This window comes from Hibiscus syriacus, unplaced genomic scaffold, assembly GCF_006381635.1.
Source record: "Hibiscus syriacus cultivar Baekdansim isolate YM2019G1 unplaced genomic scaffold, ASM638163v2 tig00012523_pilon, whole genome shotgun sequence".
Classification (NCBI taxonomy): Eukaryota; Viridiplantae; Streptophyta; class Magnoliopsida; order Malvales; family Malvaceae; genus Hibiscus; species Hibiscus syriacus.
In genome coordinates, this window is record NW_024062285.1 from 1 (window position 1) to 59,035 (window position 59,035).

Genomic DNA, 59,035 nt, shown 5'->3' on the forward strand with positions numbered 1-59,035 from the left:
AAATAGTTTACCTCGAATTGGGTAATACTTGGGACCTGATTTGCATAAAACAAGCCCTTCAACAACAAGGGAAGAACTTCAGGTTTTTTTGTAGAAATCCGTGGCTGGGTTTGCGTTGTAAATAGGGTGTTCTTTGTCTTCTGGTTGCTGCTGATAGAAGTCATTTTTAGCGCCATGATCAGGCTTTTCTTCATTTTCTGTTTCGGGTTTTCCTTGTCTTCTGGCTGTGGTTTATAGTAATTGGCTTGGTTCCATAATCAGGCTTTCTTCTGCTTGACTCTGCCTTTTCTAGTTGTGGTTGATAGACTGGTTTTGTGCTATAACCTGGCTTCTGTCTCTTCTGGCATTGGTTTTTCCTTGTCTTCTGGCTGTGGTTATAGTAATTTGGCTTGGTTCCATAATCAGGCTTTCTTCCTGCTTTGACTCTACCTTTTCTGGTTGTGGTTGATAGACTGGTTTGTGCTATAACCTGGCTTTTCTGTCTCTTCTGGCATTGGTTTTTCCTTGTCTTCTGGCTGTGGTTGATAGTAATTTGGCTTGGTTCCATAATCAGGCTTTTCTTCCTGCTTTGACTCTGGCTTTTCTGGTTGTGGTTGATAGACTGGTTTTGTGCTATAACCAGACTTTTCTCTCTCTTCTGGCATTGGCTTCTCTTTCTCTTGATCTGGCTGTGGTTCATAGTAATTTGGCTTGGTGTTATAATCAGGCTTTTCTGGTTGTGGTTGATAGACTGGTTTTGTGCTATAACCAGTCTTTTCTGTCTCTTCTGGCATTGGCTTCTCTTTCTCTTGATCTGGCTGTGGTTTATAGGAGTTATACTTAGTGCCATAATCACTCTTTTCTTCCTGTTTTAACTCGGCTTTTCTGGTTGTGGTTGGTAAACTGATTTTGTGCCGTAACCGATGCTTGCTGTAGCTTCTAACAATGGTTTTCCCTTCTCTTCTGGCTGTGATTTATAGACATAAGGCTTCTCTTCCTTTTCTAGCTGTTGTTGTTTGACCGGCTTTGCAGTACCATAATCATAAGATTGTGTTTTGGATGAATCATAAGCACCATAGTCATTTGCAGAAGCAATGACAAGCAATGAACATAAAAGCAAGGAGGCAGCCAACAATGGCAGGCAATAGCCATGGTTTCCCAACTGTTAACTACCAAGACAAAGAGAAGAAAGATGATGATGGGATGAAGTGCAAGGTTACCTTCATTGTCCTTTATATATTGGAATGTCTGTAATGCGCCCATGATTAAGAAATAAAAGAATTTGGGTTTAGAATTACTTGGTTGCACGATGGTTAACATATATGCAGACTTGAGTACCACTAACTTGTAATGCCAAAGCTACATCAATTGAACTGAGATTTCCTGCTGGAGAAGTCAAATCTTCACATTAGTAATAGAGTGCAACTGGAGCTATATGATTTTAATTTTTTTTAAAAGTTCTGAACAATTAATAGAAGCTCATGCTGATGTTATGTCGTAGTCATGATAGAATTGGATATTCTATGGACTTGTTATTCCGTTTGTAGCTTAGCACAAGAACTTGTTCTTTTAATGTTCAATTTTGATCATGTGCGTATTTGAAATTGGAATTGCAGGCCAGAATATAAGGAAGCTGGTTAAAGATGGTTTTATCATCAGGAAGCCAACCAAATTCACTCTCAATCACGTGCACGTCGCATGAAGGAGGCAAGAGAAAGGGACGTCACTCTGGATATGGTGTTTTTTCTTTGTATACTATGGTTCTTAGATTTGCTGGATTTAATGTTATTTGTCGATGGAGAGTAGGTTGACATGCTTACAGATTCTGTTTCGGATTATATTCTAGAATCTTGATTAAGTGTCATGTTTTCAAAGTTCTGATGTCCAAAATCATTTTATTAAAGATGAAATGAAGTAATGTGGGGATACTTAACACAAGAGTAATCGTTTGTTAGCCATCAAAGACTGTGATTCATATTGTGTAATTTATGCATATATAGATTAGCTGGGTTTTTATATTTTCATTCTGGTTTAGGTAAGCGCAAGGATACAAGGGAGGCGAGGTTGCCCTCAAAGATCTTGTGGATGAGGAGGATGCGTGTTCTGAGACGCTTGCTTCGTAAATATAGGGAATCAAAGAAGATTGACAAGCACATGTACCATGACATGTACATGAAAGTCAAGGGTAATGTGTTTAAGAACAAGAGAGTTCTCATGGAGAGCATCCACAAATCTAAGGCTGAAAAGGCCCGAGAGAAGACATTGGCTGACCAGTTTGAAGCAAAGAGGGCTAAGAATAAGGCAAGCAGGAAAGAAAATTCGCTCGGAGAGAGGAGCGTTTGGCCCAGGTAAGAACATTCGTATCGTGTGGTTCTTTGAGTAGCAACGAGCATAATGGGATGCTTTACATGGAATAGATATGTGGATTTATTTTCCTTCTGAAGTTACGACTTGGGTTCTTATGTTTATTTCCCCCCCCCCTTAATCTCTTTAGGGACCTGGAGGAGGAAATAAGCCAGTTGCAGCACCACCTGCGGCAGCTGCTCAACCAGCCGTGTAAGTTGTATTTGATTTTGCATTTCTTTGCTAAAGTATCAGTGTTTTTAAGCAAATTCAAGTTTCTTAATAATAAATATAATATTAAAAATATAATTCTGTACTTGATTTGATTTGATTTCTTTTGATTATTTTATTATAATATTAAAAATATAATATAATATTATTAAAAAATATATTTTAAATATTTTAATAATTAATATTTTGATTAAAATGATATTAAAATATTTTATTAATATTAAATTCATAATATAAAATTATTTTGAGTATTTATTTTGAAGTGATACGTTCGGACACTTCGGAAAATCAGACCGTAAGTTATTTTTCAAAAACACAAAGGAAATTTGTTACCAGGAAAATGTTTTACGTTGACCAATCAGTTTTCCTCCAACCAAACACTGGAAACATTTTCCAAAAAACGAATTACGTGAAACAAACACGGAATTTCGGGGAAAAACCAAGGGAAAACCAATTCCGTAATTGGTTTTTCCCCAAACAAACATACCCTTAATTTAGATATTTAAATATAGAAAAATGGTTTAAGGTATTGTTTTTAGATCAAGATTTTCAAAATCACTAGTAAAATCTATAAAATGCTCAAGTGACCCATGGTGTAAATCTTCGAACAATATCTTCAGTGTGTTTCTGACCAAACTTGGTTGTGCTTCCAAATCCCATCTCGTTAACTGGCTTGCTTATAGCAGCTTTTATCAGGGGAAATTATCAAACATTTGCTCGTTGCAACTTTAGCCCCTCAATCATCTAAAGACTTCTTTGGTATCGCGCAATAGATGAAACGCCGCCCCTGTTGTTGTCTCTTAAGGTAGGTTTCTGTGCGGTCAGATCTGCACTTCCATGATAAGCTCTAACTTGGAGGTGGATAGATGAATCATTCGGGTTATTACAGATCCCGAGCTTGACAAGGAATGTCGCTATGCTACCTTTGTTAAGGCCTTCACTCTCCATCCATATGTGGCCTCCCATCAGATTCACAAGCCTGTGATTCAAACATATAAGTGAATGTGGTATAAATCTGGGGATTGTTGATCGAATCACTAGTTTTTTTATTCAACCAGTTAGGCCAGTTGAACCATCGATTCAATAATAAATTTTTCTTTTATCAAGTCCCTTGACTATTAAAAGTTATAAATTATCACCCGTCTATTCATTATATTTCAAAATCATCTTTTTTCCATTAAAATTGACATTTCTAGCATTATGATTGAGATATAATAGTCGTTCGAGATTTTGATATCATATTTTATCTTATCACAGTCAGTAAGTTAACATTTAGCTTAGAATATCGTTAATTTTTTAACGAAAAAGGATGAGTTTGAAATATAATGAATAATTAGGTGATTATTTTATAACTTTTAATCGTCAAGAAATTCAACAAAGTAACATTCTATAGTTAGAGTATCATTTTTTAATTTTAATAGTCCAATACTTACTAAAATAATACTCTGTATTTGATGGACTATTGTATACTTTACCCTAAATTTTAATGGTTTGTATAATTTTGACCTTATCCTACCATTTAATCAGGCAGTTAAGTCTGATTTTTGACAACCATAGTATAAGCATCTTTTATACTACTGTGATTTGTCCGATTATAAGGGTAAATACCAAATATTTCATGTGCGGAGGATTTTCAGAGATTTTTTATTTACCTTCTACAAATGGCAAGTCCAAGTCCAGCACTTCCACCACTATTTTGACTGGATCCACTACGCGGCTGTGCAAATTTAGTAAAAAGAAGTGGTATATCTTGTGGCAGAACACCACAACCAGAGTCCTTAACCTGCCACAGATTAGATGATAGGATATAGGCTTAAGCATCATGCGATATTAAGCTAGAAAAGCTCCAGCTGATCTCCACAACAACAGTACATGGATGGTGCAGTTAAGTAGAATAGAAGCAAAACAAATTGAAATGAAGTTTAACTGAAGTAGTCAAGAACCTGCACTCGTAAGTAGAAGTGGCCTTGACTTGACACTGGATAAAATTATGGAGGTCGCCAGTCTCTTAACGTCTCCGGTTTCGCAACTGACGCTATAATTGAAACATAACCCTCCTTTGTGAACTTCACAGCATTCCCCATGATGTTTAAAATGGTTTGCATAAGCCGTTTCTTATCGCCAACAGCGTACATTGGCAAATCGGTTGCCAGGATCATGGTCATGGATAGCTTCTTTATGGATGCAATGGGCTTGATCAGATTAATGGCCTGAAATTATAGAAATATTGCAAAAGCAAATTTATTGCAATTTCTATGCTAAAATGTACAAAAACACCATTGGTTACCTCTTTGAAGATTCCATGAAGATTGAACATTCCAAGTCTAATTCTAGGCTGCCATCTTCGTGTCTTGAGAGATCGAGGACATCATTGATTAGGGTTGCCAAAAGGTTGCTACTCTTCAGCACCGTCTCTATCATAACTCTTTGTTCTGGAGTTGGATCAGTCTCTAAAGAAGCGAGCACAATGCAATGATTGCATGCATTGGTGTGCGCATCTCATGGTTCATTACAGCTAAGAAATCGTTTCGTGCATGAATTGCCTTCTCGGCCTCTCGACGAGCCAAGTCTAAAGCAACATTTTGCTCCATAAGCTGATCACGTGCACGCATGGATTCCTCCAGAATAGCGGCATGCGAAAGAGCAACGGCAACCTGTACATATATCACCATTATAAGAATCAAAGTCTCTTAATAGGTTAATGTGTTTTCCAACTAGACTAAGGAGCAAGAACATCAAGGGCAGTCACTGAAGCTTTTCAAAAATGAATTCATAAACTTACAGCCAAGCGCAAAATTAAACTGAAGGTGAGCATTTCATTAAGACATCAAATAAGCAGCCAATGAAAGAAAGCACATAAATCATAAGATGACCTGATATGCCACAACTTCGACAAGTTCCAATTCATGGTCTCGCCATTTTCTGGCACTGTCTGTGGGGAGAATAAGAATCATGACTGCATAGCTTTTCGCAGAGAGCTCAGGCCAGTCATTAATTTGGAAATTTGAGAGATGAAGAAGGGGTAACCTAACAGCAACAACCTCTGGTGGCACATATCTTCCGACTAGAGGCCTGATCTTGGCAAGTGGGCAGGTATAGGGTATATGCACTGCTTGAGCATTATTGAATACTTCGTTGACAATAGGAAGATTTATCGGCACAGTAGATCCAACTTGTATTTGGTAATTTAGTGTATGTGAATGTTGCAGATTTATACCAGTCCTTGATGGCATCCACAGGACACATTCCTCCAGGCCCAAGGTCCTACCCAATTCAACAAGAGTAGTCTTCAATATCGTGTGCCTGTCGAGTGTGCTTCTAATTTCATGAGTTAGCATCCTTACATGCCGTCCAGTTTCTTCTTGAGTGAGAATAAGACCCATTTCTCTGTCAAGCTCTTCGGCTTTGTTCCTCAGAAATAATTCTCGAGTTTTAACACTCAACAGGTCGGGAATAATGTGCACAAGCATCAAAGCAGTCGCACACGATACAACAGCACATGCGACCTTGGCAATGGTCATCGCCATAGCGACGACTTTCGAATGCATAGTGAATGTCCACAGGTTTATAAATTGTGTTGCGCCGCAAAGAATGATAAAAGCACCGAATTGCATAAGCACCCATCGATACAGGAAGAATGCAGATTTTTTAACAAAATAAATAACCTCGAGGGGAATTGAGAAATATGCAAGAGCGATTAGAACATCTGATATGTACTGATATTTGACAAGCAATTCTTCAGGTGGCCACGGTGAGTCAATACAATCACAAGTCTCCATTATGTGAAAACAACAGCGCCAAATCTGACAAAAAAAATCAAGAAGAAAAAGTCATAAATGAGCTAAAAATGCGAAACTTCATTGAATCGGTTGTATCTTGACAGATGTTCATGTTTGTCCAGATTTTTGCATTCATATTTGACAGAATATTGCACCAAATCAATATATATATATATATATATATATATAGAGAGAGAGAGAGAGAGAGAGAACAATGAAACAATAAGATTCCATTAGAAGATTTATATTTTCCTACAAATTCATTTAGCATAAGATTCCATTCAAACATTTTGAAGTGCTTCGTCCTATAAATATTCTTCTTCATCGCTTCTCCATCTTTATACACAAAAAGGCAGCGATTCAACATTTAGCCTTTCGAAGAGAATTTGTTCTTAAAAGCCTTTCTAAAAGAAAACATAGCTAGTGAGTGATCACGCCACTAAATTAGTGATATGGACTGGATTCAATGGAACTTATCTTTCTCGAGAAAGAAAACTCGTGTTTTTTCTTTTTCATTAAAACATTTTCTCTCGAACCAAACACGACTAAAAAAAACTCGAAACACAAGAAAAAAAAAAGCGCGATCACAGCAATCCAGTTCTGAACTCATTAACCAAAACATGATCTACAGTAAATTAAAAAAAATGCAAGAAGACAAAAGCTAACCTAAAGAGAAATACAAATCAGTATAGAGAATAAAAAATAATGGAATTGGAAATGGATTATCAGTGCAAGTGAAGACAGAAGAGGAGGATGGACGGCCAGATATCAGCTGCGGACGTCTGTAGCCTGATCCATTCGTCCATTAATGAAGATTTTTCTTTTGGTTAATATCGAGCTTCTTTGCTTGATACTGTTAAACTTGCAACTTAGAGAGAAGAGGAAGAAGAACCGGTAAAAATACAAAATGAAAATAGGGAGAGGTGGGAAAATGAGTTATAAAGTGGAGGGACTGGCAAAAGTATAAACGGAAAAGGCTTCACGGACAAGGCAAGGCGACGCACGAATTCAAAATGGAGATATTACACGTGCGGTACCTGACTTGGATTTTCCTTTTCAGTAATTTTCTTTCTTTTACGATCTTACTCGCACGTGTGAGTTTATTTATATATGGTTGATGAATTAAATAATTTTATTAAGATGTTGTTATTATAAGGTAATATTTAATTAATTTTTATTATTATTTAATAATAAATATTCAAACACAATTATAAATGATGTATTCCAATTAATTTATATGGTAAATTAAATAATACTTTAAAAACAATTTGGTATACACATGATATAAATATTTACGCACCTTAAAATAAACTAATATATATACATATAATATTTCTCATTTCGTCCCATTAAATCTATCTATTTTAGTTTTTAAAATTATTACATTAGGACAAGCAAAACTAAAATTAACTTGTTTATATTTTGAAAAATCTTAGTTTTCTCTTATTGGTGTATGGTTTATCTCTTTTTTTCGTCTTTGTTGATCGGCAACGATATTAACTTTAATGTTGATTGTATATCATCAGTATTTATTATCTTTTTTATATTATATCTCTTTTCTTCTTCTTTTTATTTTTAATAACTCTATCTTTATGTGTTGTTTTCATTTGCTTTCATGACACGTTTTCTCTTTCTTTCTTTTTTGAGAAATTTCAATATTTTTGGGTCCTATGGTCATTTTTTTATTTACTTTTTTTTTCTTAAGGATTGATTTGACATCGTCGTGACTGATTAAGATAACACTTATCTGATGTATTATTGATATTCCTTGCTTTGGACACTCAAAGTGGATTTAGACACATGTTTTTTCGTTCGTGGATAACTTTTTACGTCGCTCGAGTCAGATTATGATTTGTCGATGATCTTTCAATATTTTGATCCCCTTTTATGGTTTCTTTACTGATGTGATCATATCATTTGTATTTATCTTTGTTCGAGTTTCTTGGTTATATTTTTAATCTTTTTTCGTATGATCTTTATGATCTTAAGTTGTTAATTATGTTTGAATGATTATGAAAAGTTGTTCTAATTATGTGGTTAATTTACAATTTAATCGTAAATCTTTATTGTAATTTAAAATATTATTTTATTTGAATAAAATTATTTACTTCCATTCAAAAATATAACAAATACTTTTTTAAGTTGACATATTCAAAGAGTAAGTATCCTACTAATATTTAAATTAAATAATATATTTAATTTGCAATGGTTAAAAGATAAACTCCTTTTATTATTCAAACTTAAACATATATTATTTTAATTTAAAATATACAAAAGTATATAATTATCTTTTAATATTCAAAATTAAAAAGATAACAAATATATTTTTAAATTAACTTATTAAAGAGTATTTATCCTACTAATATTCAAATTAAAAAATTATCTTTTAATTACAATAATAAAAAAACTATAAATTTAATATAAATATTAAATTCATCAATTAAATTTATTTTTTTATTTGTTCCGTTAGAACATTATTTGATTTGATAAGTCTTATTCTTAATTATGTGTATTAATAAAAGTAATGATTAAAAGTAAAATATATTTATATAATTCGTTAGTTTAGTGAGGTGATATATTATATCTCTAAAATAAGATTAGATGTTCAAAATTTGATGATTGCGAATGGAGCAAACTGAGTTGGGAGGGTCGCCCTTATCTTTGCAATATCCGATCCAGATTAATCGATCAATAGATCAGATATCGGTGGTTATACTAAAGAAATTAAAATATCTTTTGAAATATTTTTCCTTAAATTAAAGGGTAAAATAAACAAATGGACCCCAACTATAAGGTAATGCTTTTTATGAGTACATCGACTATTAAAAATTACAAAATGGTATCTCGGTTATAGAACGTTGTTTTGTTGAATCTTTTTACTATTAAAAGTTATAAAATGGCCACTCTATTGTTTAATATGTTCTAAACTCATCTTTTTTGTTAAAAAATATAACGGCAATATGAGTTAGATGTTAATCTGCTGAATGAGATATGATAAAATTTGATCTCAAAGTCTAAAAAAATTATCATGTCTCACTCAACAGATTAATATCTTACTCAGATTGTTGTAAAAAAATTTAATGGAAAACAATGAGTTTAGAATATACTAAATACTCGGATAACCATTTTGGAATTTTATGACCGATTGAATAATTTTATATGACTCTGAATATGAAATGATATGAATTTAAAAATAATTAAAAAAATTAAAATCTATATTAGTTCAAAAACATTATTCAATTTATCAACTACCAACTGGTTTAGTGAGATGAGAAATTATATTTTTTAAATAATATCAGTGATTCATATATTAAAGTTTTCGTATGGGGCAAACTGGGTTAGAAATATCGTCCCTATAATGAGCTTCTATAAAATCTGATCTGGATTAGTTCGATCAATAGATCTAGATTAGTTCGATCAATAGATCATATACTTGTGACTAATTAAAAAAATATCCAATTTCAAAATCAACCCAATGTAACTCGTGCGTACACAATTCTAATAGACACGTCCAAGATTTATTGTGTGGATCTCAAGAGAGACTTAACAAACCTTTAGCAACCCATGGAGAGTAATTTGATATGGAAATACCAGGCCTCGTGTAAATTAAACGCGGACACTGCGGTACAGCGTGCATCGCTACTGATCCGCAAACTGTGCGGATGAATTTCATAAGGGTGCGGCCCAAAAGTAGGTTTTTGTTTTCTAGGATATTCAATCAATTGATCGATTAATTCGGATCAGATATTGCAGAAGCAAAGACGATTATCCCAATCTAATTTTTTTTTTATAAGTAAAATTTTATTCATCCAAAGAATGCAGACTAGCTGCAACAACCATAACCCATCAACCCATTACATCAAACCCCAATCTATACACAACTGTCTATTTACTGCATCTAGCCTATTTGAAGACACTTAATTTCGTTTATGTTTTAAATAATATTACATATTGTAACATTGTTAAGTTTATCTACAGGCCCAATGTTCGGCCCAGTTTACGCAGTAACCCTAGTTCATGGTTCCCAACTGAGCGCCGCATACCCAGGGACTCCCCATGCTCCACGCCTCGCCAGCCGCTCAACACACCCGGTTCTCTCGGTCACAAGCAACGGTCGTGGGTTCCAAGCAACTAACAAGCATTCAAACAATGAGTTTCAGTTTGTTTAGGACTCTATGACTAAAAATAGGATGTAAATAAACTATAAATGGATGTAATCAGAACCCATCAAGGGGGTTTTTTTTTTTTTTCACCAGAGGTTAGGCACAAAAATACGCACAAAGATACTAGGACGAGAGAGAGGTCACGAAAACACCACAGAAAATCAAAACAAACTCAAAGTATTTGCAAACGATTCGCACAGAAATAAAAAGGTAGCATTTCTTTTTACCTTTGTTCGTTCATCTCTTCCTTTGCATGTCGGTTTATGCTTGTGGTTTGGCTTGAAAACGACCAAAAAGATGCGGCCGATGACTTTGGGGTAAAGTTTTCCAAAACTTTATTGCTAGATCTACTCCCCGAGGCCGATTTTTTTGAAAGATTTATGGTGATTTTTGGAAAGAAATTTCGAAGAGCTTTATAAAAAACAAAAAATTTTATTTTTGCCGCCGATGAACAGCGACCGGCGCCGTTCAACGACAGCGGCGAGGCGGCATGGGACGGCGTAAGGCCGGTTTCTGGGAACTCACGGCCAGTGTTCTTCATGGCCTAAGAACTGATGAGAGAATGGAGAGAAAAGGGAGGGGGTTTCAGCGAGAGAGGGGAGAAATGAAATATTAAAACAAATATTTGACTTATAAATGCGACCCGTACACGACCCGCGCGACCCGATCCATCATCAGAGGATCCGTGCGTTTTTATTTAAAAGGGGGTAAACCCGTTTTGACTCCCTCTGTTTTAAAAAACATTTAATTTGGTCCCCAAACCGGTTTAATTCCCTTGGTTATCTTCTAATTCGGCCACCTGACTTTATTTCGTTTCATTTCACTCCTTTATACTTATATATATTTTTATTATATTTCGTATTTACTATATATATATATATATATATATATATATATATTGAATTTTTATTTGTTTACGCTATATTGTATTATATTCTTATGTTTATATATATATATATACATTACCTATTTTCCTTTATTTATATGTTATTTTATTATATATACTACTCATATCTTTCTTCATCTTCTTTGTTTTTACATTTTTTCACATACATTTTTATTTATTTGTTTATATTTTTTTCATTTCTTTCCTTTTTCTTCATTTGAATTTTCGTATTTACTATTTACTTACATATATATATTTGAATTTTTATTTGTTTACGCTATATTCTTATGTTTATATATATATATATATATACATTACCTATTTTCCTTTATTTATATGTTATTTTATTATATATATACTACTCATGTCTTTCTTCATCTTCTTTGTTTTTACATTTTTTCACATATATTTTTATTTATTTGTTTATATTTTTTCCATTTCTTTCCTTTTCCTCATTTGAATTTTCGTATTTTTCCTTGCATATTTTATTCATATTTATTCGTATTTCATTCTTTCTTTTTTGTGTACATTATATTTATTTATTCGTTTGTTCGCTTTTTTTTATCTAACATTTTTTAACTCTTAAGGGGAATTTTCACCAATCAGAGGTAAGCTTCGGATCAATATTTTACCTTTTAATTTAAATTACAATTTTCTTAATTTAAGACAACTGGAAATCACGTAGTACCGAAAGGGCAGTTCAAGGGTGCTAATCCTTCCTTGACTGTAACCGACTCCCGAATCAGACATATCTTTGGTAAGACGCAGATCAGGTAAGAAATAAGGTATCCGGTTAACCTATTTATTTTTAAATAAATAATCGGTGGCGACTCCTAATTCATTTTCCTAAGTCGAAGCCCAATTCTGGGGCCCAACCGAAAGACGGTTGCGACAGTTTGGCGATTCCGCTGGGGACAAGGTAAGCGAGTCAGGCTAAGGTAATTTCCAGTTGTCTTTTTAACGAAAAGGGTAAGTTTAAATTTTAAGGTAAAATTTCGATCCTTATTGCTTACTTTTGATTATATTTTTCGAGTAAATAGTTGTACTAATCGTTTTCTCATGATTTCAGCTTTCCAAACATTTTTCATCTAAGGCTCTAAACCCGAGCTCCGAACCCGTTTTAAGTGGGGGTGAAAGCGACGCCTTCGTGTGAATTTATTCACCGTATGGGCCTAGCAAGTAGCCTTCGGGATTCATATACCTTATGCCTTCGTGTGAATTTATTCTCCGTATGGGCATAAGGGAATGTGTCCCCTCGAGTTTAACTTAGTCCACACAAGCCTGTGATGGGTTTCGGACTAAGGGTCTGGTCGGTCCAAGGGGACGCCAGCAAGGAGAACTCGAGTACCGTTTTTAGAACCCAAACCGGGAGGCTTTGAATATATAGAGCCTACCCCAAAACCACATTCCAAACCTAGGACATTTCTTTCCTAACCTTTTTTTATGTTTTTTCATTTACCATTTATTTTTATTTATTTTATCTATTTCTATTTTACTAACGTTTTTGCCTTTGTGTTTGTTTTCTAGCATTTGCATCATTACAAGAGGCTATTGATCCCTAAAAAACGTTTGTTATACACAAAATAATTCGAGTTAATGGACAAAGGTGTTGTAATACAAGAGATTGAAAACGCTGAGGCACGACTATGGTCCGAGAAGGCTCAGAAAGAGAAGGGAGATAGTCTTCAGGGAAACTATGTGTCAGAACTGGTTAGTTATGCCGCTGTCAGCCTGAAACAGAATAATGTCCAGGAGCTGCGAAACTTTGGGACAGTTGGAAAAATGACAGAAAGCAGAAGTTCAGCCAACGATATGGTGATATCGCCCTCTTGCTCCATGTCAAGACTGATGAGCCCTTACTCCGAGCATTAATTCAATTCTGGAATCCGAGATATAGTTGTTTCACCTTTAACCAGGAAGACATGGTGCCTACTATCGAAGAGTATACTACTCTACTACACTGCGAAAGCATCAAGCTTGAGCGAGCCTACATTAAACACATCAAAAGTCAGCCCTTCAAGAATGCACTGGCCAAAGTTGCAGGAGTAGATGAGAAATGGGTAATCGATCGGACTCAGCGTAGAGGCGGTGGAGAAGGAATTGAATGGATACACATAAAGCAACTAATGAAAAACCACCCTGATGAGTGGAAGACTATAGACCTTTTTGCACTGGGTCTGTACGGTTTGATTATCTTTCCGAAAGCTTTGGGGTGCATTGACGTTGCCGTGGTGGAACTATTTGAGCAACTTTCTAAACGAGTTAACCCAGCACCGGCCATCTTGGCCGAGACCTTTCGATCGCTCAACCATTGCCGAAGAACTGGCGGAGGAAGATTTACCGGGTGTATTCAGCTCCTTCAGGTCTGGATTCACAGCCACTTCTGGAAGACTAACGGAGTTGCCTACCGCCGTTTCAGCACCACCTATTCACCTCTAGGTGAATTTATTACCTTAAAATGGCATGAAGGCGCCTCGAAAGAAAAATGGATGAAGGTCTTTACGCATCTTCAAGACCGAGATATTGTTTGGAGAGCCCCTTGGTTATTCCTCAGTGATGTTCTTTTCGGTGTGGTGACTCCGACACTGTGACCTTACTTGGACTTTGGGGAGCAGTCGGGTATGCTCCGCTATTAGCACTTAGACAGTATGGAGCACGTCAGTTTGTCCCAGTAACATGCAGGTTAGCTAGGTCAGAGTTTGAGTATCACGGCGACAGCTATAAGAAGATGATCAAAGAGGCAGCCGAATCGTGGAGGAAAGTATTCCGGATGGATGTTGTAGCTGCCAGAAGCATGCTCACTCCGGATTATATGGAGTGGCGAAGATTGAGAAAGAATGACAATATCCCGGTGCCAGACTGTGATGACACCCGGACCATGGAAGAACATCTCAGGCATGTCCCTTCTGAACTCGAGATAGCCAAGACCGAGTTTGAAGCCGTGAATAATGAGCTGAAGCAAAGGATAAAGGAACTTGAAGCTGAACGTTATCAGTGGAAGCTTGATGCTGACTCTCAGAAAGATCGGGCAGAAAAACTGGAAAAAGAACAAAAAAGAGTCCGTTTTGAGCTCGAAGACTTGAGAAAGGGGTATCAAGATAAGGTCAAGGATAACTCCAAGCTGAAGGTAACCTCTGAATACTGGAAAGAAGAAGCTCATAGCCTGAAAAGGAAGTTCGAGGGGCCTGATGAGAGAGCTTGGAAAGAACAAACAAAGACTGCCCAAAGACGCTTGGCAGATAGTCAATATCAGAACCAACGCTTGAGAATTCGGGTAGCTGACTTAGAGAAACAACATGAGAAAGATGGCAAGACGATAGCTGAGTTAGAAGCTATTATAGATGGGTTCAACAGGCAAGCAAACGAGCTTCAGATGGTGCCCTTCGACGGAGGACTACAATGGCGTTTCCGTTGGGAACAAGCACAACGAAGGGTGAGGGCCCGAGACGCAACCATCCGAGATTTCCTGGATCAAATGCAAAAAGCAGCCCGTCATCTTCACGGCCTAGCAAGGGAAGCTGGTGTGGTTCGACAAGGCATTCAACCAGTGACAGATGAAGGCAGAAGACTTGTCAACCTACTGGAAGCTGTTCGGGGTCTAGAGGATTTAGTCCGAATGTACCTTTAATCTGTCTTTATGTCTCTAAAAGATAAAACATTTTGTCTGAATAAGGATTATTTATAATAATGAACACTTTTCTGGATCAATGCCTCCAATTGCATACATCATACATTGCATTTCTTGCATTTTATTTCATGTTTGTTTATTTTATATTTTCCATGTTTTTACATTCATATTAACTAACAGAACATGTCTCAGACACGAGCTTACCACCGCAAGCATCAGATACACATCACCCGCACAATACTCGAGCAAAAAAGAGACAAATGGAAGCCAGAATGGAGAAGATCGAAGAACACATGGCAAGATTCAAAAGGAGCTAGAAGATAAGATGGCTCAGAACAGTGAAAGTACTCTTGAGTCCATCAAGAAAAATCAGGAGTCCTTGGTCGACCAAATCGTAGCCAAGTTGTCAGGTCTACAGCAAGCTAGTGCATCAGGGGGCATCTCTTCCGAGGGGGTGGCCATACCACCAACCCCGCAAGTGGTTCTCTCACCCGGAATACCGGGGACGCATCTGCTACTAAAGGGAAAGCAGCACTACCCGGGGACTCATTCGCTACCAAAGCGAAAGTTACACCTGCTGTGAAGATACAAACTTCTACAATCATCCCTGATGATCATCCGGATGATTATAATGTCCCAGACTTTGACGAGGAGGATAAAGCCAAAAAGATGGAAGAAAAGATAAAAATATTAGAAGATCAAATAAAGATGGTCCAGGGAGACCATGATTATTATGGAGTGGACGCAATGGAGCTAAGCCTAGTTCCAGACTTGGTGCTTCCACCAAAGTTTAAAATTCCTGAGTTTGAGAAGTTCGACGGGAACAGCTGCCCTTCAGCCCATATCACTATGTTCTGTCGAAAGATGACAGGATATGGAGGGAATGATCAACTCCTGATCCATTGTTTTCAGGAGAGCCTGTCCGGTTCAGCTATTCGGTGGTACAACCAGCTTAGCCGAACTCATATCAAGACGTGGAAAGACTTAGCCAAGTCTTTCCTGGAGCAGTATAAGCATATCAACGATATGAGACCAGACCGGGTCATGTTACAAAGCCTGGAGAAGAAACACAATGAGAGTTTCCGACAATACGCACAGAGATGGAGGGATTTATCTGTGCAAGTTCATCCACCTTTGGATGAAAAGGAAACTAGAAAGCTGTTTGTACAGACCCTGAGGGCACCTTACTTCGGGCATTTGGTAGCAATCACGTCGGGGAGTTTTTCAGATTTTAGTCATGGCCGGCGAAATGATCGAGTTGGCCATTAAACAAGGAAGGATTGAGGGAGGAGACTCCAGTAAAAAGCCTCCCACGAAAAACAAGGAGCGAGAGATCAACAATGTGAACACCTACAACGTCAACAAGGGGGTTACGATCTCAAGCTCAAATTCCACAGCAGCTGTACCATCCGGTACTTCTAGACAGAACCAGAGAGAACCGAGAAGAGAAAGGGAAAGGGAGCAGTTTGACCCCATTCCCATGACGTATAAAGAATTATACCAACAGCTCTTCGACACTCATGTAGTGTCGCCTTATCCTATGAATCCAATAAATCCCCCTTACCCGAAATGGTATGACGAGAGCGCTCATTGTGAATACCATGGCGGTGTGCAGGGGCATTCGATTGAAAGTTGTCTCGCATTCAAGAGACTTGTGCAAAGAATGAGAAACAAGAATTGGATCACTTTCAACTCCGGAGCACCAAACGTCGCTCAGAATCCCTTGCCCAATCATCAGGAGACAGGAATCAATGCCATTACTACTGAAAGGGGAAGGAGAATTAAATCGAGTGTTTCGGAAATCAAATCTCCTTTGGCTTGGGTATGGAGCCAAATGGTAAAGGCAGGATTCCTTGCACCATATTCAGATACGATAGAAAATGAAGATGGTAACCATTGTTGTTACCACAATAAAGAAGGGCATAAAGTGCAAGATTGCCCAGAATTCAGATTGTTAGTCCAGCTCATGATGGATCGAAAGGAGTTGGAATTTTACGAAGACATTCAAGATTCTTGGGAAGCAGATGTTTGTGCCACCGGAGAATCATCAGATAGAAAATTTGGTAGGGGTAGTCCTTTGATAATTACCCCTAAGGCAAGCATGATAGTGACAACACCAGCCAAGGTGGTAATCTCCGCACCGCGGCCTTTTCAATATAAGGACAATCGGCAAGTGCCATGGAAGTACGAGTGTCAGGTGAGCACTTCCGGAGGAAGTAATAGTAAAGTGGGGCAAAGACCACTGGAGCCATTCAAAGAAGATGTGCTAGTCGTCAATGAACCTATAAAGGAGGAAGAAGCTAAAGAGTTCCTCAAGATCTTGAAGCACAGCGAGTACAACATTGTAGAACAGCTCCACAACTTACCTACACGTACTTCAATGCTAGCACTATTTTTAAGCTCGGAAGCACACCGAGAAGCGTTGTTGAATGTCCTTAATCAAACGTTCGTGCCACAAGACATACCAGTCCGCAAGATGGATCGACTGGTGAACAATATTCAAGCTGATAATCTCATCTCGTTTTCAGATGATGAGATTCCATCCGGAGGAAGAGGCCGAACAAAGGCGTTACATATTACTACCTACTGTAAGGGGCACGCTTTACCAAGTGTCTTAATCGATAATGGTTCAGCCCTGAACGTGATGCCTTCGATTACATTGAAGAGGCTACCAATAGATACCTCTCATATGAGGGCTTGTCAGAATGTGGTCCGAGCATTTGATGGGACCAAAAGAGAGGTAATCGGAAAGATTGAGGTACCATTGACCATCGGACCAGCCACCTATAATGTCGAGTTCCTTGTGATGGATATCATGCCGTCCTATAGCTGTCTTTTGGGAAGGCCGTGGATTCATCAGGCAGGTGCAGTACCCTCCACGTTGCACCAGAAAGTTAAATTTGTCATTGACGGGGCCTTGGTAATTATCAACGCTGAGGAAGATATCGTGGCAAGCGTGACCACGGAGGCTCCATACATCGAAGTAGACGAGGAAGCGGTAGAATGTTCATTCCGCTCCTTGGAGTTTGTGAATGCCACATTTGTGGCAGAAGGAAAGAGAATCCCAAGACCTCGACTCTCCAAATGCACAAGGATGGAGATCAAGCAAACCCTAGGTCGAGGCGCCAGAACCGGGAGAGGTTTTGGGAAATATTTGCAAGGGATGATCAATCCTGTCATTCCTATCCCAAAATCAGACCAATTTGGGCTCGGTTTTCAGCCCGGTTATCATGAAAAGAGAAAGGAAATCCAAAAGAACCGGGAGAGAAGGTTAGCTAGATTGACTGGAAACGAACTCCAATGGAAGCCTATGACATTCCCGCCGCTTTTCAGAACATTCAAGTCAGGTGGTTATGTGTTTGAGACCACCACATCCGAGTTAGAAACGGCTCTGGAAGATCTGTACGTTAATGCCGTGACCACAGAAGATGTTGACAACGGAGATAGATCTGGGATATGCCTTCTGCCACATGGGTTCGTGCCTAGCAGTTGGTCGGTGGAAGAACTACCTGTGGTTTACAAGAATCTTTCAGAGTAATATTCGAACTATCCCTATTTGCCTATACCCGGGGCAATAGGTGATCTTTTGTAAGGGTGAATAAATATTTTGTTTAAGTTTAATAAAGGATGCATTTTTTCTTTTCCATGGCAAACAAAATTTTCTTTTATTTATTATCTATCTCCCTCATTCCAGTACTTCATTTCCAGTTACTCTCAAAGTTAGTTCTTGACCATTCCGTGTGGGATATTATCCTCTCACACATACACATCTTCCTCCTTTCAGGTTCCCAGATAACGATAATGTGGGCACTAATGACCCTGATCCGGAGGTGGATTTGAATCAACCATTTGTCTTGGGGAATTTGAAGAATGCGATAATGAAGAAGAGTACAACTTGCCTACCGAATTGTTGAGAATGATAGAAAAAGAAGAAAAGCAAATACTGCCACATGAGGAGGCGATCGAAGTCTTAAATTTGGGCACTGAGGAAGATCGAAAGGAGGTTAAAATCGGTACAACTCTTTCGACTGAAGCAAGAAAAAACCTGATAGCCTTACTTCAGGAGTACGAAGATGTGTTTGCTTGGTCGTATCAAGACATGCCGGGACTAGACACAGATATGGTAGTTCACAAACTGCCAATCAAACCAGAATTCAAACCAGTGCAGCAAAAACTGAGAAGAATGCGACCAGAAATGCTCCTTAAGATCAAGGAAGAAGTCAAGAAGCAATTTGATGCTGGTTTTCTCCAAGTGGCCAAATACCCTGAGTGGGTGGCCAACATAGTGCCTGTGCCGAAGAAGGACGGGAAAGTACGCATGTGTGTCGATTACCGGGACCTTAATAAGGCCAGTCCCAAGGACAACTTTCCTCTGCCACACATAGACACTCTGGTGGACAATACGGCTGGGAACGCCTACTTTTCATTCATGGATGGATTTTCGGGGTATAATCAGATCAAGATGCATCCCGAAGACATGGAGAAGACCACTTTCGTCACAATGTGGGGAACTTTCTGTTACAAAGTGATGCCTTTTGGATTAAAGAATGCTGGGGCAACATATCAGAGAGCTATGGTGACCCTATTCCACGACATGATGCACAAAGAAATCGAGGTTTATGTCGACGACATGATTGTTAAGGCACAAACCGAGAATGAACATGTCAAGAATCTGAAGAAGCTCTTCCAGAGATTGAGAAAGTTCCAACTGAGACTAAACCCTAGCAAATGTACCTTCGGGGTAACATCTGGAAAACTATTAGGCTTTATAGTCAGCAGGAGAGGCATACAGGTCGATCCAGATAAGGTTAAGGCTATCCAGAATCTACCTCCACCACGAACCCAAAAAGAAGTCCGAGGTTTTCTGGGTAGACTAAACTACATAGCTCGGTTCATCTCTCAGTTAACCGACAAATGTGACCCCATCTTTCGTCTCCTCCGAAAAAATAGCCCTGGAGCATGGGATAAAAATTGTCAGATTGCATTTGAGAAGGTAAAAGAGTACTTGTCTCACACTCCTGTCCTGATGTCCCCTATCCCAGGAAAACCTATGTTTTTGTATCTCTCTATATTCGAGAACTCCATGGGGTGTGTTCTGGGTCAACACGATGAGTCTGGGAAGAAGGAAAGAGCCATCTACTACTTAAGCAAGAAGTTCACCGATTGCGAGGTCCGATATCCTCCTATTGAGAAGGTTTGTTGTGCCCTGGTATGGGCTACAAAAAGACTTCGACAATACATGTTGTATCACACCACTTGGCTGATTTCCAAGTTAGACCCACTAAAATACATGATGGGTGTACCTGCTCTATCCGGAAGGTTAGCTCGATGGCAGATGCTTTTGTCTGAATTTGACATCGAATACGTGAGCCAAAAAGCGGTAAAAGGCAGCGCCATATCCGATTTTTTGGCAAGCAGAACTGATGAGAGCTATGAGCCGCTGGACTTTGATTTCCCGGACGAGGACTTAATGGCCATATCTTTAGAGGAAACAAGTATTTTAACGGACGGTTCCTGGAGAATGCACTTCGATGGGGCATCAAATGCACTAGGACATGGCATCGGAGCAATTCTAGTCTCCCCAGAAGGGAGTCACTACCCATTTACCAGCAGACTGAACTTTGATTGTACCAATAACATGGCAGAATATGAAGCATGTGTCTTGGGAATTCGGGCTGCACTGGGGCAAAATATAAAGACTCTACGGGTGTATGGAGACTCAGCCTTAGTAGTCTATCAGCTCCGAGGAGAGTGGGAAACCAAGGATATAAAGCTGTTAGAGTACCGAAAACTAGTGTTGGATCTGCTCGAAGAGTTCGACGAAGTCACCTTCCACTACGTGCCTAGAGAAGAAAATCAAATGGCTGACGCTCTAGCTACCTTGGCAGCCACATTCAAGGCTGGCGGGGAGTCTGAAATGATGCCAATTAACATGCAGTCGTATGAGTATCCAGCTCATTGTTACCAAATTGAAGAAGTGAAAGATACTAAGCCTTGGTATTACGACATTCTGCAGTATATCAAGCATCGGAGTTATCCAGAAAAAGCCACCGAAACCGATAAGAGAACCCTTAGAAGGTTGGCAGCGGGATACGTCCTAGACAGAGAGGTTTTGTATAAGAAAAGCCGTAATCAAGTTCTGTTAAGGTGCGTCGATGCTGAAGAGGCAAAAATGATAGTGGAAGAAGTACATGATGGAGTTTGTGGAGCGCATGCAAATGGGCATATGATGTCAAGACAAATAATGAGATGCGGATATTTTTGGTCCACACTAGAGAGCGATTGCATCAACTATGCTAGGAGATGTCATAAATGTCAGATTTATGGAGACAAGATAAATGTTCCACCCCATTCACTTCATGTAATGACGTCACCATGGCCTTTTTCTGTGTGGGGCATGGACGTTATCGGGCAAATTCATCCGAAGGCTTCGAATGGTCACCGTTTCATTCTCGTAGCAATTGATTATTTCACGAAATGGGTAGAGGCTGCGTCATACGCCAGTGTCACTCAATCCACCATTTGCAAGTTTCTGAAGAAAGAAATTATATGTCGGTATGGTCTACCTGAAAGGATTATCACCGATAACGCAACAAACTTGAACAACAAGATGGTGAGTGCTGCTTGCGAACAGTTCAACATAAAACATCACAATTCCACTGCCTACAGACCAAAGATGAACGGAGCAGTAGAAGCAGCAAACAAAAATATTAAGAAGATAGTGGAGAAAACAACTGAAACCTACAAAGACTGGCATGAGAAGTTGCCTTTTGCTTTGTTCGCTTATCGAACCTCGGTACGTACATCGACTGGGGCAACTCCATTTTCACTAGCCTATGGAATGGAAGCAGTGCTACCCATTGAAGTCGAGATTCCGTCTCTCAGGGTCTTATCAGAAGTCAAACTAGATGATGCAGAGTGGGCACAATCCAGATATGATCAGCTTAATCTGATAGATGAAAAAAGACTGAAAGCCATTCATCATGGTCAAATCTATCAGAAACGAATGATCCGAGCACACGACAAAAAGGTGCGCCCGAGAATATTCCGTGAAGGGGATCTAGTGCTAAAAAGAATTTGGCCAGTCCAGAAAGATTTCCGAGGAAAATGGACGCCAAATTGGGAAGGACCTTATGTCGTGAAGAAGGCTTTCTCCGGAGGAGCCCTTATCCTGGCTGAAATGGACGGACCTGAACTGCCACATCCCATTAACTCGGACGCAGTTAAGAAATACTTCGCTTAGGATGAAAACCCGAGAGGGCGTCCTAAGTTAAAAAAAAAAAAAAAAAAAAGAGGAAAAACGTTTGGGGTGAAAACCCGAAAAGGCGCCCTAAATTGAAAAAAGAAAAAAGAGGAAAAAGAAGAGAAAATAAGGTGGGTTCAAGATGAAAACCCGCAAAAGGGCGTCTTGCAACTAAGGATGGGTCCAAGTTGAAAACCCGGAAAGGGCAATTTGGATATCAACGGTGGAAACATCCCGGCACATGAATCTTCTACGAACTCAACAAATCGGAGAAATGTTGCACCCTCCCAAACGTTGTCGCATTTTCAAAGATCCTTTGGCAAAGGCTGCATTCAAAGTCACCAAACGGCTTTTCAACTCAGAAGTGCCCACGTTATCGAGATCTAAGACATTCATTTACACATCATTGTGTATTCGTTTTCTAGAATGTTTGCCATGTATTATTTGTTCTTCTCCTCCCTTATGAATAAAGACCATCTTTCCTCCAATTCCTTTTGAGCATCTTGAATTAGATTTAAACCTAATGATTTATTTATTTTTATGAAAGATAATCGCATATTACTGTACAAAGATTCATTGAAAAGTACAGGTATCCAGAAGCCGATCAAGGCTCATGCACATGCTTGAGATGGTTGAGGAGCATCTTCAAAAAAAAAAAAAATCATCAAACATTTGAAGAATTCAAGATCAGAGATCGGAACTCCAAGCTCAAGAGTCAACAACGACAGGCCACCGGAGATCGAGATTACTCTCCAGAGCCCAGAATAACATGTGTTGCATATGCATTTTAGGCATACCTAAGAGCATGACATCCATAACATCACATATATGCATATCTTTGCAGGTTTTACCCAGAGCCAATTTCAACTTCACAACGAAGGATATTGGATTCCAGACAACGTAAGTTCAACTTCACGACGAAGGGACCGCTGGTTGTCAACCAACATTTTTCAATTTCAGAGCCAATTTCAACTTCACAACGAAGGATATTGGACTCCAGACAACGCAAGTTCAACTTCACGACGAAGGGACCGCTGGTTGTCAACGAACATTTCTCAATTTCAGAGCCAATTTCTGCTTCACAACGAAGGATATTGGACTCCAGACAACGCAAGTTCAACTTCACGACGAAGGGACCGCTGGTTGTCAACAAACATTTCTCAATTTCAGAGCCAATTTCAACTTCACAACGAAGGATATTGGATTCCAGACAACGTAAGTTCAACTTCACGACGAAGGGACCGCTGGTTTTCAACAAACATTTTTCAATTTCAGAGCCAATTCCAACTTCACAATGAAGGATATTGGACTCCAGACAACGTAAGTTCAACTTCACGACGAAGGGACCGCTGGTTGTCAACAAACATTCCTCAATTTCAGAGCCAAGTTCAACTTCACAACGAAGGATATTGGACTCCAGACAACGCAAGTTCAACTTCACGACGAAGGGACCGCTGGTTGTCAACGAACATTTCTCAATTTCAGAGCCAATTTCTGCTTCACAACGAAGGATATTGGACTCCAGACAACGCAAGTTCAACTTCACGACGAAGGGACCGCTGGTTGTCAACAAACATTTCTCAATTTCAGAGCCAATTTCAACTTCACAACGAAGGATATTGGATTCCAGACAACGTAAGTTCAACTTCACGACGAAGGGACCGCTGGTTGTCAACAAACATTTTTCAATTTCAGAGCCAATTCCAACTTCACAATGAAGGATATTGGACTCCAGACAACGCAAGTTCAACTTCACGACGAAGGGACCGCTGGTTGTCAACGAACATTTCTCAATTTCAGAGCCAATTTCTGCTTCACAACGAAGGATATTGGACTCCAGACAACGCAAGTTCAACTTCACGACGAAGGGACCGCTGGTTGTCAACAAACATTTCTCAATTTCAGAGCCAATTTCAACTTCACAACGAAGGATATTGGATTCCAGACAACGTAAGTTCAACTTCACGACGAAGGGACCGCTGGTTGTCAACAAACATTTTTCAATTTCAGAGCCAATTCCAACTTCACAATGAAGGATATTGGACTCCAGACAACGCAAGTTCAACTTCACGACGAAGGGACCGCTGGTTGTCAACGAACATTTCTCAATTTCAGAGCCAATTTCTGCTTCACAACGAAGGATATTGGACTCCAGACAACGCAAGTTCAACTTCACGACGAAGGGACCGCTGGTTGTCAACAAACATTTCTCAATTTCAGAGCCAATTTCAACTTCACAACGAAGGATATTGGATTCCAGACAACGTAAGTTCAACTTCACGACGAAGGGACCGCTGGTTGTCAACAAACATTTTTCAATTTCAGAGCCAATTCCAACTTCACAATGAAGGATATTGGACTCCAGACAACGTAAGTTCAACTTCACGACGAAGGGACCGCTGGTTGTCAACAAACATTCCTCAATTTCATAGCCAATTTCAACTTCACAACGAAGGATATTGGACTTCAGACAACGCAAGTTCAACTTCACGACGAAGGGACCGCTGCTTGTCAACAACAACTTCCCAATCTCAGAGCCAATTTCAACTTCACAACGAAGGATATTGGACTCCAGACAATGCAAGTTCAACTTCACGACGAAGGGACCGCTGCTTGTCAACAACGACTTCCCAATCTCAGAGCCAATTTCAACTTCACAACGAAGGATATTGGACTCCAGACAACGCAAGTTCAACTTCACGACGAAGGGACCGCTGCTTGTCAACAAAATTTCATTCAGATTCAATTTTAACTTCACAACGAAGTATCTTTGGCTAGAAGACAATCCATGAAATACTTCCAGTACTCTGAGCTCGATTTCAACTTCATAACAAAGGATTCAGACTCAGAATTTTCCAGTTTTGACTCAACCTCACGACGAGGGGGTCATTTCGTATTGACGAATCAGTTTCCGTATCGGATTTCAACTCTTCGACAGGGGATATTTGATATGGCCGAAATTTGTGTCTTTTAATCTTTGATCTATTATCATTACACGATAATGAGCAAAGAGGGGCAGCTGAAGACACTTAATTTCGTTTATGTTTTAAATAATATTACATATTGTAACATTGTTAAGTTTATCTACAGGCGCAATGTTCGGCCCAGTTTACGCAGTAACCCTAGTTCATGGTTCCCAACTGAGCGCCGCATACCCAGGGACTCCCCATGCTCACGCCTCGCCAGCCGCTCAACACACCCGGTTCTCTCGGTCACAAGCAACGGTCGTGGGTTCCAAGCAACTAACAAGCATTCAAACAATGAGTTTCAGTTTGTTTAGGACTCTATGACTAAAAATAGGATGTAAATAAACTATAAATGGATGTAATCAGAACCCATCAAGGGGTTTTTTTTTTTTTTTCACCAGAGGTTAGGCACAAAAATACGCACAAAGATACTAGGACGAGAGAGAGAGGTCACGAAAACACCACAGAAAATCAAAACAAACTCAAAGTATTTGCAAACGATTCGCACAGAAATAAAAAGGTAGCATTTCTTTTTACCTTTGTTCGTTCATCTCTTCCTTTGCATGTCGGTTTATGCTTGTGGTTTGGCTTGAAAACGACCAAAAAGATGCGGCCGATGACTTTGGGGTAAAGTTTTCCAAAACTTTATTGCTAGATCTACTCCCGAGGCGATTTTTTTGAAAGATTTATGGTGATTTTTGGAAAGAAATTTCGAAGAGCTTTATAAAAAACAAAAAATTTTATTTTTGCCGCCGATGAACAGCGACCGGCGCCGTTCAACGGCAGCGGCGAGGCGGCATGGGACGGCGTAAGGCCGGTTTCTGGGAACTCACGGCGTGTTCTTCATGGCCTAAGAACTGATGAGAGAATGGAGAGAAAAGGGAGGGGGTTTCAGCGAGAGAGGGGAGAAATGAAATATTAAAACAAATATTTGACTTATAAATGCGACCCGTACACGACCCGCGCGACCCGATCCATCATCAGAGGATCCGTGCGTTTTATTTAAAAGGGGGTAAACCCGTTTTGACTCCCTCTGTTTTAAAAAAACATTTAATTGGTCCCCAAACCGGTTTAATTCCCTTGGTTATCTTCTAATTCGGCCACCTGACTTTATTTCGTTTCATTTCACTCCTTTATACTTATATATATTTTATTATATTTCGTATTTACTATATATATATATATATTTGAATTTTTATTTGTTTTACGCTATATTGTATTATATTCTTATGTTTATATATAATATATACATTACCTATTTTCCTTTATTTATATGTTATTTTATTATATATACTACTCATATCTTTCTTCATCTTCTTTGTTTTTACATTTTTTCACATACATTTTTATTTATTTGTTTATATTTTTTTCATTTCTTTCCTTTTTCTTCATTTGAATTTTCGTATTTACTATTTACTTACATATATTTGAATTTTTATTTGTTTACGCTATATTGTATTATATTCTTATGTTTATATATATATATATATACATTACTATTTTCCTTTATTATATGTTATTTATTATATATATACTACTCATGTCTTTCTTCATCTTCTTTGTTTTTACATTTTTTCACATATATTTTTATTATTTGTTTATATTTTTTCCATTTCTTTTCCTTTTTCCTCATTTGAATTTTCGTATTTTTCCTTGCATATTTTATTCATATTTATTCGTATTTCATTCTTTCTTTTTGTGTACATTATATTTTATTTATTTCGTTTGTTCGCTTTTTTTTATCTAACATTTTTTAACTCTTAAGGGGAATTTTCACCAATCAGAGGTAAGCTTCGGATCAATATTTTACCTTTTAATTTAAATTACAATTTTCTTAATTTAAGACAACTGGAAATCACGTAGTACCGAAAGGGCAGTTCAAGGGTGCTAATCCTTCCTTGACTGTAACCGACTCCCGAATCAGACATATCTTTGGTAAGACGCAGATCAGGTAAGAAATAAGGTATCCGGTTAACCTATTTATTTTTAAATAAATAATCGGTGGCGACTCCTAATTCATTTTCCTAAGTCGAAGCCCAATTCTGGGGCCCAACCGAAAGACGGTTGCGACACTATTCATGCGGCATCCATACATTTTAATACTTACAACTTCTTTAATTCTACTTACAATGGTATCGATCGAGCGAGTCTTACCTCTAAATAGCCTGTGGTTACGCTCCTCCCAGATGAAATAAATGAACCCAGACCAGGCCAGCTTAAAGATATGAACCAATAGAGACTTCCCTTTAAGGTTCAGTAGCAACCAGCAGACAAGGTCATTCCAGCATAAAGGCCCCAGATTAAGTGCACAAGCATGCAAGATGGCATGCCAAACTCCCACAGCATAGGCACAATCAGAAAAAATGTGATCACGAGACTCAAAACCAGATCTGCACAAACCACAACCACTATCAACAGCTATACCAAACATTGCAAGCCTGTCTTTAGTTGACAATCTGTCTAACATTACCATCCAAGATATCATTGAAAATTTTGGTTCTTAAATTTACTTAAAGAATTGAATGATTTATCTTACTAGATCAACCGATTATTGATACATATTCATTCATGTATAATTAACATCCTATTAATCGTTACAAAAATCATTGTCAAATGCATATTTATGGCACTACAGGGAAATGGCCTCGGCCCTACTAGAATCACCCAAAATTTTAAAAAATAATTGGATTAAGATATGACCATCCAGCTCAGTTGGTAGAGCATAAGGTTCTTAATTTTGAGGTCGTGGGATCGAGTCCTACGGAGGGCATTTCATAATTCGGAGGTCTCTTACAGAAACTACTCTCAACCTGGTATTGAAGGTAACCTACTATCTTACCTCTCTTTATTCTATACATATGGAAAAAGAGACACTATTCATTAAGATATGATTAGAATAATTGAGATGGAAATCTGTCACATCAAACCATTCTTTATGTAGGTCCAGTAACTGTTAGCATGTCAGTCACTTTTTTTTATAATTTTAATTGATTTATTAAGGTGTAGTATATGGGAAAGTTGATGCCACAAAACCAAATTTGCCACATTAACCATAAGACACAGACTCGTTTTATTTTACAGATAATAAACAAACAACTGTCATTTGCCAAATTTGCCACGTACAAGTCATAAGGCGCCCATAATGCGTCCAGTGGACACGGCCGATCAGAGTCCAACCTAAGCCACGGCTTACAGTTGCCGGACCAATGCAAGAGGCTTATCGGACCGGGGTGCAAGTCTCGACAGCTTCCCTTCACATTGTCCCCACCCAAGCCGTGTTGGTTCCATCTATGCTCGATGGGCGCCACGCGTCCCCCGAAAACCAGCAGGAACGGCGGTGACGAACCAAGCTCGTAGATCCGGTGATGTTTCTGAATCTCCATCCATCTTACTATCCGCTTCGTGTACCCGACGCGCCTCCATTTCACCAGCTCTATCACCATCACCCCCGTGTTGAAATAACACGGCTTCCTCCCTTTGAAAGTCACCGAGAACCGCTGGTACGACCAGAAACCGCCCGTGAAATATTTTGTGAAATTCGCGTGGCAGTATTCGGGTGCCCCGATTGTACGTGGACCTAGGTTTGTGCTCCACAGCTTATAGATATCGTCAGATCAGAGTCCAAATAAATCACTCTCCGTACGCACGGCTCTAGCAGATCAGCTAAGTAATTCCTAGCATAATTCAACGGCTGTTCAAGCGCTTGCCTAACGGATGACGATATTAGGTTCTGTACAATCTCGGGATCGAAATAATAAACCTTGAACTTCAACTGGGGGATCGTGGACCGAACGAGGGTTTCCAGACTGGGCTCCGACGCGAAGAAATGGAAGAAAATGTTCTCCGGGCACAACGAATGCTGGTGAATGGAGTGAACGGCGGCGATTGACCCACGGAATAGACGGCATCGAGAGTGACAGCCACGTGGACCAAAGAACGATCGCAGACGCCTGTGATTTCGTTGTCGGCGGAGCCGCATTACGAAATCCGGTGGCTTTCCGAAAATAAAGACCGATCGTTCGACGACTGTTGTGACGTAGACGCCTGATACCGTAACCAGAGATAGCTGTCTAGGTGAGACGATCGGCTTCAGCGGGAGGAAACGACTGGAGTGACGGTGAGAGAATGATCATCACTATCGCGGCTGAGAAGAACCCCGAGAATCGCATTATCCAAAGCATCTTACTACTGTAAATACCCACACTCTTCTTCTTTTTAGATTTGAAATCGAGCCGATCTGCTAAGAGAGCAGACATTGAGGACCGGAAGAATCGGCAAAAAATGAGGCAGGGCCCAGTGCTACCGTGCGCCGCCGGCGTAACGCTCTCACTCCCTTTCACTTCTCCCTCTCTCTGTCTCCTCCTCAAACTGATGGCAGCACACAAGAGGGATAAGAGGCAAAGACTAGAGAGAGAGGGATAGAGGTGATAGAAGTTTTAAATTTTCTCTTAGCTTGGCGTTTTCCACCTTAGAAATCGACGGCCGAACATAATTTTTAATTTGGAAACATAAACTGGCAATGCTTCGAAGGGGGAAAGCAACCAGCTGTCGTCGTCTTTTTCTAGAATGACGATTGTATCCTAAAGCCATAAAGCCTGCACGTACAAGTACAACACAACACTTGGATTGTTGTACGAGTCATACATCCCCATTTTGCTGGATTCTTTCTATCAAGTTTTAATGATTAATTGCACTAAGCGTTCTCAAATCATGTTTAGATCTAATATTAGTCAAATTTTGAGGCCTTATAAATAACTGTTTAAAGTATTATTATCATTTAAAACATAGTTAATTGCATTTCTCGTCCTTTAATTATGATCTTCATTCTAAATTAATCCTCCATCCTAAAGTATGATACTCATTCTAAATTGATCTCTAAACTTTTTGAACATTTAAAATTCATCCCACATTAAACGTATATACTAATCACATCTCTGGTTAATAAAACTATCAGGCCATGTATATTATTATATGTTGAAAAAAAATAAAGTTTAGGTTAAGTTGTGGTTGAAATTTATCACATATTTGTACGAATTTGGCGGTAAAATTAGAAGATTTAAAAGTATGGGAACCAATTTAGAATGAGAGTCATACTTTGTGGATGAAATTGTAATGGTATGAAGTTTAAGACTAATTTACAATGAGAGTAATAGTTTAGGGATGAAATTAGAATGTCTAAAACCTGAATGACCTATTTGAAATGAGGGTCATAATTTAGTGATATTTGATGCAATTAACTCTTTAAAACATGTTTTTTTTGTTAGTTTTAGTAAATTATTTGAGTTTTAAATATCGATTTAAGTTTGATATAATTTTTTTAATTAAATTTTAAACACGTTTGCATATGTTAAAAATAATATAAAATCCAACAAACAACCCGTTAGTTTAGTGGGATGTGACATTAGATCCCTTAAACAAGGTCAGGAGTTGAACTTTGGCGATTGCGAATATAACAAACTAGGTTGGGAGGATCACCCTTACCTTTGTAATATAAGATTTGAATTTTAGGACTGGATTATGATGTTTTAAAGTTTATAAACTAATTTGGAATCTAAGCATTAATTTAATGATGTCTTGTGTAAAAAAAATTAAATTCTTCATACTAAATGTAGCAATTGAGAAAAAGGTAAAACATATTGTCACCAAATAAAATATATAATTTTCTTCAAATGATTACAGAATACCATGCTAGTTGCTACATTTCATGAACGGTTGTGGTACAAAAATAGGGCTAAAAACCACTAGAGTGCCCTGTTGATATAACAGCTTGTTTGATCCTTAGTGGAAACATACTGAATGCATCAAATTTAGGCTAAAGCCCTTGAATCTAAATACCATAGATTAGGGAATCATGACGATTGTATTTAGAGTAAACTAAATTAAGAGAATCTTCTCTACGGTGAGTGTTTAGATTTCGATCAATCAGTCAATAGATCGTATACCATATGATTAATTTAAAAAATACAATAGTTTCAGGGCAGCAGCATGTTCTATTCGACCAACTTTTGAATAAACTGAAGGTGATTTGATCCATATTTTCTTTATTTATAAGATTCATTTGAAGATTTTACAGCAAATGTATTTTTTCTATGCGTACTTATACTGTTAACCTTTTAGTTATTGAATTTTCTGGAATTTAAGAAAAAAATATAGTTCAATATCCTCGGAAAGGCTACAATCTATTGAAATGATCACGGATTGATCTATATTATCTATCGAAGTCAAATCTACTATAAGTGAGTAATATTTGTAAATCTTATTAGCTTATGAATACTCATCATGATATTAGATCGGATACTAACACTAAGAGTCAATATATAAACCACCATACATGACTGGAGAAAGAAGCTTGAACTCTCGCTCTCTCGTAATCTCTTCTCGTATTCCTTTCATCTTCTTCCTCCTCCTCAATTCATCAGAACCATCGGTTATAGTTTTCGTCCGAATCAAAAGAGATAAATTACTTGCAACCGCCATAATATGTATTTTCATCAATATTATTAATTATTTTACCGCTTAATATATATGGACATCGTTACTTGATGTTTGTTTAACACATACAATAATCTTAAGTGGGTTATAGGTAAGGGAAGCAAGTTCTTTTGGACCTAATCGTTTATGGGAAAGGCGTAGGCCGAAACGAACGATGAATCAAATGGTCCAATTGGACTGAATCGTTTATAGTTTCGGCTGAACATCTGGGTTTCCAGTTCCATACTACGCAAGGTCGGATTCAGTTTTGGGTATGTAATATGACCCATAATAGTTCTAAGATCATTCTTCTTGGTACCTCAAATAACTTTATGTGAAATTATTATTGATAATGATTTTGGTATCGAGTTAAGTAATTATTAACTTTATTTAATTGATATTTAATGATAAATGAGACATGTGGAAGGCTTATTAATCTATCTTAATACCAAATTTTAGTGACAATTTTTAATATATTACTAAATAAACATAAAATAAAAGTACAATAAAAAACCATGGTATTGGTAGTTGATTTGATTGGATGGGTGAAAATGACGCGTGGACAGTGATGTCATTACCGTGAATTGCCAGTTTAACATCTTAACTAGGGCTAACCTAATATATGTGTCAGATAGGCGATGGCCCAGGGAAGTATGTAGGGGTATGGACATCAGTTTTTTTACTATAGTATCAATTCAAATCATACTGTGACATTAAAACTCATTAGTATTATTTTGAGGGGGAAAACATGTACTTTTAAGGGCAGCATGTAGGGGCATGGGCATCAGTTTATAATATAAACACATTTAGTTTATCATTATTCGTAATTTATTCGTAATGACCTTTTCTAGCTTTTAGTATCAAATCAAATTAGACTTAAATGTTTTTCTAGTTTCAAATCAAATTGGCCCATAATTTAAATTTGTTAAAAGTAATTATTTATTACTAAAAATATTGAATTACTATAGTAACATTATAAATCCCGTTACGGTTGCTTATGCGAAAATAAATTTTTCAAAATTGAAGCTCTTGAAATCCTATCTTCGAAGCACGATGACTCAAAATAGATTGAACAGATTAGCAATTCTAAGCATCGAAAGTCAATTTTTACAAAGTCTTGATTATCGTAAAATAATAGAGGTTTTTGCTTAAAAAAATGTACGAATGTATTGTTTTAGGTGATATTTGTAGCCTTGTACGTGGTTTGTATTAGTATTGATGTTGTTTGACTATAATTTCTATTACATTTTTGTTTTAAAAAAAATTATTTATGTTTTGTCTATTATGTGGTACAGGTATAGGGCATAAAATTATTTTCTCGCACAGGGCATTAAAACTCATTAGACCGGTCCTGATCTTAACGGTCAAACGACAAAAAATTAGTTGAAGGGCTATATTATATTTGTTTTCCGAGTTGGAAGATCACATTGAAAACAAGAATACAATGATCACATTGATTTTTTTTCAAATGTACAACAACCTCATATGTTTTTTTGCCAAATTTATTTTTAGAGTATTTTATTAGCAATATTAATATTTGTAATGTTAATAGACTATTTTATTCAATTGGAAAAAATTATATTCTTTATCTCTTAAATCTTTAGTTAAGTTATCATTAATTTTTTTAAAAGAAAGAGTTATAAAAATTATTAAAACGTAATAAAAACCTAAGATTAAATAAATATGATTTAAATAAAATAATTGAGTGATTAAAATAAAATTATAACATTAAATAAATATGATTTAAAGAAAATAATTGACTGACTAAAATAAAATTATAAAAGTAATTGAGTGACTAAACACACAATTTATCATAATACTTTTGACATTAGCAGGCTTTCGGTGACGTAGTAATATTTTATTAACGGACACGTATAATGGGATTGGTATTTGGTATAATCTGTCTTATTATCTGTCATGAACGATAACGAATAGTCTTTCCTATTTTTGAGAGTAATTTATACAGTTTAATAAAAAAACAATAGTTGATAAAAAATAGTAAAAATAATAGATTTTAATAATAAGCAATTTATAATCGTATTTTAAAAATGATTTTATTTCTAATATCTAAAAATGATACACCAACTAAACTAAACTATATTAAATTAAGTTTATCTAAATATATAATATAGTATAATAATATTTTTACATATTTTAAAATAAAAGAAATTAAAATTATTTCTTAACCCACATGAATGATCGTGATGTCGAATGAGCTTCGCTTGGTTTTCCCATTAAGTCAACGGTTTTTAATTAGTTACCTTCATTCAGTTCAGTCGTGTACTGGGGTGTGGTATCGATTAAATTTAATTGCAATTAGTTTAACTAATTGAAAGCTTAATGAATTAACTTTCAGCGGCTATATCTGGTCCCGGTCCCGGATGATTAATTTGTTAGGCCAAAATGAGGATCCAATCGCAAGATAAAGAAGAACAGCATCAAAGATCAAATCATTTTGAACAACAACAGAAGATTGTATAAGTTTCTTTTTTGTTCTTGCTTATCTTTGAGAATCGATACCTCGATAGTTTTTGTAAACTGATTCCTTTTGCGCCGCTGGTTTTTTCATGGATTACGTCGTTGCTTATATCACCGTTGACAAATAACGGCGGAGCCGAGCTTCCCCGCTTCTCTCGGCACCAGCTGACCTTGCGCCATCACCAACGATTTGTAGATCTCGACGATCATTTTCTCGTCGTACTCTTTAATCGGACGCTTCCCGAAGGCCGATACCCCATGATCCCCCATGGCTCCGCCGTACCCGGTAACCGCCCTGGAGTTGGCTAGCCCCAGCATCATCTTCACGTACGCATCGCGTAGCCAAACAAAGAACTTCGTCGGCGAAGGTAATCTCACCTTTGCCTTGACCCTGATCTTCCAGAATCGCATCTGCCGCGAGGAGCCTCCGCCGAGCTCCACTCTGCTCCGCCGTGCTCCTCCTCTCGAACCACCGTTTAGCTTGACATATCCTCTCCTCTGCCAGTACCCTCTAAAACGCTTGTACATGGTCGTAGAAACACCCTCCATCACCGTTTCTGAATATTCGTATTCCTCCGGAGAGAGAAGAAGAAAGAAAGTGGGGGGAGATTGGAGAAGATACGTATACATATATTTATATACACATATATAAATTAATATATCATAGAGTAGTAGAGGGTGGCGGTGGTAAATGCCAGAGGCGCAAATGAAATAAATGTGTGCGTGGCCATTCACATTCCACGTGTTATTGAATGCTTATACTCTTAATGTTTATGATTTTTGAATTTAAGACCTTCAAAAAATAAAAATAATTTATTTACTCACTTGATTCGTGCTCAAATTAAATATTTGTATAAAATTCCTTTTAACATCATAAATTTGATCTACTTACTAGTTTTTTTACCTTCTCGATTCTTAATGCTCCGTTTTGTTTAATTCGGATCGACTCAAATTGTACACTTGGATTTTTATGGATGAGTATCTTAACATGAATTTTCTACATAACAACTCGAACTTGAGATATACTTAAGCAATATCAAACTGTTTATCATTTGAATCAGTCCTGTTAGTCTTCCTAGTTTCTTCACATGTATGAACAATTGATTTATCCAACCGGGAATTCTGTCATAAGTCTCTTTAATTGCTCAATTTTTGTTTACGTACATTTTAAATTTTTAAATTTCGGTTTTAATCGAAATAATATAGGGATAAATGATCAGATTATAGAGACATAATCAATCAACTTAGAGAGTAAATTTATATCTAGAATTTATAGGTGATACAAATAATTACATATAGTAGAATTTGACTTAACAAATTTAGGATTACTATTTGGTCAATACAGAAACTTTAAGATTTGAAAAGTATGTGAATTAAAATGATTCAATTAGAATACAAAGATTAAATCCATAGCTTTCACATAATATAGGGACTAATAGAGAATTTTTACCATTTATCCATCAAAGAGTTTCTCCAAAGGACTAGGGAGCTGAGAACTGTTAGGCATCCTGCCAAAGCACTTGGACAGTGATGAGTGGATTTGACACATAGGACGGGGGCAGGTGGCTTACGACAGTTGAGGCATAAGCCAATATGATAGAGGTCGTCGAGTAGTATGTTTAATTTATAATATATTATATGGTACTAAAATTAAGGGTTATATATTTTGAAAGAAAAATTGATTATCTAATTATTTATTGTACATACACATAAAATATTTAGTGAAAAAATTGAATTTTATATATTTGATTTTTTTATTTTATAAAAAATAATAATAATCTTATAATTTTTTATATTTTATAGCTTTATCTTATTATAAAATATTTTATAATATTATTTTTAAAATTAAATCAAGGTTTCAACATCTTTTATTACGGATCTGTATGATAGTTAGTTCGGCCAGCAGAATTTTGGTCCGACTTTAGGTTCAGGACCGTGACTTGCAACATTTCATTCAGGTTAATTACCAACATTTCATTCAGGTTAATTATTAATATTATATTAACTAAGTTTTTTATTAGTTTAAATGATAATTCAAATATTGAATATTAAACATTAATTTCGATATAAGGCGGAGGAAATCTTTTATACATCTCAAGTAAATATAATGTTATATATGTTTAAATATTTTTAATAATTTGACGACGAAACTTCTAATTAATTCTAATTAAATATATAGTGCGGTGACTATAGTTGAGTATTTCAATCGACAACCTTCCAATTAAATCTACATTATAACTAACCTCAGTACTGAAGGGGTGAAAAACAAAACAGAAGAGCTTAAGGTAACGTGAGTCATCAAATGCCTCACCCCACCCTAAAATCTCAATATACAATAATCCCATGAAAGTTCACGTATGCATGTGGAGTACTAACGGCATCGTTTGACCATAAAAACGTACAGATCTCGCTCGTCATGTGAATCAGTGCCTATCATTAATGTACATGTTTAATTAATTAGTTAATTAATCCCCAAGTCCCATGACTCTGATTTGTTCCCATTCTATGCTATCTTAGCTACATCTTACGGAAAAGGAAAGAAAGCCTTGCAAAGGTGAAACGAATTGAATGTTCAAAGTGGACGTTGCATGGGCAAATACTGTGGTTGGTTGGCAAAAGCAGAAATTACTACAAGCGATATTATTCCTTAATTTAATGAAACTACTTATGCTTTTTTCTAGAGATTTGGGAACCCTAAATGTAGCTAGAGAAATGAGCAAACGAAATTTGTTAATACAAATCTGAAACGCAAACCGGAAGAAGCATTTCTTGATGTTTTCCTTCGATTAGAAGAAGCTGAATGTGGCTGATAGTGATATGAAAACGATGGAAACAAAAGGCTTCAGTTCCGAGTGCTTGGAGCTGCCGGCCCAATGATAGTACGGCGGTGGATAGACGGCGCCTCCTATAACTCCCGGCTGCTGATTAGTAGGTTCTGAAGTAGATGGAGTCTGACACGTGGTGCAACACGTAGGGCATGCAGGCGGCGGTAGTGGCGGTGATGGCGGTGGTGGAGAAGGCGGAGCAGGTGGTGGAGGACACGGGATTACGACGGGGGCTGGGGGCGGCGGTGGAAGAACAACGGGGGTGCAAGTATCGCATTTCACTTCATCTTTGGATATTGCTGTGGTTATGGTAGTAGATGAACTGGAAGGGAACACGAGAAGTAAGGTGAAAGCAGCCAGTAAAGGCAGCATTTGCTTGGAGTAAACCATTGCCATTTTTGAAATACTTTGATCAAAGGAAAAAAGAACTAAGGAAAGCTTATTAGAAACTAAGGTTTAAGGGTATATGAAGAAGAAGATAGAGTGAAACAAATGCATGTGCATTCGTGGCCGCAGCATTGTTTCGGATTTTATCTTCTATGGAGCCATAATGGGGTAGAAGGGTAATTACATGTTTAGTACCTAAACTATCTGTTTTGTTCTGTTTTAATATCTAGACTTTTAAATTTTCATAACCATACCTAACGTCTAGTTTTTGTTTTTTTTACCTCACCATTAAATTAACAAGTGATTTGCGTGTGACACTTTTTTATGGGTAAATTACATCATTTATCACTCAATTATCTTCTCACTCCTATTGGTCTCTAAGTTTAACTTTTTTAAATTTAATTATTTAACTTTCAAGTTACTCCTAATTTAATCACTCCAACTTCCAAATTTTTTTATTTTAATTATATATTAATAAAATAATAATAAATTTCATGTCACAAAATTATTAATAAAATAAATTAGAGTGATTAAAATAGGAGAAATTAGTGAAATTGAAAAATTTTAAACTTTAGTACCAAAATAGGAGTGAGAAGCTAGTTGAGTGAAAAAAATACAATGATGTTAAGTTTCTAACGATGAGATACTAAAATGAAACAAAAACTAAACGTTAAATATGATTTTAAAAATATAAAAATTTAGGTACTAAAATATATCAAAATTGATAATTTAGGTATTAAACATGAAATTTACCCAACAATTGTTTAGAAAAATCTAACGAGTTTACTAAATTCAATATTATTGAGTCTGTGTATTATTTTTTCTTTTAAAAAATTTACCCTTATATTAAATTAACTATTAATTATTGAGGTAATAATTATAAAAAAGGTAAAATAATATTTGAGTCCTTTTTATATTTTGCTTATTTTTGTTTAATTTTTCATTAATATACTTTATTTGAGAAAATATTTTATTTTATAAAAATCATATAAATTTTAAAAATATAACCGCAGGGTACAATGAACTAAACTATAAATGTGCATGCAAACAAGCACTAGCAAAGAACAAAAGTAAATGATGGACCACTCTAATTCGTGGAAGCTCAATATAAACGTACAATGTTTGAATTATCCCACCGACAAAACATTGTTAAAAATTAAAATTAAAATAAAAGGTCAAAAAAAGTATACATTTAATACCTAAATAATCAATTTTAATTGATTCTAATACTTAAACTTTTAATTTTTTAAAATCATACATAAAATTTATTTATTTTTTGTTTTAATACTATATCGTTATAAATTAAAAGTTTAAGTATTAAAATGGATCAAAACTTATAATGTATTTATTAATTACGTTAAATTTTTAACGATAAAGTGTTAAAATAAAATAAAAACTAAACATTGGATATAATTTTAAAAAATTAAAAAATTATATATTAAAATAAATTACCCAAAATAAAAAGAAGAATGGTTACTGCCAAAATTTTGTTTGTCTATAGGTTAGACAACTATTTAGATGAAAGAGATAACACCGCGTGTTTAGTACAAATGTTTAAATCTGTTCTTTTTATTTTTTAACTTTTGGGTTTTTTTATAATATCTAGAAATAAATTTTTAAGATGGATAATATAAATTTTTTGAATGAGGTAGACATAAATAAAATATCAAAATGAACATTATCAATAAAATAAATCATAATTAAAATTTCATAATAGCACAATAAATTTTCAAAATATACACCATCAACAAAATAAATTAAATGATTAATTAAAAAATGAATTTTAAGATGCACGCATACCCATACTCCCGACCCTTAGGTGCGTTTGGTTTACGAAATGTAAGATTACTAGTGGGAATAAAAAATTACCAGTGGGAATAAAATATTACCAAGGAATATGATTACTAGGAATGTTGTGTTTTGTGTTTGGTTGGTTTTGTAAGAATGTAAGATTATCGTGTTTGGTTAAAGAAATAAAATATTATTGGAATGTATATTTGACCAAATTGTCTTTATTATATATTTATTTTTTTAACAAGTTGAAAAATATTTATATATTTTCTTTAAAAAATTTAAATTCATAAAGTTTATATAATTTTTTTACAAAATTGAAAATATAAAAAAGTTTAATGAAAGGGTAAACTTTTATTTTAATCCCTGAACTTCATATAAAATTTTAATTATAGATTTTTTTTTGTAAATCTAAAATAGTTTAAGGATAAATTTATAATTTAACATTCGTAGAATTTTTATTATTCAATGACAGAATAATGATATTTTTGAAAGAAAAAAAAAATTTAAAGGCATTTTAGTCCAAAACGCCGGTAATACAACAATACCTAAGGAAATGGAGGTAATGACATTCCCGGTAATAATATACCCCAAAAAATCCACTATTGGTAATGTAAGATTACCGAAATGACATTCTCGTCCAACCAAACGGGAAATGTGAAATCCATTCCCATGAAAATCTTACATTCCCCTAACCAAACACACCTTAATGCATCTGCCAATGTTATGATCCAAAATATTATTTAAAAAATATATATAAAAAAGAGATTTGCCGATAAAAGGATAAACTATAATAATTTGATGAAATGATCCAGTTAAGTGTACGGGGAATTTAAAACTATTTGCCGAACTTCAAGATTGGATCTTTAGGTTTCTAGGATCGGGAAACAATTTTCCAAGATTTCAGTTATTGTAAGAGACCATCCAGTTCAGTTGTTAGATATAAGGTTCTTAACTTTGATGTCGTGGGATCGAGTTCCACGAAGGTCATTTAATAATTCGGAGGTCTTTTACGGAAGCTGCTCTCAATCTAGTGTTGGGAATAGCCTAATATCTTACCTCCCCTTACTCCATATATATAGGAAAAAGTACATATAGGAATAAGGGACAACCATTTTTATGAAACCATCTGAATCACTCAACGTCACGGCAACGACATCCCAAAAATGTACCAAATTAATAATAGGTTTTAAGAGATCAAAGAGTTTCTTTTATCCTCCTAAAAATTAAGCTAATGAAATATTTCTTTGATTATTACATTGTGACAAGTTTCGGTAGGGACGATAGATACGTATAATTTCATAAATTTTATATCGTATCGTTTTAATTGAGGTAATCAATTACTACAACTGAGCCTGCTGATGATCTTGGGCTGCACTTGTTGCCCTTCAACAACGCCTATGAACTTCATTTATTTGCCTTTGTATACAGTGGCAATCAAAACCATTCACCACGCGGTTCGCTCAGTCTTCGAGAATGCGGTAGCTCGGGAATCCCACGCATGGCGTTCTCCTTCCAAATCTCCGATGCCCTCAAAAGCGTCTCTTCAGCCGTCAGAAGCTGCACCGGCTTCCACCCGATCACATCTCCCCCGCTATGTTTCGTATCGGTGGCTCTCGTGATCGGTTTCCTCGTATCCGCCACCTCGATCTCCGACAAAGGAGACGCCTTGTGGTCCCTGAAGTACTCCTTGTCATCCTTTGTTTGCTCTCTCTCTTGTCCCCTCGTTCCATTTCTTTGCTCTCCGGCGAGGGCGTGCCGTTGACACCTACACAGCTCACTTCTTCTATGGATGCAGCACTGACTTTGGTATGCCTTTGTTGAAAGTTGGGATCCAAGGGATGGTTCACCGGTGAACTCATCTCGGAGAACTTTCGTGTGGCAGATTGGATTGTTTCAGCGGATCCGTTTCGGAACCGAGTTTGGGCCCTTTCTGTGATCGGTAGTCATTAACTTTATGGTCATCATCTCGATGGTTTTCTGTGCCCTGCAACGTAAAAAAAACCGTCAGAACTTTAACAAATCAACCAGATACAGACTTTGTAATTCATACCAGAGTCTCACCGGTTTGAACCTCCGGTACGGCTTCGAGTTCACCGGAGTGGATTTCAGGGTCAGCTGTTCTTCCTTTAACGGCTGATCCAGATGCAAATCTTCGAAACAGGAGCCTGGCTTCCGGCCGCCGAATACGCTCTCGATGCCGTTGTTTCCAATCTTGACTGCATCCTTGCCTTCCTTCTTTTTAGGGGTTCAGGGTCTCCCGTTTCTCTGTGTGATCGAGTTGCTGGGAATGGACAAGGTGGTCGAACAAATGAGATGGAGTAGAGAAGTATGTGCGAGGAAGCGTGTATTTGGGAGTTGAGGTGGCATCCATTTATAATGCCGCGTGGAACTGTCGTGTTTTTTTTTACTGATAATGGGTATTACGTGTATATGGTACAAGACGCACCTAGAATTTTAATTAAATAAGTAAATATTTAATATTATTTTGATTTATATAAAAGTAAATATTATTTAATATTATTTTGATTTATATAAAAGTAAATATTTAAATTAATAAATAAAAAATATTAAATATTTAATTAAATAAGTATCGAACTAAAAATGAATAATCTTATATTCTAATTTTTTTTCTCTAATAACAATTTAGGTCATTGTAAATTTAAATATTAAACAATTTGATATTATCTTCTGAATTTTGAGTTTAAATACTTAATAAGTCATTATATATATTTTTAAAATTTAATATTTGAGTATTTGCCAATATTTAATCTTAACTCCATCTCTAGTGCCTTTCGTTTTGAACTTCGAGGCTACTCCAGAATTTACACATAATTAAAACCCTGCTAGCACTAGGCATGTTTAAAAACACTCCATTTGAATTATCCGACCCGTCGATACACTAATTCGGTATAAAATTATTGAGTATTAATTTTATTGATCGACTGTCCGACCTGTTATATTTAACAAGTTTTTGGTTGAATCCGAGTCACAAAATTATTCTTAATCTGGTATCCATCTACCCAATTCTTTTTTTTATTACTATTTTTATTTTAAATTATTTTTCATTTTTAATTTCAAAATTATTTTACCTAAACATTCTTATTTTTTAAAATTATACCATTTTAACATTTAAATTATTTCTTTTAATCTTAAATTATTTTAAATTTAATTGTAACTTTTAAATTTTGTTTTCATATGTTATGTATTATAAATTTTTAAGTTTTATGTTTTTCTTTAGATTTTTTTTAAAAAAAATATAAATTAAAAATAAAATAAAATAAATATTAATCGGATACAGGTGACCTAAAAATACAAACACTCAAATTTTTTAAATACCCCAATAACAAGTATCCGTCTCTTACGAGTCAGATTATGAATCGAATTTTTGTGACTCAAAAATCTCAGATATTCGATATTTCAGATACTCAAACTCGAACACTCCTACTTAAAACTGCTTCACTCTGCTTTACGATGGTAATTAATTTAGAATTGGATACATAAAACGATATTATAAAAGGTTAAAAATATAGAATCTGTCATGTATTATAGGCACCAGAGTCATAGCCATTAGATAAAGCCATCAAAAGAAAAGCAGCTTCTTCTTCCTCTCTCTCACCACCATCTTCCATCTCTGTTGCACCTCCATCTAGGTTTATAAACGAAACCAACCAGCACGAATAACGGTGTGTTTATGTTTATTCGCTTAATTTTAATCAAATAAACTAACAAACACAAACAACTAATTAACGATTTTTGTGTGTGTTCGTCTTCGTTCATTAAAATGATAAACGTACACAAATGAACGAATGTAAATGAATATACATGAACGAATATAAAATTAATCGGATTTATATTTGAGAAGACTTTTTTTCTTTTCAAATAATTTTAGGGTTTATATTTTATTTAATTGATTTGAATTTAAAATTAATTAGATTTTAAAATATTAATAAGTTTAAGGTTAAAATTTATTAGATCTTAATATTTTAAACGAGTTTAAGGATTGGGCTGAATATAATAAATGAACGAACATAAATAAAAGAACAAAAATGAATGGATTAATGAACTTTGCGAACATAGATGAACGAACAAATCCTTTATTCGTGTTCGTTATTTAATAAATAAACGAACATAAATAAATTTTCTGTCGAACATTTCACGAACGATTGGTTAAACGTAAATGAACTATTCGTTTACAATAGAAAATCATTTTATTCTTTATTATGTTGAGAATTTAATCAATACATCAGTAAGCAAAAATCATTGTTAAGTAAGTTAGCCTCACTCTCCTAAAGCTAAAACACACTCTTCTAGTGACCATAACACTGCTATTATTATTACAACAAATAAACACTGTGTTAAGCTAAGCTTGTAATCACTTGGATCACGTCTTCAGTTTATGTTTGCCAAGGTTGGAAAAAACATCGGCCAGGAAGGAGAAGCAAAAGCCGATGAACCGCAACAGCCATAGCAGCATCAACAGCGCCACGTCCCAGAATTTCTTCTTCGGGTAGTGGCCTCTATCCGAGATGAGCACCGCCCTGTAGACGGCTTCGGTCAAGGCGTAGGCCGAAACTGGGTCCGATTCTTCTACCGGGAATCCATACTCATTGAGGCATATTACGTCGTAAACTCCGTTCGTCTCCGATATCCGGAGGCATTCGCATATCTTCAGCCTGCCGTCAATCCTCTCCTCGGTCGATAATAAGTCGCCGTGTGTTAAGATCAATAGAGGGTTTTCGTCTGCAGACATGGAGGCATGGTTAGGCCTATACAATTCACAAAAGTATATGTATATTTACACGTATATGTACGTATAAATGTCAGTTTCTTTACAAGGACATATGAACAGTGGAGAAACGTATAATTCAAGGTTCTGAACCAGGAAATTACTTGTATAAAGACACTTTAAATTTGCTTTTCACGCCATTGAAGATGGTATTCGGAGAGAAAACTTACTGCTTTTACGCAAGGCAGGGGAGCAGAAGAGCTGCCTGGTGGCTTCTAATGGCTTGAAGTCTCCTGCTTTTAAAGCTTTGTAAATGTGTGCTATGTTAGCTACAACCATCACACAATTCACTCGTCTCTGCACGAATTGAGCAGATGATCTCGTGCCGATGTTCTCTGCATCGTCCGCCATCATCATTGTGCAGTCACCGTATCTAAAGCATGGTTGATTATGATGAATCCCTTCACTCATCCAACATGACAATTCGTCCAAGGCCTCTCTCGTTCTACCGTAATCGAACCCTCTCGAATCGTAAACGCAGAAGCCGCTTTGCATCGATCTTAGGACATTGTGTTCTTCCAGGTACATTGTTGTGTAACCGGAACTTCCTACAATGAGAAGTTCAGTTTAGATAAAAATCAATTTTTGCTGCATCAGAAGTTACTAAATTATTCAAACTGAAACATACCTGATGATGTTCGAGCAAAGGGTATTAGGCCAGCGCGACCGAGAAGGCTGTACATAAGATTTATAAGCGAACTCTTGCCCGAACCCGAAAGTCCGACCAAGAGAATCGTGTTCACTGGGGGAATGTCCATATCTTCCTTGGTGATCCCTCCGGTAGGTACCCAGAAATCGCCCGAACGATACCCAATAAGCTTGTGCCGAAGCTCGTTTAGTCCATCGGTGCAATCAAAGCCAATCTCTCCAACTCTCTCAGCAATCTGAGCCTAGGCGTTAGGATGGAAACGTTCGGAAAGTCCAGTTTCAGCTTCAGGCATTCATCGAATTTCGCAGCTGTTCGCCACCAACAATGCTCCAACGTACATGACTCGCAGTGGTCTTCGTCGACGACGCAAGACACTTGGCTTTTCATCACTCGACGTTCGATCAGGACTTGAAACAATTCGACGACGACGACAATGGTGGTGGTGGTGGCAGCGGCTTTAATTGTACTGTTGGGGGCAAGGTTTAAGGTGATCGAGAGATGGTGGCATTCTGAAAAACAGTGTTTCGAATCCCAATCCAAACATGTACAAATTTTTTCATGTGTCTGGATTCGTGGTCCGACTTCCAGGCTCCTTCCTGATGAGATGATACATTTTTAGGAAAGTTCCAACCGTGGTCGGTTTGACGGAATTGCCCTTGTCTCAAACTCTTTATAATTGCTATTATATGGGTACTTCTGTCAATACGTTTTAGTAATGTTCCTAGTACCATGTTTCTAGTTGAACCACTTATTTGGGTATTGCGTAAAAAGTTTAAAGTAATTTTTATAATAAAAATGTTTAAAGTTAGTCTAATAATAATCATTTCTAATAATAATCATTTAAAATGGTTTTGTTTTTTATTATATAATTAATAATATATTATTGATAACTTTTTTAATTTTGTATAATATAATTATTCATATTTATATTTTATATCTAAAAAACAATTTATAATTTGTTTAAATGTAACTATTTATCGTCTTCTAATACTTTTTTTAAATTGTATACAAACACATCCTTTAATATTTAGAACAAATTCACTGAGTGATTATAAAAAATCCAACTATTTGATAATAATTAAATGCTCACAAATCTTACAAATATTTGATTACTAGAGTATAATTTCACACAATTGAAATCCATCAATTACTCTAACAATCGATTGGTTTAGCGGGATAAACAACCGGTTGGTTTAACAGGATAAGGTGTTAGATTCCTCAAGTAAGATTGGGCGTTTAAAATTTAACATTTAAGAATGGAGAAAACTATGTTTAAAGAGTTACTCTTGCCTCTACAGTACCCGATTTAGATTAATTAGTCAGTAGATCAAATATCAGTGATTAATTACGCATTTAGTAATTAAACTATAGCTTAAGGATCACTTTTGTCCCTGTAGTAGACCTATTTATCATTTTCGCCCCTATCGTACTTTCGCATCAATTTAGCCATCAAAGTTGTTTAATTGCATCATTATATATCTTAGACTTTAAACCCTAAGGGAGCGTTTGGATGGGGAAAAGAAGATTATCGGGAGGAAAAGTTTTTCCGGAATGTGATACTTATGTTAGGATTGCAAAGTTTCTCAATAGGGGTAATAAGATATTCTCAATAGTGATATTTTGGGGGCTTATTACTGGAAATATCATTCCCCCAATCCCTTAGGTATTAATCTTTTCCCATGACTTTGGACTAAAATGCCCTTAAAACAAATTTTTTTCTCAAAATATCATTCTCTTAGCCGTTGAATAAAAAAATTCTACGAATGGCAAATTGCAAGTTTATCCTTAAACTATTTTAGATTTACAAAAAAAAGTCCACGATTAGAATTTCATATATAAAGTTCAAGGGTTAAAATAAAATCAAACCCTTTCATTAAACTAATTTAAATTTTGTAAAAAAATTATATGAGTTTTATGAATTTAAATTTTTTAAAGAAAATATATAAATTAAAAATAATAAAATTAATATATTTTCTATGATCTTTTATACAAATATTTTCATTTGAATATTTAGAATTCAACTTGTTTTAAAAAACAAATATATAACAATGACAATTTGGTAAAATATACATTCCAGTAATATTTTATTCCTTTAACCAAACACTGTAATCCTACATCCCTACTAAACAAACCAAACACAACAATGCAACATTCCCAATAATGTATTAGGTAATGTTACATTCCGGTAATCCTATTCCCGGAGGTAATGCTATATTCCATGAACCAAATGCACCCTAAATTATAAACCTTAAGGTAGGGTTTACGAATTTTGGAGTTAGGGTTTAGGATTTAAGTTAGAAGTGAGGTATAAAATATGCAATTGAGCAACTTCGAGTGCTCAATTGATGCGAAAATACAATAAGGACAAAAATAATAAATTAAGTTTATTACATGGACAAAAGTTACCCTTTTACCTTAAACTATAGTTTAGTCCATTTTAATATTTATACTTTCATTTTTTTAAATCACATGTAACCGTACTTTCCGCACTTTTTAGTATCAAGTTTGCCTTAAACATGTACATGGAAAGCATTTGTCCATCACCGCACTTTCCGCATACTTGTCCTAATATGCAGGGAAAGGTGCCACTGGTAATGCAAAGAAAGTACAATAAATGGAAGGTCCCTTTGTCCTAGCGACTCTAAGTCATTGTCGGGATGCAATGAAAGAGGCATATCAAGTGCAATTCATTGAAAAACAAACAAGAAATATGGTAACAAATTAAATTCTATATAGAAGAACCGTGGAGTTTAACTCTGTAACTCCAAAACATCCTTCGGGTTTTCGACAATCATACATTACCGGAAAAGATAATTTTTCCTCATCGAAACTGATAGGGAAGACCAGTGAAAATAAAGACTCCGCAACTATCACGGTTTAAAAAAAGGGGATCTTTCACATATGCAGGAGCTGCATGCCTCAACCATTGAATCCTGGTATTAGGATGCTGAAAAAAGAATACATGTATGGCTACCGGACACTTCAGACGTTTTTACCATGGTTTGTCATAGACCTTGTCTTTTATTGGATGGCATCATAAGAACATACTTTAGCATTGTTTCAACTATATGTGAACTCCAAGAAACATCGAGAAAATAATGACCACTGAGCTTCATTCTACTCCAACCAAGTGTCCTGCAAATTCAAAAATAAGCCGGGACAGGCAATTAGGCCGGGAAGCAGCAAAACTGAATTGCTTTACAAATATGGGCCACGCTGCATGTGACCGATTCCGGATGCAAAGCACAAAATAATACAATCTCGGCTTGTTACGATGAAAGCTCACTTTTACAACCTTCCTCAATAAGAAGGGTTGTCAGGGGACTCCGATCAGACCAAAGTATTTCCTTTTAATTCACTCTCTCAGATAGTCCCCATTTAGAGTAAACGATAAAGAAGAGATAGTGAGAGAGCAATTCAGGCCTAAATGCAATTGTCGGACTAGAGCAACAAATACTGCAATATACCAGTGAAATCAGATGTATAAATTGATACCTTCAATTGAAATTGAATCCACCAGAAGGAACAGGAAGTTGATTGCCTCCAAACTGGAACCCAGATTGTGATGCGTCACCAGGGGGTAAGGGCTCATCGTCCTCATCCACCCAATAAGTTTCAAGAATCTTCACTGCCTTCTCATATATTTCATTGTTGTCGTGACTTTGGAGGTTTTCAATCTTTTCCAATCCCTCAGCATCATCAATTAAATGAGCATAGAGATTTGCATCTCCAGCATGACCCAGATTTTTCTCTGCTTCGCCAACCTTCAAAATGTTTTCAAGACCTTCTAGACAAACAGTGACAATCCTTGGGTCAGGGCAGTTCAAAAGATCACACAGTGGCTTAATGCAACCTTGGCTCACCAAAAACCTGATGAACAAGACAGACTTTAAAACTTATAGCAAATTGTGCCACGAAGAACCCATTGAGTGATAATGGCAAAGGGAGTGTACTTTATTTGTTCATGGGTACCACCGGATGTAGCATTTGATATTGCCCAAGCAGCTTCTTTCTTGATCTCAAACTCAGCATTTTGAAGTAGATGGACTAGAGGGCCAATAAGCCCAGCCTCAATTACAGCCTGCAAAAGATTTTCAATCATGATCCACTAGACATCCATTCAAATCGGGGAAAATGCCACACACAAAAAAAAACTTTTACTTTCCAAACTTATGCAGTAGACCATCACAATCTATAGGCTCGTCATAGTATATAATTGCTTACTTGTATCTGATCTACATTTCCAGCAGTGATGTTTGAGATGGTCCAGCATGCTTCCTTCTTGATACTCTTTTTGTAGTTATGTGTCAGCAGGTTCAACAGCCATGGAAGCGCTTGGTGGCCAATAATGCACTGAATGGAGTAACAACATAAATAATAAGAGTACTGCAGAAAGAACCAACCTAAAGCAGTGACATGGTGAAGAAAAAACCTTGTATTCAAAAGAAAAGCAGATGGAAAGCATGCCAAATGTCATTTGAAAACCATGATGAGGTTTCAAGCTCTCAGACCAATACTCAAAAGTAATCTTTATTACAAAGGCCAAATTATCAAATAGGATGAACACGTGAAGAAACAACACCCTAATCAGAGTTGCAATGAATACAGCCACATTATAATGTTATGTATCAATGCTGTATTTATGAAAAAAAAAAGTTAGATATAACCATCTAGCACAACTAAGTAGAGACACTGTCAAAATAATCCTAATAAAAATAACAGAACTGCATCCACAAGGTTTAGGCACAAAGACGCATTAGGATAATTCAAAAATACATCGTAATAAGATGTGTACAAGAAAAAGGATAACTACAAACCATATCTCAAGGGAATGCAATTCAGATAGCTGTTGAGTAAGTAATAAATATGTAATGAAATATCCAATACCTGAGTCTGCGTATCATCCCCTGTAACAATATTTCCAACTGTGCGAAGAGCAGGGACGATGACTGTCGGGGACGGATGACTAACAACAAGAGGGGATAAATGAGAAAATATCCAATACATCTAGACTTTAAATGCATTTGCTAGAAGAAATAAACATAAGAAAAACAAATACATAGATTTCAAAAAGGGAATGAAGGTTTTCACTTACAGCAAGAGCTCAACAAGTCGAGGGCAGACACCAGCCTCAATAACAACTTGGATTTTGTTATTAGTACCATCTGAGAGATATGACAGGGCCCAGCATGCATCTGTAAGGACTTCCTCATCATTTGAATGGATTAGACGCTCAAGAGTGGGCAAAGCAGGTTTTGTCTGCTTATTAAATTTCAAAAGCGCAATTTAGAAAAAGTCATCATCAGCAAAAGAGTCATAACAACTACAACAATTCAGATTACAAGAAAGTATAACCTGCTCAAATGAAGGTTGTGGCTTGCCCCTGCAAAAATTTGACAAAGTCCAGGTAGCATTTCGCAACATAGAGAGCTTTGCATGCTCATTAAATTGTGCCAACAAAGGCACCAAGGCCCCATGGCCAAGGACCAGGTCACGGCATTTAGGAGAATCTCCAGCAACATTTCCCAAAGCCCAAACAGCCTATAATACCAAAAGAATGGAAAAGCATAAGAGAAATGCAAATAAACCGTGTTAACGAATTGAAGATCACACACAAACTGCAGTTCTTACCTGTTCACGTACATCATCGGCTGGAGAGCCAAGGAGTTTAACGAATATAGGAACAGCTCCATGATCAATTACAACTCTGGTATTTTCTGATGTCCCTGAAGCAATATTTGTGAGAGCCCAAGCTGCCTCAAACTACAAAACAAAGAAATGAAACAATGAAAAATAGGTAACAAAGAGGTTAAGCAAAATCCTATTTACTTCAGAAACGAAATATCAGACCTGAAGCTGAGGGAAGTCCTCCCTAGCAAGGAACTCAACAAAGCGAGGAACAACACCTGATTGTACAACTTCATTGATTGGAGGATTACGTTCTGCAGATAAAATAAGAGTGAACCTAAAATTTCAAGCAAAAATGATATCAACTAGGAGAAACACCGAAACAAAATATCAACCTATTGATAGCAGCTTCCGGAAATGAGTGGTTGCCTCAAGCTGCGCATTCCTATCATCCGACCAAACACCAGCAACCATAGCAGGAAGACTTTCTAACTGCCATCAGACATTTAAAATATTAAAATCAATTTTAATTCACTAGTAAATAAGTAAAAAAATCCGTATATTTTCTTCTTGAGGTCAAGTACAATCAATAAATTAAACAAACACTTCACGCCGTTTGATTAATGCAGCTTCTGCTACCTAATAATTAGTTATTCGTAACACTGCAAGAGGCACTACCGAATCCAAATAAAGCAGCATCAATCAGATCGGAAAATCATACACAGCTCATCATTCACGAGCCAAAGGATCAAATCGATTAATCAGTAGAATCTACCTTTTTCTCGGAACCGGCGCCAGAAGAGAGAAGCTGCGGTTGTGTTTGTTGAGCGAGAAATCCTTCGCGCCGCTTCTTTAGAAGATTCTCTTCTCTCTTGTTCTTCCGGATCTCAACCATGTCGTCTTCTCTCCTCCGCCGGCCTTCCTCCGCATCAACCGCCACCTTGTACCTGTTCCGTCGAACCTCAGTCCTCGCGCTCGGTCTTAGAGACATCTTCGTGTTACTTTTCAGTTAATCTGATTGAATCGCCGATTAATTTGCAGGTGAAATAAGGGGAGGGTACGATTTCCGGCGATAGATAGTTCTGAGAAAATGACAGTGGGGAAAGAGTGGTTTGGTTATTGGGTCGGGGGAGGTTGGGCCTTAGGTCGGGCGAGATACTGTTGTTTTATAGAGGTTTTCCCTCATCTTTTATTGGGATTACTTTCTATTTCGAAATTATTTTATTATTTTTTATGGAAATCGGGCTTAGATGTGGTGATAATAACTATGGTGCCGCTGATTTTGAATTTGAATTTTGGGGAACCCTAACGTACATATACCGTTATGGAATCCAGTTCACGAGGTAGATTAATAATATGATTATCTGAGAGAATATAGTAAGGCCTATTAAGTTAAGTTGGTAAGTACGATTATATTAATTAAAATTTAATTAAAATTTATTAAATTAAATTATATAAAAAAATTCAAGTTGTATAAATTAATTAGTAATAACATGAGATTAAGGATATGTATGAGTTGGATTTTAATCGTCTTACTTTAGATTTATATATCTTTATTTGAATTTGATTTGATATGGGCTAAGCTGACGACGAAAAATAAGATAAAAATAAAAGAAACGACCGATTTTAACCTAGATTCATGACATCATGATATTTTCAGATAAACGAACACCAGATAAAATTAAGAGACCAGAAAAGGGTTGTTGAGAAAATTTTAAGTTCAATGATAACCGATAAATGAAGGTCGGTACAATGACATGTGATTGATGACGATGAGAGAATGAAAACGAAAAATAAAAACTAAAAGATAAATATGTTCTTCAATGATAAAGTATTTCAGATTTTATTTTGATAAAATAGTTTTTATCTTAAACTCGATTATCATTCTTTTAAAATTTAACTCGTATCGACCTAGATTATTTTCTTAAAGAAAAATTATATAATTTTATAAGATCAGATCAATATTCATTGGATCATATTATCATAATGAGACGATAAAAGTAATATAAATCGTTTAGTTTAAAGCGTGATTTTATACATAAAAATAAATATATTCTAAAATCTGATACCTGGTCATTCAAATTCGATTCATTTATAATTGAAGTATACGTTCAAATTTGTCCAAATTGGTACAAGAATATGTTTGTTTATGTGTAGCAAGCAGCAAATCTAAAAGAGCAATGCATGAAAATACAAACAAAATATGATACATTTTAGTAACTAAATTATCAGTTTTGGTCCGTTTTAATAACTAAATTTTTTAATTTTTTCAAAACCATACCTAAAGTTTATTTTTTGTTTCATTTTAGTATCCGTTCAAATTTAACATTAAATTTTGAAAATAATTGAAAGTATAGATATTAAAACAGACTAAAACTGATAGTTTAGGTATTAAACGCGTTAAATTTCTAATGACGGGTACTAAAATAAAACAAAAGCTAAACATTAGGTATGATTTTAAAAAATTTAAAATTTAGATATTAAATGGATTAAAGTTGATAATTTAAATACTAAATGCTTAATTTACCCTAAAATCAAACTTGATTTCATAAAAGTACTGACCCAGGTTCCGGGGCATTACATCCGGACCAGGGTTTCAAATGACGTTCCGAAAACGTGATTTCGTCCGTGATATAGCGGTTTTGCCGCCGTCCGAGTTACCTGCTACACCCGTAATAGCGCCTACGACGGCCACAATCACGGTAAACCCGAAATGACTGAAAATGCGATCGCGACCTGGATTTGAAACCCTGTCCGGACTCTTCAATCATTTTTACCAGTTGCCACGGTTCCGAGACATACTTTAGGATCGCTTCAACTATAGGTTCCGAGTAGCACCGAGAAAATACTCACTGTCAAGCTTCATTCTACTCCAACAAGTGTCCTGCAAATTCAAAAACAAGTCGAGACGGCCACGATTAAGAAATATAAGTTTTGGCATATTAGATCTTTGGAAAACTGGATTGCTTTGCAGATATGGCCATACACAGCACGCAACCAATTCCAGATGCAAAGCACAAAATAATACGATCTAGGCTTCTTACAACCTTTCATATTGCAAGTTAACAATGAAAACAGAAATTTAATTCGCACCTTCAATTGAAATTGAATCCACCGGAGGGAACAGGAAGTTAATTGCCTCCGAACTGGAACCCAGATTGTGATGCGTCACCAGGGGGTAAAGGCTCATCGTCTTCTTCCACCCAATAAGTTTCAAGAATCTTCACTGCCTTCTCATATATTTCATTGTTGTCGTGACTTTGGAGGTTTCCAAGAGTCTTGTTTTAAAATTGATATTAAAAAACTCAAAGATTTAGTTCGACAATACTTCAAAGTGACCCCCTAACCTCAACCATAAGCCTTCAAATATTTATTGTACGTTAAAAATACACATTAATGACCCCATACTAATTTAAACACACAAATTTACACCTTTAATAATTAACAAACACCACAACAAATGTTGTAGTTATATATATATAGAGAGAGAGAGGGGGACTAGGATACCCTTATACCAAGGATGGCAACGGATCGGTTTAGGATCGGGTTTTTGGTCAACCGATCCAACCCAAAATAAACACCCTCCACCTGAACCTGACCCGACTAGAAAATATATGTCCTCCACTCGAACCCAACCAATTCGAAAAATATATATCTTCATCCCATTTTGACCCAACCCGATTTTTTAGAGTATAAATCCGACTTGACCCAATATAATTAAGGATTTAATTAAAATAATAATAAAAATTTATGAAAATTACACTATTATCATCAGATCTGGTCGAGTCAGAGTTTTTTCACCCTCCACCATAATTAGACCTGACTTGGCCCCTTAAAAAATCCAACTTGACCGACCCAAATCTAAATTTTAAAAAAAAATCCGACTCCGATCGGGTCGGATCAAGTCAAAACCCTAAACCCTACTTATACCTAATGTAAAATTAAACATTTTCATGATTATTGGATGGAGAAAAATCAAAAAAAGATATACTTTATTGTTTTTTTCACTGTAATGTAGAATTAAACATTTTCATGATTATTGGATGGAGAGAAATCAAATAAAGAGATTAATTTATTATTTTTTTTCACTGTAAAATTTATTAGTTTTACGCTAGGATATGTTGAAGCTTTGAGAATGAGTCGCAATTTCATTGAAAGGTATCAATTTTTCAATGATTTTTATTATAATCTCATTGTAGTGTATATATATATATATATATATATATATACAAGTTTTATAAACAATGATATTCGATTAAACATTAAGTTTATAAGTAATTATATTAAACATTTGATTTATATGTAACTAAATTAGATATTAGATCAGACTCAGATGATGCCAACGAGTGTTGATACAAGTGATTGAGATTAATGAATTTAAGTTTTTAAGATTAAATTTAAATTCTATCACATTACTCTTGAATCTTAAGTATGTCCTACCCTATACTAGGAGTGACCTAATCTTTTTTATATAAAAAAACATCAGAATGAGATGATAATGCTGATCGATTTGATTCAGAAAATCTGAACCACGATATCTTTGGCCTTAGTTTCTATCTTTTATAATGTGTAAAATTGGTAAATAACAAAGCACAAGATTCTCGTACTCGATCATGGGAAGAAGACCGTGAGTCGTCTCGTGTCTCACGTTTAAAGGTGATTTGCCTTACCATAAGGGCAATCTGATCTCTGGGAAATTTAAAAATTGAATTTATGTTAATTTAATTTTAATTTTTAATGATATTTTTTATGTATAAAATCACATATAATATCATATCAAATATAGATTTCCGTCTATCTGATCCGATCATCAAGCTTTTGGCCTAAACATGCGTAATTAATTTAATGCAATTGATTAATTAATTAAGTAATTAATACAGGAAGTTAGCCGAGCAGAACATTTTCCAATAATCAGAGAGAAGACAGTCCCAAGCACCAAACTCGAGGCTGCATCTTTAATTTTCAGATTAAACCCTGATTTGTTTGATTTTTTGTGACGAATTTCAGGAAAGAGAATCATCCCGTACTGAAACCACGTCATAATTCAGCTAAAAATAAGCGAAGAAAAAGATGCTTTAAAATCTGTTTTCAAATTCATTCCACAGAGTAATCTCGAGTTCCCAAACCCTAACCCCGTCGATTTCCCCATTTCCCATATTCATTTTTCTCGTCTTGCTGTCTCGATGGAGGGCTACGGGTCGGGTCAAACGCCGTGCGGGCCGGGGCGGCGGATGGAAATAGTTAGCGGGAAGAACACGAGCGTCGTCGCATCCAATCAGATCTTCTCCGGCTCGCCTGATTTACCGCCTGTTCCGGCTCGGACGAGTCAAGCGTCGTCGAACTCGAAGCCGTGGGGTTTTACGGATCCCGAGATGAAGAGGAAGAAGAGGATAGCCAAGTACAAGGTTTACACCGTGGAAGGGAAAATGAAGGCCTCTTTGAGGAAAGGTTTTCGTTGGATCAAGAACAAGTGCTCGCAGATCGTCCGTGGATATTAAAAGCGGCGGAAGCACGGCTCAGATTGTGTACACGTCGGATAGAGAGTGGGACCCGATGAAATCGATGGTTTAGACATTTTTGGGCTAGAAACAAAGAAACTGGGCAAGTAAGAAGATAGCACATTTATATAAATGCTTTATGACAAATTTTCTCTTTCAATTTGGAATATATGATTATATATATTATTGTAACTTCATTATCTCTATTAATGATCGGAATGAGAATCGTTTGCCAAGAAAGTTGAATATGCTCAAGAACATTGGTATTAATGATATGTGCTCGAGGTTCATGGTTGATCTAACCTTCAATTTTTTTTTGAAGAACATTAGCATTAGTGCTATAGATTTTGGTTTAATGGTTGATTTAAGTTCCAAATCTTGAGATTAAATGATAGTTTAGTATTACTATTGTTGTAACAAAATTAGAGGTAAATGATGCTATTTACCCCATTAGCCGCTAATGAGAAGTTTCCCAATATGATGTCTCGGGCAACCAGCAATGATTTTGGCCAGCATTTTGTAGGTACCATCTCGGCCTGGTGCGCAAGAGTTACCGGTCGCCCAACTCTCTTTTTAGTTTAATAGGCTTCCAACTGAGAACAGTATCCTTTGCTTGATTGCCTATAAGCGGTTACATGATTACATATTTTAATAGTTTTGTCCACCTGGAAATTTAGTTGTGCTTACCTTGTATAAAAAAGTTACATGATTAATATATGTATGCCGATTTTGAAAAATATTTTTTGTTCTGCCATTGCCTATGAGGTCATTCAATTTCGCCCTAAAACACTCGAGATAAAGTTTTCACACATCTTTGTTTCACATATGGTTTGCTGGTTGGGAACGGTAGATTTAATTGTTGGTGGTGAAATGTGTGCTAGGGAATTTCTACGAGCTCTAGGGTTTATTGATTGTAGTAATCATATTTGTATGAGGTTTTCATGGATTGGAAGGGCATTAGTGATTAAGTGCATGGTGATCAAGGATGGATTCATGATTTTATGTTGGGGGATTAACTTGAACTTTTAAAATAGTAGGAGTGAATTTAAACTTATAAAATCTAAAATATTTATGTTGGGGGATTAACTTGAACTTATAAAAATATTAAGAGGTTAAAATAGATTTCATAAAAAATAAATAGGAAAAATCTAAAATATATTGTCATTTTAAATTTTCAGGGGTGATTGTCCCCACCTGCCCCTCAATCCATAGCTAGTGCTCTGTTACCTGCAAGTTGAGAGCAAGTGTGCAGGCCCAAACAAAACTTGTGGGTGGAGGATTGGGGCTGTAAGACTTGCTCAGTTGGAACAAAACTTGTGGGCAATTTTGATTTGTGGGTAGAGTGTAGCAATGTATATGTTCTCAAAGGTAGATCCATAGTGCAGGTTCCATTATCTCAAGGCAACAGTTGGGAATGGAAGAACCTGCTTTACAAAATTTTCAAGCTAAAGTCTGGCCTGTGCAGGGAATTAAGTGCCCGATGAGCAAAGTTTGGAGAGAGCTTAGGCCAAGGGAGAAGAAGTTGCCATGGTGAATAGGAATGTTCATGGGTCGGTTGAGTCGAAAAGTTTTACATCCTTTCAGGATCGTTGGATTAGAGGAAATCAAAAGTTGTGATTAACTCTCTTTTTTTCTAATGAGTATCTTCTCTTTTTCTATTGTTAATCTCAACCTTTGATTTTTCATAATCTAACGATCCTAAAAAAATGTAAATTTTTTTAGTTTTACACTTTGTAATTGGATCATAGCCCATCTATATACATATCAGATAAACTAAAGACTTAATCGAAAAAACAATATAGAGATGTTTATTATATTAATTATCTTTAAATATATAGGGGAAATTATTTTATTATCTTTTTTTGAATCGTGTTTTTATCCTAAAGTCAAATTCAATCCAACTCGAACTCAAATTTTGAACAACAAAAGGTTTGACCTTATGAGATTTAATTGGATCGAAACTTGTTAGCAAGGTCGACTCTTATGGAAAATATCATTATTTATTTATTATTCAAAATCAAACTTCATATCATACTCACATTCAATGTTTTATATTTATTATCTCTTAGTTATATTTAAGGTGTTTTTTTAACAAAATAATAAAAATAAAATTTAATAAAAATTAATCATTTTTATGGTTTATTAATATAATATTAAATTAACCGTTCAAAGTAATGAATTATAATTTCATTCTATAGGGGCTTATTTTTTTAGTTTTCATTGGGGGTCCAAAAATATTTAAGATGACTCTGTCTGTCAGATTCGAGTTGAATATTCATCTCTAATGGTGTAGGGTTGTTTGGTGTCCTATGTCCATACCTAGACTTTGGTGGCTTGCTTGAACAGATTACCTACAAGGGGAAATTTCTTTGTACAATTTATAAAAAGATGAATGCACTTCTGGCATTCATCTGTGTTGACATATTGACAAGCTGTAAACCGGGACACCAACCCAACAGTTTGAAGCATGTGGGCACTCTGTAGTTTAACCGAAACACAGAAATGCCCTTGGCTAGGACTCCTAGAATATATATTTTATGTTCCCAACAAGCTGTCGTTGGGTGAGGGTTTCATCTTAAAGGGACAAAACAATATTTAATCCTTTAATTTAACAATGTTTTTAACTTTGGTTCCTAATTCTTTTTTACAGCTTTTCCCATTTGAACCTTATGGTCTGCATTAGTTCTGAATTTGGACAACTTTTCCTTATTTACTTCCTAAATTTAGATTCCGTCACACATTTTAGCTTTTCAATGGAGTTTGAATTCATGGACCAAGTTGAAAATTTGTCAATTTTCGAGACTAACATGAATAAAAAGAATTGTCGAGTATAAGAACTAATGTAGGCAAAGAAAAAATATTCGGGAAGTAAATAATAAGAGTTGAAAAGCTCAGGGACTACATGTTTTTATCCTATCTGAATGTAACCACGTTGCAGCTTGCAGGGACAAATATTGAAACTCAAATTTTTAGAGGCCAAAAACTCAAAATATAATCTAACCATTACAGTAATTTGTAAACCTACAAATTTTAAAGGGACTATATAACAATTTTACAATTTTGAATCCATCGTTCTATAACTATTCCCATATATAATTTGTTTAATTTGGTGTGAGAATCTACATAACTTTTCGAAGTAAATTACAGGAAGTTGCTTACAGTTTGATCCCAATTAAAGAATTAATAATATGATTAGTAACAGAGCTTCCGGGGACATTGTATTCAGACATTTGAAAGTTAAAGGGTTAATTACACAAATGGTCTCCAACTATAGGATATTACTTTATTAAGTTCATTCGAC

At 36.1% G+C, this 59,035-nt stretch overlaps 4 protein-coding genes and 6 pseudogenes across 5 annotated transcripts; 2 read left to right on the forward strand and 8 right to left on the reverse strand.

The window, feature by feature from the left end:
* Positions 1 to 78: 78 nt before the first annotated feature.
* On the reverse strand, positions 79 to 1,205 carry LOC120205538 (annotated as a pseudogene).
* A 233-nt stretch (positions 1,206 to 1,438) lies between these two features.
* Positions 1,439 to 5,078, forward strand: LOC120205541 (annotated as a pseudogene).
* LOC120205540 lies at positions 3,271 to 7,188 on the reverse strand (annotated as a pseudogene).
* Positions 7,189 to 25,336: 18,148 nt separating this feature from the next.
* On the reverse strand, positions 25,337 to 29,489 carry LOC120205651 (annotated as a pseudogene).
* A 4,711-nt stretch (positions 29,490 to 34,200) lies between these two features.
* On the reverse strand, positions 34,201 to 34,781 carry LOC120205517. Its single transcript, XM_039205367.1, has one exon. It carries the CDS (start codon positions 34,714 to 34,716, stop codon positions 34,279 to 34,281), a length of 438 nt encoding a protein of 145 aa, XP_039061298.1. The 5' UTR covers positions 34,717 to 34,781; the 3' UTR covers positions 34,201 to 34,278.
* Positions 34,782 to 36,953: 2,172 nt separating this feature from the next.
* LOC120205652 (leucine-rich repeat extensin-like protein 6) lies at positions 36,954 to 37,388 on the reverse strand. Its single transcript, XM_039205503.1, has one exon. It carries the CDS (start codon positions 37,386 to 37,388, stop codon positions 36,954 to 36,956), a length of 435 nt encoding a protein of 144 aa, XP_039061434.1.
* A 3,007-nt stretch (positions 37,389 to 40,395) lies between these two features.
* LOC120205537 lies at positions 40,396 to 41,496 on the reverse strand (annotated as a pseudogene).
* Positions 41,497 to 43,499: 2,003 nt separating this feature from the next.
* Positions 43,500 to 44,995, reverse strand: LOC120205543 (annotated as a pseudogene).
* Positions 44,996 to 47,444: 2,449 nt separating this feature from the next.
* LOC120205542 (importin subunit alpha-like) lies at positions 47,445 to 51,385 on the reverse strand. 2 transcript variants are annotated; one of them, XM_039205391.1, is made up of 11 exons: positions 51,012 to 51,385; positions 50,632 to 50,728; positions 50,459 to 50,550; positions 50,240 to 50,371; positions 49,964 to 50,149; positions 49,704 to 49,867; positions 49,496 to 49,574; positions 48,833 to 48,961; positions 48,562 to 48,689; positions 48,101 to 48,478; positions 47,445 to 47,754 (listed from the first exon to the last, which is right to left on the reverse strand). In XM_039205391.1, exons 1-10 carry the CDS (start codon positions 51,225 to 51,227, stop codon positions 48,106 to 48,108), a joined length of 1,596 nt encoding a protein of 531 aa, XP_039061322.1. In that variant the 5' UTR covers positions 51,228 to 51,385; the 3' UTR covers positions 47,445 to 47,754; positions 48,101 to 48,105. The 2 variants fall into 2 exon arrangements, with proteins under 2 accessions (XP_039061322.1, XP_039061319.1); XM_039205388.1 differs by having other exon boundaries at positions 47,448 to 47,743; positions 48,104 to 48,478; positions 51,012 to 51,384.
* A 3,938-nt stretch (positions 51,386 to 55,323) lies between these two features.
* LOC120205545 lies at positions 55,324 to 55,829 on the forward strand. The gene has a single exon (XM_039205395.1). It carries the CDS (start codon positions 55,420 to 55,422, stop codon positions 55,732 to 55,734), a length of 315 nt encoding a protein of 104 aa, XP_039061326.1. The 5' UTR covers positions 55,324 to 55,419; the 3' UTR covers positions 55,735 to 55,829.
* Positions 55,830 to 59,035: the final 3,206 nt, after the last annotated feature.

Excerpts from the sequence above, each read along its gene's own strand:
- LOC120205545 (XM_039205395.1), top strand. The coding sequence starts at position 55,420 with ATGGAGGGCTACGGGTCGGGTCAAACGCCGTGCGGGCCGGGGCGGCGG.
- LOC120205517 (XM_039205367.1), bottom strand. The coding sequence starts at position 34,716 with ATGGAGGGTGTTTCTACGACCATGTACAAGCGTTTTAGAGGGTACTGG.
- LOC120205542 (XM_039205391.1), bottom strand. The coding sequence starts at position 51,227 with ATGTCTCTAAGACCGAGCGCGAGGACTGAGGTTCGACGGAACAGGTAC. Across the intron at positions 50,729-51,011 it reads GCGCCGGTTCCGAGAAAAAG|TTAGAAAGTCTTCCTGCTAT; the intron begins GTAGATTCTACT and ends GTCTGATGGCAG. Across the intron at positions 49,575-49,703 it reads CGACTTGTTGAGCTCTTGCT|TCATCCGTCCCCGACAGTCA; the intron begins GTAAGTGAAAAC and ends TCTTGTTGTTAG.
- LOC120205652 (XM_039205503.1), bottom strand. The coding sequence starts at position 37,388 with ATGGCAATGGTTTACTCCAAGCAAATGCTGCCTTTACTGGCTGCTTTC.